This window comes from Nyctereutes procyonoides, unplaced genomic scaffold (assembly GCF_905146905.1).
Source record: "Nyctereutes procyonoides isolate TBG_1078 unplaced genomic scaffold, NYPRO_anot_genome, whole genome shotgun sequence".
Lineage (NCBI taxonomy): Eukaryota > Metazoa > Chordata > Mammalia > Carnivora > Canidae > Nyctereutes > Nyctereutes procyonoides.
Window position 1 is genome coordinate 22947112 of NW_026575036.1, and position 72089 is coordinate 23019200.

Here is a 72089-nt window from a genome sequence, read left to right on the forward strand (position 1 = left end):
AACTCCTGGAACCTATAAATGTGACCTCATTTGTAAAAGGGCCTTTGCAGATAACAATTAAGTTAAGGATGTTGAGATAGAATTATCTTGGACTTGGAGTCAGCTCTAAAACCAGTGACAGGGGTCATTATAAGAGAAAGGCAGAGGAAAATTTCTGACACAAAGGAGAGAGGACCATATGAGTCAGAGATAGAGGTTGGAGTCCTACATCCCAACCCAAAGAACTCCTAGAGCCACTAGAAGCAGGAGACGGTAGCTTACTAAAATCTTCCGAGGGACCATGACTTTGCTGACATCTTGATTTTGGATTTTGGGCCTCCACAACTGTGAAAGAATAGATTTCTGCTGTCTTAAGTCCTACGGTTTGTGGTAATCTATTATGGCTGCCCTAGGAAACTCCAATGGAAATTCATAGTCATAGGGTAAGCTACACATTGTGAATTAATTATAATACTTTAGTTTATCCAAATTTTATGTGCACTTTAGTTTATTCAAATTTTTTGTCTTTTGATTAGCATCAAACACTTGGTGATTCTACTTTGGGTTTTTTTTTTAAGATTTTATTTATTTATTCATTCATGAGACACAGAGAGAGAGAGAGAGAACAGAGAGAGAGAGAGAGAATGGCAGGGACACAGGCAGAGGGAGAAGCAGGCTCCATGCAGGCAGCCCGACATGGGACTTGATCCCAGGTCTCTAGGATCACGCCCTGGGCTGAAGGCGGCGCTAAACCACTGAGCCACCTGGGCTGCCCTCTACTTTGGGTTTAAATAACACTGAAGGCTCCCTTTTAAACTCAGAATGTTCTGATCCCAAAAGGCTCTCCTCGTAATTTCTGTTATTCAAGCAACTTTGAGAGAATGTCCATAGAGTTGTGGGAACTGGGGAACTCTGGACAAACTAGGCAAAGCAGCCTTATCATCTCAGCCTTCAAAATGATGGGTGCCAGATACCCAACAGTTTGCCTGACTTCTGCCCACATTGTGGGCAGTGAAACATACTTGAAAAAGCTAAAATGATATATCGGTGTGCCTGTAAAGCACAATTAAAGAGAGGTACAACATTGCCCTACATTAGTATGTTGGCTGCTAGCAATGTATTGAGATCCAAGCGCGTATACTCCCTGAGACTTTGGATGGAGTATGCTTTGATAAACTTCCTGGTGACTTTTTTTGGAAGAGGTTCTTCACTTGGTACAGGAGCCCCACGATCATTCTTTCCACAACCTGCCAAGCCCCAGCCCATCCCTTCATCAACCTCAAGAAGTTCAGGAGTTAATCATTGGAAATTATATATCCATCATAAATAGTTTCAACATTTATTTAATGGCATGGGGAAATGTTCCCTGTAAAAAGCTGAGTTTAAAAAAATGAGGATAAACTGGATACATATTATGATCCAAATTTGTTTAGTCACACACACCTTTATATGTACATACATTCAAAGTGAAAATCTTTCACAGAAGAGCTAAATTGGCTATCTCCCAATGGTGGACTTATACATGAACTTTTGTTAGCTGTATTTTCAAGTGTGTTTCTTCATAATGAGCATGCATAATTCTTACAACCAAATATAACAATGTAATGGAACCCAATTAATAGCTGGAAGGTAAGAACCATCTTTGTGGGGCTAGTATGACACTCTTAAGGTAGTTGCTTATTAGAGAGAGAGTTTATAAATGATATAAATTAATTCTGCACAACTTTCCTTATATATTCAAAAATACTCATCATCCTGATTTCCCCTCACCTGTGCTATTTGCTTTTCCTTTATCGTTCCCACCCACCACATGTACAGGTTGATCTGAGTCCGAGAAGGTGGAAAGATAAAAGTAGAGGGTGGGATACACTATGAACAAAAGAATAATGAATTCTTCCCTTGGGTTCTGACTCCTCTTGGGACCAATGTGGCCTGCATGGAGTAGAGAGAGAAAACCAACAATGCTAAATAGCTTGTATTTTTCTGAATGGTGGAACACTTAATAAACTTCGCCCCACCCCGCAACTGCAAATGGAGAGATAGGGGTTTTGGAGGATGTTAGATTAGTCTTTGCTCCAAATTTACTAGATTCAGTTGGCAACAGCATGGAATACATCAAAAGATGTTTGGTCAAAAGACTCATTCTAAGTTTCTTGAGGGCAAGGAGCACTTTCTCCCTCATATTTGTTTACACAGGGCCTAGGACAGTGCCTCACACAGAGGACCCAATCAGTGTTGAAATCCAGAAAGAAAAAATACTTTTGTGGATTTCCGATGACTACAGAGTCAGTGTCTAACAAGCTTGTGAACACAATGGAATGAGCTGTATTAAAGACAAACAGAGCTTGAAGAATTCACTGGTTATCAGGGAATAGGTCATGGAACACGTTGGGTAGGGTGTAGCTTTAAAAAAAAATGCATCAGAATGTAGAATGAAGGGGCCAGAAAGGACATGGATGGCATGAACGAGGATACTTACTTATGACTTTATATTTGAAAAGATAAAAACATGTATAATGAATGATTCTCACAAGGTGGAGTGGGGGGCGTGGCTGATGAAGAGAATGTATGAAGTACATGCCCAAATCTGAGCACATACCCCAAACTGGATGGAAGGTATGGCATGTTCGAATGTATGGATTTTTAAGGTTTGTGAACCATTGGACTAAGCAAGCACTTGGTTTCCCCATTCAGCCCACTTCACCACTAAGAAAATAGAATTGCCTTTTCAATATCAATAGTCATGGCCTTCATTGTGTCCAGATCCAGTGATCATTCCTAACCCGCTATGTAATTCCAACCCTTTATATTTAGCTTTATAAAATATTAAACTTTGTAAAAGCTAGACGATGGTGCTAAACCATTTTTTCTTCCCATTTGCCTAATCTGCATGTGGCCATGTCTCCTAAAAATTTTAAAATCCTTTCACCTCTATGCTTCTCTAGTTCTGGTGCTTGTCTGGAAAGCAGGCAACAAATATACTAATATGTGACCGCTTGGAGAAAAGCAATCTGCACCTAGAGAACAGAGGAAAATGAGTTTTTTAGGTGGAGGGAGGTGGAGGAGGTGGAGAGCACAAATTAAGAGAGAAGGGAGACCCTTGTCAATCAGAATATTAAACTCAGGAGTTCTCTCAAGTAATTCAGGTAAGTGAAGGCAAGGTGAAGGCACAACAGGCATACGTATGTGCACCAAGTGTATGGGTTTATGTGGGTCTCCTAAGGATCCCTAATAAACTCATCTAGAGCTTACTTTTCCTAAGCTTTGATGCATTCCAAAGTAGAAACCAATTAAAAGATTTGTATATTTGAACATCAGGCCAACTTTACAGAGAGAAGCCTCTGCTGAACTCAGAGAGGTTGGGGTAAAACCCTGGGGGAAGATCATTTAAGCAACAATTAGCCCACATCTAAAACCTAGTTTATCAGGTGGCCATGAAGCAGGATGCTCTCATTTGCTCTTCAAGTTATTCTCAAGAAACATTAAGCATAGATAAGCACTTCAAAATTTTTAGCTGTGAGTGATAAAAAAAATAGTTTCATTTCATTTAAACACTCCTCTGGGACTATTCTCTATAGAGGCTTCATAGTTGAAGGCTTTTGCAATTCTTTTACTTTCCCTAAACTTCAAAGTTAATAGAGAAGAGAGCACTAGAAAGAAAACCATTCCCCAAGTAAGAGATCATAAAATGCAATATGCTTCTGAATTTCTTTAATAAATCTTACTGCAATCCCCAAAATGTATGTCTTACAATCATTCCATAGCTGGTGAATACACTGTACAGTGGTATGCACTCTGTATGGTTGGCATAGAAGACCTGAAACTTGATGGCCAGGGTCCAAAACCCTAAAGACCTTGGGCCATCACCCTAACCACACTGCCTTAGTCCCTTGTCTGGGTAAGAGGACTCCTGACAGTAACAGAGGGGATCCTACCTCCTAGGGCTACCGTCATGAGGACTGTCATGAATTAATTCACCTTAAAGGCTTAGCACAGTCTCTAGCACATAGAAAGGACCCGATAAATGTAGGTTAGGTTAACAGTATACAAAGAAACAATACTATAAATCATTTTAAGACAGGTTTAAAATTTTAAATTGTCAGCAGATCCCTGCTCCTCCTTCCCACAGAGAAACTGAGACCAGTTTCTTCTGAGAGAACTTTCAAGTAAAACATCTCGTGATAAAGACACTGGCTAGCATACCTCAATTCAAATCACATTCAGACAAAGTAACATCCTGATGCTGCCTAAAACTGTTGTCTTCTGAGATACCATCTCTAAACCCTAGAGCCCCGAAGTCTATAACTAGGAATGTAAGCAAATTAGAAGCCACTCTCTTTATGCAGCTTTCTCACTAACAAAATTCCACATCATGAACTTCTAATAATGTTTCTTGTCCACAGATTAATAATAACCTAGTTCAAAACCACATCATTTCCTTTTTCTGCCTCATTTCCTTCAAAGTGAAACATAATTTTTCCTTGGACCTGGAATAAAAATTTCTAGATTAACTAAGCAAATCGTTACCAGAAATGCAAATCTATAATACTACTATTTCAGGATACTCAAAACACACAAAACATCTGTGTGGTGCTTGTTAATATATAAAAATAACCTAATATATAGCGCGTATACCACCTAAGTGGAAAATTGAGTCTATAACTAGAAGTGCAAACAGAAATCCACTACAGATTCCATCAGTATTGTGTTTTGAAGTCCAGTTGGGAACATTTTAGGAACTGTGACACTTCTTTAAGTCTTGGCCGGAGGTCACAAACTGCTTGGCACGGATGTTTCATTTGCCCAACACAGTATTTTTTAAATTATTACCTCGAATATTTTTAGGTGGGCCATGCCCTCTATTTACTGGCAGGCCCTTAGAGGCATTTTATTTTGCAAACCTTGATTAAGGCCCATCCTTACAGAGAAGAGATCAAAAGATAATCATTAGCTAAATGGGTACCTCCCTCAGTGTGTCCTGATGAAGTCCAGAGACTTGGGAAATTAAGAGTTCTAAGAGTTTCATTCCAAAATTCTTCTAGTTCTCCTGTTGGATTACTCTTAAGTATATATTTTCAGTGTATTTAACAGTGTGGCTCATTCGATTAGGATAGCTGAGCTGAGTTGTTAAAGTTCATTTCTAGCTGGATACTGGAAGAAACCAGAAAATAGGGAATTTTTAAAAACACGTACATTTTTCTCAAAAAATTAATAACAGTTGGTCAATAGTTGGTTTTTCCTCATATAAAAGGAAATGAACTTGCTCGATGCTATATGTAAGGAGGAAGTAGTTCCTACTAATGTATTTCAATGAATATTTATATATATACACACACAGAGACACACACATCACATATATACACATACACTCAGAGCAGGGACTGAGCCACCTGTAACTCTCATTCTTTTCAGTTCCTTCGTACTTTCTGGGAGATCCTATTCCACTTAAAATTAAGCCTGAGTCTGGGAGCCAAACAAAAGAGCACTGGAGAGGGTTTCCTAAAGCATTAGTTCATGCATCACTCCAAAGGCATTACGTTTTAGGCACTGATGAGGCACGAGCTAGCTGGCTTTAGAGTCCAAATGTTATTAGTTAAGCGTCCTTTTAAATTAACATAGAGGGAGGCTTCCATTCAGACAGCCCCAGTAAGTACACCCTTGTCTCCAGCTTCTTCAGAACACAAATACAAGGCACCCTGCAGTGACTTCGCTTCTGGGGGCGCTGCCCCTGAACTCTCCTGGATGAGTCTTTCTGAAGATTCTGGTGAATTCTCCCTCCATCTTGGACTCGAGTGCTGCTGGGAGACTTCCCAGAGTGAAGGACACGGAGAAGAGAACCCCAGAGCAGACCGTGAGAGGGGATCCTCTTGAAGGCCTACTTCCTGGACACACCTGTTGGAAAGCACTTCCTTCTCTTTGGAATTGCGCCATTTCATTCTTCGGTTCTGAAACCAAATCTTCACCTGTTGACAAAATAGTTGGACAAGATGATCACTTAGTCCACATTACTCCACTTCAGCACCGTAAACTAGAATCTCTCCTCAAATGCCTTCTATGAAATACCTTATTGCGACAGCCAGCCCAGCAAAGTCCCAATGGCTTTTCACTGGGCTCCTTCCAGACTATCTGAGCCATTACTTTAGTACAACATCCCCACACTTATGAAACAAAACGACTGTGATAAATTGGTTATGTCCTTCAAGTCTGACATCTTTCAAAACTGATTTAATGCTCGACAGTTTAGAACATCATTTAGTCCGTGTTAAATTATTTAAACAAAAGAAATGTTATCGTCTAGTAATAGTGTTTACTTTGTGCCAGGTGTCGGGCCATGCATGCTGTGTGGATTACATAATTTGTTCGTCACAACTGCAAGACTTCTCATTGTACGTGTATGAACACGGAGGTTCAGAGCAATAAATCAGTTCAAGGTCACACAACCTAGTAAGATGGAAGCGCTTAGAATAGAATCCATGACTGTCCCACTCCAGTGCCCAGGCTCTTACAACATTCAGATTTCATTAGGAACTTCTGGGAAACTAAATTAAGAATCCATTTGATAACACTTTGATAAATTCCAGGCTTCAAACAGTTTCCAAGTTTGATTACTCGTACGATTTGTCAAACTTGAAGAATGAGGCTCAATAAATAAAGATCAATCATAATTAAGCCAAAAGCACTTAGGAGGGTGGTTTCTAATTTGAGCCATACTTCGCCCCACCCCACCAGAGCCTGTCTTTATTACTAACTCCCCCTTTATCTACTGTATAGTCAACCATTCCTGATCAGAAACCTCACAACTGATTTCCTGAGATCTTAAAAGCCAATCACATCATTTTCCTAAGCATTGCACTGCATCTTTACGTGAATGATTTAGTGGATTTCTATTTTTAAAACAAAAAAAACCTAGAAAGTTTTTACCTAAAAAAAAAAAATAATAATAATTAAAGTGATACCAACCAAGTGTTTCTCCCCATGAAGGAAAAAATTCTATCTGAGACGATTCTTCCAGATTGGCAAAACAATTTCTTCATTCTTTTAACTTGACTGGCAATTTCAAAATGGCTGCAAAGAACCTGACCCAGGCGAGTTGAGTCCAAAAGACTACCATCTCAGTTGCAATCCTGTGGTTAAGGCTTTTCATAAGAAAATAGCACTAATGTGTACATACCAGAACATTTGGTTCTATTCATGAACTCATTTACTATTTGCAGTGGGCATTTACTCCTAGAAAGGCTGCCAAGTATTTCTAGTGGGTTTTCACTAAGACATTTATTTTTGCCCACTGGTGATTCTTTCTGTTGTCATCACATTCATTATTTTCTTCTTTCCTTAGCTTTTCTATAGATGTAGCATTTTTTCTGAGTGATAGCTCAATGAAAAAAATCATTAAGGAAGTTTCTTCACAATCAACAGTATTGAAACAAATGTACGTATTTGGGGAAAACCATAAATTAAAATTTCTACCTCTCAACAAATACAAAAACAAATTCCAAATGGATTAAAGAGCTAACCACAAAAACAAAACTATAAAAGTTCTAGAAAATACTGTAAGAGTTTGCCATTATAGTTTTGGAGAGATGAATGCTTTTTTTAAGCATTGACACAAAACTCTAAGGCCACAAAAAAAAAATAGAGCTGAAAACATAAAAATGAGAAATTTCTGTGTAAAGACACCACAAACATAAGAAAAAGCCACAAACTACTGAAAAGAATTAAAAGAAAAGAATTAAAAGCAGAGATTTGAAAAGGTATTTGTACATCTGTGTTCATAGCATTATTCACAATAGCCAAAAAGTAAAAGCAACCAAAGTGTCGGCTGATGGGTGAATGCATAAATAAAATGCGGTATATACAAACAATGGAATATTATTCAGCATTAAAAAGTTAGGAAATTCTGACACCTGCCATAATACGGATGAACCCTGAAGACACTATGCTAAATGAAAGAAACCAATCACATAAAGACAAATACAAATGATTCCATTCATTTGTCAATTGTAGGGACAGGAAGTGGTGGTTGCCATAGGCTGGGGAGAGGGAAGAATGGGGAGCCACTATTCAATGGATACAGAGTTTCAGTTCTACAAGATAAAGGAAGTTCTGGAGATGGATGGTAGCCATAGTTGCTCAGCAGTGTGAATGTACTTCCCGTCACTAAATTGTACCCTTAAAAAAGGTTAAAATGGCATATTTTATGTTATACGTATTTTACCACAATAAAAAAAAAAACCCTCAAACTTGAAGAGTTTGCAATGGTTGTAACAGAAAAATGTTACTAACCATAATATTCCAAATATTTTGATAACAGCTAAAATAATTGCTACAAGAAATATGAATAATAACCAAAAGGTGGGAGCAATCTGAACACCCATCATCAGAATGAGTAAACTGTGGTATACGGAATAACAGAATACTACATGGCAAGGAGTACAGAAAAGCTACCGCTACATGCCACCACATGAATGAATCTCACAAACATAATGGTAAGGCAAAGAAGCCAGATATACCAAAGAATCTGTACTACTGATTCTATTTATATAAAGTACAAAAATAGGCAAAACTAATCTATGCTGTTAGAAGTCAGGCTAGTGGGTAGTCTTGGAAGTAGGTGGCAGTAACCTGGAGGGAATAGGCAGGGGCTACTCCCTGGTCAGAAGGCTCTACTGCTTGAGCTGTGTGTTGGTTACACAGGTGATTTAGACTCTCCTTCAGACAGTCAAGTTACAGGTAGAATACGATCCCGTTTTTATTTGAAAACGTATATACACAATTGTGGGTCTCAGTTCTGGGTCCCTGTTATATAATAGGAAAAATCAAACCAACCACCATAGGGTCATTGCGAGGATAAATGACATGGAATATAAGGACACATGGCAGTCACGGTGCAAGTGTTCCTGCTACTATATACTTGTGCATATACAACACGCATATACATCTATTTTAAAGATAATACATGGTAGACATCAAATAAATGCAAACAGGAACCATTTATATGGGACAGGATTAACTAAGAAGTTGGACTGGAAGGGGAGATGAGTTTTCATTTTTAACTTGACCAATTTCCTCTTTGTTTGAGTTTACCATAATAAATACCATGTGCTAATTGTGTAATTAGATGTATATGCAAATAAGAAAATGTGAAATTACTTCTGAGATGTTCACCAAATTCAGTAACATAAAAAGCTGTCATTCCTCAAGGCACTTGAATTTTAAAAACAATACAATCAACTATGTAAAACTATGCACCTGTGAATACGAACAGGCAGCTAACACACAAAATAGGAAAATAGTATGTTTTCTTGGAATGGCCAGATTATGCTCATCCCCTCCTAGATATTCTCTGATGTGCTAGCTGAGTTCTCTTTCCAATAATCTCTTTTTAAGAAGATGTGCTATCAGAGATGTTCACACGGGGGGCACCTGGGTGGCTTAGTGGTTGAGCATCTGCCTTTGGCTCAGGTTGTGATCCCAGGGTTTTGGGATCGAGTCTCCCATCAGGTTCCCCACAGGGAGCCTGCTTCTCCCTCTGCCTATGTCTCTGCCTCTCTCTCTTTGTCTCTCATGAATGAATAGATGAATAAAATCTTTTTTAAAAAAAAAAGGAAAAAAAAAGATGTCCACACCGTCTCAGAGCATTGTCAGATCACACATAGCCAATTTTCCTCTTTTAACACTTGCTGCAAGTTCTGACTCAAGCAGAGGGCCCCTGCAACCTCCCAACATTTTCTGCACATTTTTTCCCCTCCAACTCTGGAGGGTTTTTTTTTTTTTTTAATCCATACCAGTGAGATTCAAGCCAATCCTACTGAGCCCCTGTGCAGCCTTAGTGAGGTCCAACAATTCTCTAGGGATGAGACCATTTCCTCACTAGACTCCCCAGGGACAGAAGGACCAGTCATGGATGTTAACATAAACCTCCACAGAGATACATAACTTCAAGGATCACTGACCTCGCTCTTTTATTTGGCAGCATATCTAACCTACCAGGTGACGTCTCCTACGTCATTATCTTATATTATGATCTAACCATTCATGAGTTTCTGTTTTGTTTTCTCAGTTGCTCCTATAAATTCCTGGGTGCCAAGAGCGTATCTTAATCAGTACTTAATAAACACCCTCTCTCACTGCCTCCATAGCACTGCATCTTGCACACAACAGACCAATAAGATATAACTACTGATTTATCTCATATATGCAAAATCGCTCTATGACATAGATAGAATTCCTATATTTGTCTCTGTTTAAGTGAGAAACTGAGGTGCGGATCAGTCAATTAAGGTTAGGGACTCATTAGTACTACACAATGAGGAAAGCACAGACTGGCTGATTTAGGCCAATTATCCTCTGTCACACTAGGTACTGCTTTCTACAGCTAGAAAAAGTTGGGGGGGCGGTGAGAACAGATCATTTCCCTAGGGAAAGGAAGCAAGGTTAAGGAGAGTTTCATCCAAAAATAACTAGTTTAATAAAATCCAAAGTTAGAAACCAGGTCATCTGTATTGAGGGAAGAACAGTACAGCATAGTAGTTTACACAGAGCCTCTGCTAGCCCTTCAATGCCTTTATGCTAACTCAAAATATCCAAGTGGATGTTGCCTTGCACCAGGAAAGCCAGTTTGCCAGGCAAAGTACCAGCTACATTTCAGTTGCTGCCATGCCTCTTAGACAAGTGCCCTTGTGCAGTGCATAACCTGCACAACTATACATGATAGCGCCAGGTTGGGTGGAACACAAACTCCAGACTCACCCCCCAGGCTGCCTGGGGTGAGAGCACAGCTCTAAGGCAGCTTCGCTACATGATATCAGACTCATGCTTAATTCTCTACACTTTATCATCCGGAAAGTGAAGATGATTATAGCGCTTGTTTCATATGGTGATTATAAAACGATTAATAGTAAAATACCAGTACCTTAATGTGCAAGAAAAGTTTGTAGGTGTTGCAGATACGAAACTACTTTACTCTACTTGACATAAGTCCAGAGTGCAGAGTAGTGAGATCTATTTAGAGGTATTTATGAGTCATGCATTTATGATTGGATTTTGGATTGGAAATGAAGAAAAAGACAGGAAAATTGGTTCCTGCTCTTGTAGAATATTATGTATTCTACTTCTCTGAAACCAGAGCAACCAATAATGATGTAAATGCCACATCCTTAGTGTTTCTCTTCATTTGGGAAGAATTAATCATGCAAAAGCCTAGACCTCTCAGAGAAGGGACCTCTTTCCAAATAGGAATTGTGACATATATTTCTACCCACTAAACAACTGTGAAAATCATTTCAGTAACACTTTAGGGTCCAGCACCATACCTAGTACAACAGATATTTGCCAAACGCATGGATTTCATTGTATTCCTTCAGAAATCAGGAGCAGTGAACATCTTCCTGCTTATTATTACCTGTGATTCCTTTAGTCCCAAGCTGATGGCAAGTTTCTTTCGGTCTGTTTTGCTGATGTATTTCTGCTTCTGAAACATTTTCTCCAGAGCCTTTCTCTGATCCTCAGAAAAAACAGCTCTTCTCAAAATACCCCTCCGAGCTTTGGAGTTAGAGTCCTGTGTCAGGAGAGGCAGCACACTCTCTTCTCCTAGAGGGGAAGACAGGTAATAAGCCCAGTTAGTTTCAGTGATGAAAAGTCAGTCTGAAAAAAAAAAAAAAAGTCAGTCTGTCTTTCCCAGGACAGGATCCTCCTCCTCTGTACCATCACCAAATCATCTCAACTCTGAACTCTGCACACTTAGAGCAGTGCTTCTTCCAGGGTTTTGATCATAGATTCCATTGAGAATCCAATAAATACTCTTTGCTCCCCAATGAGAAAAAAAGCACATATATGCTCGGCCTCCCAATTGGGGTGCCATGTTAGAAAGGCCCTGGTCCCAGGTTACAAAAGCTCAAATTCAGAACAAATAGTAGGTGGTTTAAACACTCCATTTTTTCTCTAATTCTTCATTTATTTACTCATTCGTCTTTTCTCTCAACAAAGTTTTGAACTCTTACCCTATTCCAGGCACTCTGCTCAATGCTACACATTGAGAAACAAGACAAATATGTTTTATTATATGCATTACCCATAAGATTTAGTGGAAGACACTCTTTGAACTAGCATCACAAGTGTAAGGATATATTCCAAAGGAGACTGTGTGCACAAAACAAGGATCTGATCTTAATCAGGGATTGTCAGGGAAAGCTTGCAGGAGGAGTTAGAGATGTTCAACCTGAGAAGGGAGGTTTGGAAGATCCTCAAACACTACCACTCCCCAATCCAGTTCATCAACTCCTTTACTACTTTTTCTGCCTTTTGTGGCTAGCACAACTAGTTCCCACCCTCTGAGAGTTTCACTCGTCGTTCACCATTCATTCATATATCCATTCATTCATTTATCCAATTCATTCATTCATCCAACCAGCCACTCACCCATGCATTCATGCATCCATTCGTTCAGCTTCCCAGTTGTGGTGGGAAGAATAATGGCCTTCCCAGAGATGCCTATGTGGATATGTTCCCCAGAACCTAGAAATATTTTATATTATATGACAAGGGGGAATTAAGGTTGCAAATGGAATTACAGTTGCTTACTAGCTGACCCTGAGATTAGAAGAGAATCCTGGGGTACCCAGGTGGACTCAATGTAATCACAAGGGTCATTATGAGTGGAAAAGGGAGGAAGAAAGGAAATCACAGGAAAGAGAGGTTTACTCCCTCTGATGCTACACTTCTTACTTTGAAGATGGAGGAAGGGGCCACAAGCCAAGTACAGGCAACCAGTAGAAACTAGAAAAGGCAAGAAACAAAGTCTTCCCTAGAGCCTCCAGAGGGAACTCAGCCCTTCTTCTGATACCTTGATTTTAATCCATTGAGACTCAATTCAGGCTTCTGACCCCCATAACTGTAAGACAATAAACTTGCATTAAGACAATAGGTTGTGGGGGGATCCCTGGGTGGCTCAGCAGTTTGGCGCCTGCCTTTGCCTCAGGGCGTGATCCTGGAGACCCGGGATCCAGTCCCACATGGGGCTCCCTGCATGGAGCCTGCTTCTCCCTCTGCCTGTGTCTCTGCCTCTCTCTCTCTCATGAATAAATAAATAAAATTAAAAAAAAAAAAAACAAGTTGAACCAAGTCTAAAAGGCCAATTCAGTTCAAGAGAGAGAACCAAGGCCAATCTAGGCAGAGTAACTAGCATGTCTAGAAGCACTAAGGCTTACTATAAATACAGAGAACAAACTGATGGGTGTCCAAGGTTAGGGGGGGTGAAGAATGGGGTAAAATGGGTGAAAAGAAGTGTGAAATAGAGACTTCCAGTTGTGGAGTGAATTATGGGAATAAAAGACACAGCATAAAGAATGTAGTCAAATATATTTAAGAGTGATACATCAAAACAGATGGCGGCTTCACTTGTGGTGGGCACAGCATAATGTATAAACCTATTGAGTCACTATGTAACACACTTGAAACTAGTGCAACCTTGAATGTCAACGATACTCACATTTTTTTTTGACATAGTGAGAACTTTTTATTCAGATTTATGGAGGGAAACAACTCTTTTTCTGAAAATTCAAACTTTGTTCTTACAAGTGTTAGAAAATTCCTGCTTGCATCCAAAACAGCACAGCTGTCAGTAGGATATGTTGTTGATTAATTGTACTAAAATAGTTTCTTTTGGATGTTCCGAAAACTCCTCAATTCAAGAAAACTGAAATCATCATTTACCATTACTTCTCACTTCAATACACTCTGGCAGGCAAACACATGCAGAAAAAGGCATTGCAATTCACCCACTTGTCCAGATTAAAAATTTAGGAGATATTCTCAACTTTTAACTTATTTCTATATTCAACAGATCTTGTTCATATAGTGCTTTTAAAATTTTTACTAATGTATAATCTCTCAAATCTGCTTCTTTACCCTTTCTGTATCATTGTCAGACATTATCTCCAACCTAAATCACTGTCATAGTCACCTACCCACATTTAAAAAAAAAAAAAAAAGCCCCAAGGCATGAAGGAAAACTAAGCAGTCTGCAAGGCTGGGAAGGGCATGAAGCAGACGGGGCAAGCTGGCAACCATATCCAGCCTGCATATGGGCTTTGTTTGGTCTTAGAATTCTGATGTAGTTGTTCACATTTAATAATCAGTTGATTTCATGTAAAGTCCAGGTTTCTGACATCTCTTCAAAGGTAACCCACATGAGGTTCACCTTCCCAGAAAGCAAAGAGCTACCAGAGTGGGTAGCAGGTATCCCCTTTTGATGAAATGTGTAACCCCCAGTTTGCCACAGCCTCACTTAGCTTGCTTTTTACCTGCCGGGTTCCTGAAGATATTTGGATCTTTGATACAAAGATTATAGGGTGGAGTTGAGACAGATCATAGAGGACTACAAGAGTTTGGGACATTATCCAATAGTAGCGAAGATCAATAGGAGATGTTCAATCAGGGTGTGACATGATAATAATAATAAACACACATGTTTAATAATAATAATAATAAATAAATAATAAATAATAATAAACACACTCTGTACCATTATGCTTACTCTGTGTTAAGGCACTGACACGCATTAATTCGTGTAATCCTTCCCAACCTATGCCACGAATATTATACTATTATTGTCTCCAAATTACTGATGAATAAAATGAAGATTAGATAGCTTAAGAAACTTTGTCCAAGGGCACATGACTAGGGTTCCAAACTCAGGACAACTAATTTCAAAACAAATGCTCTAACACTACACTGTATATTCTAACACAATCTGATTTGTATTTTAGGGGAGAAAAGTGTCAACAAATAAATAAAACTTGTCAAATCTACTTCTACAATATGATTGCTTCCTTTCCTATTTGTCTAAAAGATTGCAGATTATCTCCCAGTGAGTCCATCAGACCTGGCTATATATCACTCTGGTTCATCCTCACATTGCTAGAAGGACTGGCCTCTCTCTTTCCTTTCAGCTCTGTAACATTTGCATCTCTTCAGAAATACCAGAGCTCATGAGATGTAATCAAGCCTAATTCCTTACAAAGGTCTACTCTTACGGCTCTTTCCATTCACTGTATGAGATGTTGGTTAATTCTCCATCTACGGCATCATCTTCTATTTGCCTGTCACATGCTAAGGCCATACCTTGAAGTCAGGTTTTGATAACTGGATTCACTATTTCTTTATCAAAGATTTAAGTAATTTTATGAAATACTGGTCGATAACAAAAAATATTCTAAATATCTCAATATGCTCTTTTTCTGAATGCTCTTCTTCTCTGAACTTTTCTCGGTTCAGAGACTATGGAATTGGCCCTTCCACATTATTTCAGAGATTCATCTGTTGGGATGATCTCTCTCCAGGGAGCCTCAGGGCAAAGGAGTTTGGGATATGTAATATGGAAGAACTGGGTTTGGATCATGACACTCACATGTATGACTTAAAGCAAGTTATTCAGCCTCTCTCAGCTTATCTTACAGGGTTGCTCTAAGGATTTGATGACATAACACAAGAAAATTTCAGTGCCTTGCCCACAGTAAGGATCCCATGAATCTATCTACTTCTGCTTGTTGGATTTCACTTGATTCTTGTAAGAACCATATGCCACAGACATCCTCCACACAGATGAATTCATCTCTAATCTGCATTTTAAGTCTGGTTCTATTTTCTAAGGAAAACAAGCAAACATTGTAGCAACCTTTTGGGGAATAATCTGGTGGAGTGACTGAGATGCTGCTGACTGACAACTGAAGATGAATCCAATCCATCCTTCAGGTGCTCAAAGTTGATAAGGAGAGGTCCAAGAAGTATACAGACAGCCATAACACAGTGAGATAAGTAACTGCAGACCATAGCAGAGAAAGTGTTTAAGAACCAGACAGGAAGCCACTTAGTCTTGGAGGTTTGCAGGGTAAGTCCTAAGAGAGAAGAAAAGCTAGAGGAATAGCAATTCCTCTTACTGGCAATCCAGACAAAGGCAGGCACAGCAGAGGCATTAAAATTTACAGACCCATGAATGGAGCGAGGACACAGGCAAAACACAGTGGACCTAGAATCTCACACAGCTTGGTATTTCCAGATTGCAGGGTATGAATGGCAAGAAAACAGGAGATAAGCTGTAGGGTCAGGGGTGGCTGAAACGAGTTCAGGTCATAACTTGCCCTAGAGGAAAGCCTTCTGAGGAGGACCTGATCAACTCAGCATTATAGAAAAGCCAGTATTTTTCTACTTAATACAACTTTTTATATCTATATAGGAAAGTACAGCAAATTTATGAACCTACAACCTCATTTTTTAAAAATCAACATTTATTTTTTTAAGTAGAAATTTTATAAGTACGGACCATGATTCTACTCATTTTAGTTCCTTCTTCACCAAGACCTACAAGTTTAAATAAAACAATGGGGTAACACATTTAAATACCCCTAAAACTTTTAATAGAAACTCATAGGTTTTCCTATGGAGCTGTTTTTAATTAAAGAGAAAGAAGGTGGGGCACCTGGGTGGCTCAGTCAGTTAAGCATCTGTCTCTGGCTCAGGTCACGATCCCGGGGGCCTGGGATGAAGCCCCATATGGGGCTCCTTGCTCAGTAGGGAGCCTACTTCTCCTTCTCCCACTCCCCCTGTTTGTGCTCTGTGTCAAATAAATAAATAAAATCTTTAAAGAGAGAGAGAGAAAGAAAAGTAAAGTTCCCATCGAAGGACTCTACAAAACAAATCATTCTCACCAATATGGTAAATATTAACATTTTGAAAGGCATGGACCCAAAGCAGACCTCAATCTCTGAAAGAGAGACCTGGGAAGGTAATGATGGTCAAAGGGTAACTCCTGGGTCTGGCCCTCAAGGTTCAGTGCCCAAAAATGAACATGGTTATAACCAATGACAAGCAAAGAAATATGGCAACGATAAAGACTCACATTCTTCCTTTCTTTGCTAGTTGCCTGGTTCCTCTTAGCACTGCTCTCAATACACAGATGTGCGGTGATGTGCCTTAGGCCCGACCAGAACTATATTACAAGATTCTACTTCTACTATTGATGCTCCTTTCCATCTTTCCCCATGGTCTTTTATGGGCTATCTCTGGATCTAACCATAAACCACACTGAGGGGGGTGCCTGGGTGGCCCAGTCTGTGACGTATTCGCTGACTTGTTTTCGGCTCAGTTCGTGATCTCAGGATCCTGGGACTGAGCCCCATGTTGGGCTCTTGGCTCGGCAGGGAGGTTGCTTGAGATTCTCTCTCTCTCTCTCTTTCTCTTCCCCTCCCCTGCTTGTATGCTTTCCATCCCCACTCTCAATCAATCAATCTTTAAAAATAATACATTGAGGAACCTATACCACTTCCATATCTTCTAAACCTATGAATATGTGCTCACATTTACACCTGAAAAACAAACATGGACTTCAAGAACTTGTTGGTGACTCAAAATCCTCTCAGAAACTACTACAAAGTTATAAGCAACAAACACCTTCAACTATGCTTCAACTCATGATAAATGTCGGACTTATACAGAAACTTCCAGGTGACAAAAATAAATGAGTACTATTAAAAAAAAAACAGATACAGAGTTTAAGATATGTAGAAAAGAGGCTTCAAAAGCCAGGGTCACCAACTCAAGGTGACCAACTGGGAGTATTATTATTATGATTTTATAAGGCGGCTTCCCATATATAGAGGCTCAGCAGGTGCTACTATATGTGCCCACGACATGCAGCATGTCGTATCATCTTTACAACAGTCCCCAGAGGGAGATACTATCATCTCCATTTTCTACAGGAAAAAACTAAGGCTCCAGAAAGAGGAGCTGTGCCATTGAGGACACAGAGCAAAGAAGAATGAGGTCAATCTATGCTCTTTATAATGACACCAAAGATTGTCAAAGTTAGGAGTGGGCAAAGAGGTCAAGAGGTGGGAAGAGTCCTATTAAAGTGGCAGAGTGATATAGGATAGAGAAGTTTCAAAGGCATGATTCCCTGGGTCCTGAGATGGCCCCATGCACCATCCTCCAGGGAATCCCTGTGTATCATGTGCCTGGTGAATTGGCACTCCAACTGGAGGTGTGTGCTGTGTGTAAATGACACCGTTGGGAGAGGAGAGCTGGAGAGTGACAGAAATAGAACGTTAGATAAACTAATGGAGTCCTTCATATTTTCATGTGTGAGGATGCAGCATATGTATTTTATATAATTCCTGTGGATTTGAGGTGTGAAGAGAGAGAAGATAAAGGACTTCCTTGGCTTACCCCATTTAAACTAGATGTCTACTTTCCATTCTCTGTATAATCTAGTATTGGGGAAGGCTATAATACTTCATCATCATATATTAGAATCACATCGATTTGCTAAAAATCGTTCCCTAATGCTAAGCCCGAATTCAATTTCCATTAAATTCCACTCACTGAAAAAATAAATAAACTCCACTCACTGGCCCCAATTCCATCCTTTACACATATACCGAATGCAGTATATCTAATTTGAAGATAATTCTCAGGTTCTCCCTATCATTTCTCTTCTCCAGGCCAAACCTACTCAATCACTTTAGAAAAGGTGATTTCATGAACAGGCATATAGACGCTTCACCATTTTTGTTGCTGACTACTTCCTGACCTGGTTTTTATGTACAAATCTGCTCACTGTGCCTTTCTTTTTTTCCACTGTGCCCTTTATTTTTTTTAGATTTTATTTATTTATTCATGAGAGACACAGAGAGAAAGGCAGAGGGAGAAGCAGGCTCCATGCAGGGAGCTCGACATGGGACTCGATCCTGGGTCTCCAGGATCACGCCCTGGTCTGAAGGCAGCGCTAAACCGCTGAGCCACCGAGGCTGCCCCCACTGTGCCTTTTAAAGTGGGGTTCCAGAACTGAATAGGTGTAGGCTGTCTTACCATTACAAAGCCTAGTAGGACTATTATCTCCCTTGCTCTGGGTATTGTATTTCTATAAGCATAATCCAACATCCCCATATCATTCTGTAGACACATAGTGAACTAAGAGTACAACCCTCTCCCTTCTTTGCTCTCTTCAGCCAATTCTCTCCCTCCTCTATTTTGTACTTGTGCACTTGTTCTGGGGAATCTCAGATCAGGACTTCATCAGCTGCCCCATTAGATGTCATGTTATGTTCAGGTGAGGGCTGTAGACAAGATCAGGAACAAGCACCCTATATCACTAAGTAGCTCTGCTTCCCATCCTCCAGGCTCCACTACTTATGAACATATTTGAGGAGAAAGGGAGTATTTCCATCCCTGGAAAGTTACTCACTTTCACTCCCTCTGTAGAACTGCTGAATAGAGCCATCAACTTGGAAAATCTATTGTCTTGGAGTCTCTGACTCCTTTAAACATTCTTCCTGGTTGACCGAGTGTCATTTATCTCTGGAACATCCCTCCCTTCACTGTTGAGAAGTCAAAACCTATATTCAACTTACTGCACAAACTTGATTATGTTTTCAACAAAATAATCATGCTTCTTTCTCTATTAGAACAAAATGCTGCATCCCTCTGAAGATCTTAGAGTGTTAGTGATACATCCTTACAAAAGGACGGCCATAGGTCTTGTCAGTTTTCTCAGGGCACCCAGCACTCCGGCTGAGAACAGTGAAAGAGAACACAGCTGGGTCAGGTGGTAAGAATACTAATCAGAGCACTGTCCATCTTTGACAGTGACACTCACAGGACCAACCTACATTCTCAACAATAAATGTAATGGCCCTTCCCTGTTGCCTTCAACAAAACCCTAAATGCAAGTTTAGAGAGTAGATTATGTTCTTCTAAGTTTTAGCCAGGGAGAGAAAATAGTAAAATGATCTTAAGATGTAGAATATAAGTTCATCTCCTAAGGAAAAGGTAGTTTGTCCCAGAAGAGTATTTCCCTGCTCATGTTTTCACAACGTTGCTCCAAATTTAAATTCTGTCTTTAATGCATGAAATTTTTGAAGATCACACTCAAGTTGGGTACTCAAAGGCAAAATGATATAATTATCTGATTAATTCAATTAGCATTCTACATAATTAAGACTCCTGTACCTTCTCAGGTAGTTGTTTCTTGTTTTTTTTGTTTTTAAGGTCATTCTCCGCATGATTTCCACAACTTTCCATTTTATCTTAGCTGAGAAAGCGTGCTTTTGGAAAGAACCTTATGGATGTAATATCAAAGATTTTCCTTCTACCGCTTTGGGGGAGGGGAGAACTTTTACCACTGCCTTTTAATTTTTCCCCAATGTAAGGATTGTGCTTAAATGGCCTATTAAGCCATTTAATATATGTGAGAAGGGCACTGGAAGAATGATTGTTTCCACATTGCAACAACAAGCAAATCATAAATCTAAAAGGTTAACAAGAAAAATGAAATCAATTTTATACCAGTGAATCATGTTAAAAGAGTCAAAATGATATTTTACTTGCTAGTTATGAACGTGTTGATCTGATCCTACACTTTGGAAAGAGTGAACTCAATATTGTGAAACAACGACGAGGGCCACTGATTTCACTGCTTATTAAAATGTTTAGTATAAACCTTGATTTTGGCTGTCCACACATGTCAGCACATTTTGGCTGAAATTTAATATAATATTACTTGGACAGTTCATTTTCCTTCTTCTGTGTGATGGAAAAAAAAATTTAATGCTTGGGCATAAAAACTGTTCTTATTATTAAAGAAAGAAGAAAAAAAGAAAATCTAGTAAATGCCTTAAATAAAAGAGAGTACTGTGCAGATGTAAGCCTTATTAACGTTCCTTGGTATCACGGTTATTTATGTTAAATTCTTTATTGACAGCATAAACTCACCATTTCATTATTATTTGCTGCTAATACAATGAACACTGTAAACAAAAAATAAATTCATTTCAGATTTATAACTAATGATACACCAAAGTTTATTAAAAACACTTGTGGCATCTCCAAAGTGTTTTAAAATGCCAAGTTCAGAAATGGAGACAAACCAAGTACAGCATTCTCTATTTTTGATCTGAGTTGCACTGATTTACCCCTTGCATGTTTTATTAGATAAAAAAAAAAAAAGATCAACATAGGGCTTTATAAGCCTCCAGGGATAGATACCACAGTTTACAATGGTTATGCTAAAGGTTTTATAAAGTGGGAAGAACCAAGAGGCAGATGGAGGAAAATGAGTCTCGCTTAAAGCAATTTTTCAAGCAAGAGAGAAGATAGAAGTTCTCTAGGAAATGTCTTTAGGATTCCTTTTATGTGCTCTATTTATCAAACGGCCCAGGCATTAGTGTACTGTTAGGGCTGAGAGACTCTTACAAAAACACTGCTATAAAATGAATAAACATATACATGCACACGTACATGAATGTCCACCTGTTAGGATTTTCTGTCCATTTCCACTTGCCTAACCCACACTGCCAGAGGCTCTCTAAAATGCAAGTCCAGTATTCTATCAAGGTGAAGTAACCAAAACTAGGGGTGGAATCTCTTTTAATCTCTACCCTGGGGATGCAACACCAAAGATTCAACTTCAGAGATGCCACTATGCCATAGCCTCAGCTATCTGGGACTTAAGTCTCTACTCCAGCAGCCTTTTCCTGATATCCTATGGTGACAAATGTGTCCTTAATTTGCACAACCCTTTTCAATCGCCCTCATAGGAGACCACCTTGAAGGAGCGAGTAAAAGGTTTAGTCATGGTTTCTATTTTTCTATTTGAATCAATACATTCTAGTTAAATGGACAATTAATAGGTCACTTCCAAAATAGTGGTGTATCAGTCCTGGTTAATAAACAATCCCCAGAGTTGATAATGGGCCCTATGTATTCAGCAAGTCCTGTATACACTCAGCTCATCCACTAAATCCCTTTTCAGGTGGACAGGGTTATATGGGAAGATGAGCTAGAATGAGTCTATAAAAGTCAGTTTCATTCACTGCTTTATTTTTCAGTCAAGGGCTTTAAATGGTGTCCAGAAATTCACTCGGAATGTGAGACAGGAGAAAAGATGGACACACAGAGCCTTGCTTTATGACCATACAAAAGGGCAACTGACCCTTGCCCAAGCCTTTTCCATGTGAAATGGCTGCTAAAGTTCATCTGCACAGTGAAAAATCGTGGTGAGGTCGCGTGTGGATGAGTCAAGTGAAAGTGACGATTGGTCATGGGTCTGTCACCCATTGTGGCTGGGTCCCTGCCATGTAAAGTGCTCTGTGGGAAAGTATCGGCCCCCTAAAGAGATGCTCAGAAGCCTGCAGCTCATTAAACGGCCAGCATTTGCTGCCTCACTTGTCAGGAATCATTCTGTTGAGCAACTGCTCTCCTGAAACATTCATAAAACCCCTTAACAGAGAGGCAGCAGGGACCTGAATTCAACCGTGATAGAGCTCTGTACTTCAGCCTGACTCAACTCCTATTTCACTTTGCACCTGACAGAGGGGTTAACCTGAATAAATGTTTTCTCTTGGGCAGCTGCACTAAATGTGCCCCTTTACTGTACTTCTTTATCATAAACTCAGAGTCTCTGCCTACAAATTCTTATTTGACCTAGAAATCTCAAGATCGAGGTGAACTTAATTTCTTTCTGCTCTGACACTGTTCTCTTTGGGTGTGTGAGCGTGTGTGTGCATGCATGCTCTGCAAGGTTTTCAAAGTTGTTCTCACTTCACCCCCGGACACTGTTTAAATTCTGTCATGTTCAAGGAAAAGTTCTCTTGAAGATATTTCCTACAGCTCTGGCTTTCTTCGAGATCACAGAGAGGAGGTATTTATCCCCTGTCACAATCTGGACAATTTTCATTATTTTCTATGGACACCTAATGACTTTCCGCATCACATTTTAAGCTGGATGGAAATTTTACACAGCACATTTTCTTAGGCTTCCTTCCTCTCTTTTTTTCTTCTCTAAATGAGTATGGTTACACGTTTCAGAAAGAGCCAAACTGGTCCCTCTGAGATCTTTTATATCAAATGGAAAACAAGTCGCTTTCCTTGGTGTGGCAGCCCTGGGTTTCAATGCCATTAGAAACTACTCACAATTGCTCAGTGTGCTGAGGTCTGATAAATCTCTGGAAACCTCCTGAATAGGATCGCTGTGATTTTTAGTGAGGATTTAGCTCCTTGCCATTGCATTACCAATTAGTTTTCCAGAGCACATTAAATCCTGCTGCTTTGGTTTACAGAATGACTGAGGCATTGCTGATGAAGCATAAAAACTTACTTGCAAAAGCAGTGGGGGATGCAGGGCGCCGACAGGACCCACCACAGCATGCCGAGTAGAATGGCGGGGCGCTCAGGAAAAAAGGTTTGGAAGACGCTGTGGAGAAAGCATTGATCTCATTGATGAGCCATTTCTTTTAGACAATAATCAAAATTCTAGTTTCCCAAAAGTCACTGAGTGAAACGCTTCATTCTCTGAGACTCTACTTAGTTATAATTTCACTGAAAGTCATTCTAAAAATAGCCTTAACTGTCAAAGAGATTGCCAAACACTTTAATCAAGATTTAGAAGATGTGTTGAAAAGACTCAATGGATCAAAACCAAACTTAGTTAATTTTCTGTGTGGTCATAATTATATGTAGCATGTACTCCTTTATTTAAAATATCCCAGAGCCACACTGTCCAAGGGAATGATCTGTGGTGATGGAACGTCCTTTAATCTCTACTGTCCAACATGGGATCTATCTGCCTCATGGCTCCTGAGAAATGTGGCTGGTGGAACTGACTAACTGAATTCTCAATCTAAATTATTCTAAAATAAATAGATCCAAAAAAATAAAAATAAAAATATAAGTGAATAAAATAAAATAAGTAAAATAAAATAAATCCATGTGCGGAGGGGCTACCATTCTGAAAAATACAGCTCAAGATATAACATTTACCAAGAAAACAATTTGAAGAAAAAAAGTAAAAAGTAAAATTAAATTAAAAAAACAATTTGAACATTATGTCCTTAAGTTTAATTTTTTAGAAGGAATTATACCACTGTTTCTTTTCAGGGGGTTCTTTGAAATGTATAATTAGTTGGATTCCAAAGTTGGTAAGAGTCAATTTACTGAGCAATTCTATAACAAAAAGTATTTTTTCTGATTACTTTTACATATTCAAAAATATCTGAAAAATAATAGCATTTTATCTCAGGAGAAATTAGCTAACGTGGAAGCACTTGTGTTTATAGTATAGGGAGTTACCAAATACGCTGTTCTGCTCATGTTCTCAAACTATGGTATTTGTGACATTTTCAACACATGTGCCTGGAATAGGTACCAATTCTGTCATAAGGAAAGAAATTGTACCGAAACTATTGTTTCAGTAGACAAACAATAGTTATAAAGGATGTCACAGAACAGGAGCAACAACTCTACTAAACACTTACTATATACTGGGCTTTGGTCAAGAACCTTAAAAAAATCCATGTCCTTCAGTATAATGAAGTATAATATAAATACAGGTGAGGGTTCCTGAAGGTGGATGATTTGCTTTTACCATGGCATACCCAAAAGAGTACCTGGCACATTCTAAATGTCGATAAATTTTTTTGATAACTTTTCAATAAATGAACAAATAATGTAGAAAACTAAGAAATAGGAAGCTTCTGTAGATCTCCTTAGGGAGAAAATGAGGATGGGGAACTAACCCCTTCCCTGCTCCCCAGACACACCTTGAAATATAGTATCATCTATAACAGATGACCTTAAAATCTAGAACATGACTAGAAAACAAATATTTTTATTACTCTCCCTACATATTCAATGGTAATGTTTTTCTTAATCATATTTAATGAATATTATTTTGATATGAATACACATCTTTTTCAAGAACAGTAATTTCAGACTTGTATTTTAACCACTGTATTTTAATCACATGTGTTTTAAACACCGATAAGCATGTGTGCATTTTCACCAATATTTTTGGAGGATATATTAAAATAAGTGTATCGTCCCAAAAGAATTTAGGTTCTTAATGCCTTCAAATTGCAAATTAATCATAAAAAAGTAATATAATGGAATGTTGCCAATTTTAATTTTCTGTTTTTAATATCCAAATTTTCAAATAATAAAGTGTTTCTCTTAATGATATTTTGAGGAGTGGCACAGCTGGCTCAGTCAGTGGAGCGTGTGGCTCCTGATCTGGGGGTTGTAAGAGCTCCACATTGAGTGTAGAGAGGACTTAAAAAGAAAATCTTTTTAAAAAATGACATTTTGAAAGTACAGCAACTAAGCAAAGTATGAAGAGGAAATTCATTTGGGTGTTCAAAATTTCTATAAAACTATTTTTTTATTTTAATTTTTTTAAAGCAGGCTCCACACTCAATGTGAGGCTTGAACTCACGACCTTGAGATTAAGAGTTGCAAACTCCAACGAATGAACCACCCAGGCAGCTAATAAAACTTTTGAAAAAATTTTACTGCTATCACAAGTTGTTCCAATATTGACTATAAAGCCATCAAAGAAATGATAAATCATTCATTTTAATTTAACATCTTTTAAGAAAATGGCATTATTTAGGCAGAGTTACATTTTCCATTATTTTTAGACTACATGAAGTACTTTGAAAAATAAAAATTTATTTTTATGTATAAAAGTTGTCACATTAAGTTCATTCTCAAGCATTTCTGTTAACTTATTTCACCTCCATAATAAACACTCCATAGATAGTTAAGTTATGGCTATTGTGCTGTTTGGCCCAAAATGTAATGCTGCGCCATTCATACAATGAAATATTTATCATGATAGCTAGAAAAACACACATAAAAGACATATTTTTACTTAACATAAAATGTAGGAAATAAGTACAGTAGTGATATTATAATAAGCATGCAATATATGTACAAATCACAAATTTTACTATTCTAGTCAAAATGTTTTTCAGTCTGACCCTATGGCCCTAAAAATAGAAAAAATAAAAGATTTTTTTAAAATGAAGGTTCATTTAAGACAAATGATCATTTAAATTCATTTGTGATACATGAAGTTTTGAGATATATGATCTAAGTATTAAATTTGGCCATGGAAAGTTTTCACTGAATAGTTTGTTATCTTACTATATATTACCTTATCTTAATGGGGTAAAAGCTGCAATAAAAAATGACATGTTATCTACAGTAATAAACTCTTGTGGTTAAGGAACTACATGTTACATGAGCAGGCCACATGAGCAGGTGTACAGAATTTCTTCACCATTGTAAATCATCTCTTTGATATACATGCATCTACACAGATTAGTAGATTCCTGATTTACACACATAAATACACCTTGCTTAAGCTGGCTTATGTGAAAATTGCTGTGAAATTCCAATTAAGTGCTCCATTTTTTTTTTTTTACATGTGCCTACTTTGACATAAGTCAAATAGTAATCCAGCTGAGCATGTGATTGCAGGGGTGTCAAATGGCATGAGGAAATTACCATTTAAAACAATGAAATGCAAAAAAAAAAAAAAAAACAAGATAAATAAAACCATGAAATGTGTTTGAAAATATACATCATGCTTTTAAATCTTTGTAAACCACATGTTTTTTAAAGCAATGAGCAGAAAAGGAAACTCAACTGTGATAAAAACAAAGTAGTAAGTTGACAGATGTGTTAAAACTTTTGTAAACCATTAAGAACTACTCGGAAGATGCTCTGAAAAAAAGCAGAAAACAAGGCAATTTCATCCCAGATGACATGCATTTCAAAACCCATCAATGCAATCTAGATGCAGTCACTTTATCACTAATCATATCGGGAACAATTCATCATGGGCCTACTGAATGATATTTATGACAATAATATTTAAGGAGTGCCTACTATACACCAGGCACTGGACGAGCTATGAATTCCACACATGCTATCTCATTCATTCATTAGCATTCAGCCTCAAATGGGTATGCATCTGGAATGTGATGAGGACTCTTTTCAGCAATTTTTTTAAAGGAAAAGAGAAACATAAGTATTTTAGTATAATATTTAGTTATTAGCCAGGAGAGATAAAGATTTCATGTGCAGAGAGCCCAGGAAAGGGACACATCTCCCAAGCTTTCCATAAGAGAAAAACAAATAGCCTTTCCTATGGAAAAAAAAAAAAAAAGAAATGCACAATGTCCAGTTCTAAAGCATAATGTTAGGTTCTGTTAGCACAACATTTCGGGATACTCTGAATTTTGTACCTCACCAACAATTCCAGTTTTTGTGGGACTCTAAGTCACAAAGAAACTTAAAATTCTTGGAACTAAACCTTCTGAATCCAAATGAGTAAACACTTATTCACAGAAAACCTCATGAACTTTTCACTTCTTAATCAGATGTTCTGACTTAACTGAAGCCACAGCATCAAAATATCTATTAATCATTATGAATATTTAATTAAGGTGGGAACTTAGAGACAACTTAATGGTGAACTGGCCTGATTTCTTTTTAAACATAACTAGATGATACAACCATCTCAAGTCAAGGATGGTTACAAGCCTAACTACAGAAAAAATATTTCCAACATTCTATGGTTTAGAAAGCAATAGTAGTTTTTAAATTACTTTTCTGTTATTTTCACTCTTCTTTCACTGATGGAGCAGAACAACAGGTATTTAAAAGGGGTGAAAACAAATTCTTTTTATTATTGGTGCAAAACTGTGGTACTGACTTCAGTTGACATTTTGCAGAAAGAATACTAAAGACCACTAATAAAACCTTCAAATAAATTTCAAGAGTCCACTGCAATGCTATGCTGATCAGCAGCACCTTTTAAGGAGGAGGACGAAACCAGAAGAGGTACCATGTCTTACTAAGGCAAAGAGAGGGTCAAAAGATACCCCCAGGAAACAGGGAATTAAATAATTTAAAAAAAAAATGGTGTTAAGGGGATCTGGGTGGCTCATTGGTTGAGCATCTGCCTTTGGCTCAGGTCATGGTCCCCGGGTTCCAGGATCCAGTCCCACATTGGGCTCCCTGCAGGGAGCCTGCTTCCTCTGCCTCTCTGTGTCTTTCTCATGAATAAGTAAAACCTTTTAAAAAATTATTTTAAATGACTTTCTTCAAGTGCCTGGTACATGGGCACCAGGAATATAGAAATCTAAACTTCTGACCTGAAAATAATACACAATTGGAATAGAGTGGACCCAAAAATGAGACTCCAAAGAATGGCAACCAGATGCCCTGCGTGGTTAAGACCTAAGAAATATCACTTACCTAATGAGGTGTGATTTATTTTATCACACAACCTGGAAGGAATTCATTTATGTGATCTACATGCAAATTTGCCTTCAGTCACAAGGGAAAGCAAGTTGAGTAAATCCATCCTTTATTTTCCTGCTCATCAGAAAACAACAGAAGTCCACATTTTTTTTTTCCTCGAGTATTTCAGACACAGAAAAACAAAGGTCTTAATGTTCTGGTACAGCTCATGAGAAAATAAATCAAGTGTAGTGTCTACTTGTTTGAGTCTATCCTTTTAATTCTGTGCAAATAATATTTATTGCATCTCTATCAAGTGCCCCACAGTGTACTGTGTGCTGGGATTACAAAGTTGAAAAGGGACAGTTTCCTTCCCTAGAAGAATTTCTACTTAGTGTTCCTTAATTTAGAGACTTCTATCTGCTGATCAAAGAAATGAAATGCAAATTTTTTTCTCTTCTCCAAATTCAATTTTGTTCTGTAAAATCTGAGGCATTCCCCAAGAAAGAGGTAAGATTTGAAAAAAATTCATATTGTGCATTTCCCTTACTTACCATTGGTTCTCAACCCTGAATACACATTAGAATTATCTAGAGTGCTTTTCAAAGACACAGATGCCCAGGCCACACACCAACTGGGTTCAGACACGCTGGCTAAGGGTGGGCTCCTTAGCACAGCATTGTTTCAAAAGCTGCTCAGGTCATTACAATGCATAGCCGGGATGGGACCACTGAAAAGAACACAGAACAATGTCTGACACCGCAGGCACTCCATAAATGTTAGCCTTTACTCCTGCCATTATTATGTAATTTGAGATCAACTGTGAGACACCGTATAAAAAGAAGCAGCATGGTCAAGACTTCCACTGAAACATAGAATCAAGTAAAAAGAAAAGATTATTGTTAAGAAGGCTTTGTCAAAGAAGGCTTTAAGCAGGAACAACATCTTAATCCACACCTTAATTTGGAAGGTATTTGGAACGACAAAGGATGAGAAAAGAAGGCATTCCAACAAAGAAAGGTGGCACGAACAAAAGGAAAGGAGGCAAGGAGTGACATGTAGGGCAGGTTAAGGAGACCAGCCCGGCTGCTGGCACAAGGCCCAAAGACTGAGCGTTAAGGAATGCGGTTGGGGGAGTTAACTGTAGCTGATGGAATGAAGGTGTTGAAGAATAGAGTATTTTTTATTTGATTTTATTGTCAAATGGGGATAAGTAAGGTCTTCCTGAATAGGTAGGTAGTATGACAAAGCTGTATTTTAGGAAACTTCACCTGGCAGTATTGGATGTGATGTGGTGAAGCAAGGTGGAGCTACACGGAAGATTCCCACTGCAGTAATAATAAGAATAGGTGATGATGTGCTAGCATCTTCTCTAGCCTCACATCATCAGCAGGTGGGTAGGGTCTGGCTTCTTCTCAAGCTGTAGAGCCCTGGTTCGCTGCAATCATCAAATATGATCACTACCTCTGCTGCCTCTCTCTTCACCGTATCTCCATCAGCAGCTCTGAAAAAATTGAGCTAAATATGAGGAAACCCATTGCTCTTTTTTATTATACAGGCAATGTCACAGGGAGAATGGCGTAACGAGAGAATGGCATCTGTAGCTGTCAAATTCTAAAAGCCTTAATGAAGCTCCTTGAGCAGTTCCGAGCTACATACCACTCTGTGTGACTAATTCTTGCATTGGTTCTACCCCAGCAGGAGACGGACCTGCAAGAATTGTATCTGAGAATGGTTACCCTGATTTTGCCCTGTGGCAGATTTTGAATGGGCTGCAAATTTTTGGCACCCCTCTCATTGAGAGGTGAGGTCTCAACTCCCCTTCCCTTGTATTTGAGATAATCTTGCTGCCTTGTTTGACTAAAGAGTGTGGAAGAAGTGACATTCTAGAACTTCCATCCCTAGGCCATAAGAAGCCTTTGCAGCCACTGTCTGGTTCTTGGAATGTTTGCTCTTAGAACTCCCCTTTTCATAACCCAAGCATCATGCTATTAGAAGCTCAACACACTTGGAAAGTCCATATGAGCAGTCTTTGTGGACATCCAGCCTAGTTGGGCCTTCACAAGATCAAGCCCTGGCTGCCATCTAACTGCAATGAGATTCCGAGGAAGAACCATCCAGCAGAGCCCAGTCAACCCACAAGACTGTGAGAGAATAAATTGTTCCTTTAAGCTTCCAACCTCAGAGAAGGCTTTTTACACACCAATATCCCTTTTACCAATATTTTGCTTATGGTGGAATGGCAGGAAGGAGTCTTTCACATCTTTCGCTGTATGTTATCAGTGGGCTACTGCAGTATGTTTGAAAGTCAAATGCTGACTCTAATTTCTGTTCTTATTTTAAAATGGTAACAGAAAGAGAGGCTCAAGGAGCTTCTATGAATGGATTATGGTTATATAATCAGTAATATAAAGACCTTAGACTTGAATCTAGGCTTTAAAATTATGGAAATGCTGCTAAAACCAGCTCAGAAAACTGCATTTTTAAATTTACCCAATTTGCCATTTTTGCTTTGGAGGAACTGTTGGCAAATATTTACTATAAAAAATGCAGCCATAGGTCTGTTGCAACTCTTCAATTTGTAATGCAAAAGGACCTATAGAAATATGTAAACAATCAGGAGTGCCTCTTTTCCTGCTTTAAATAGGGCTGTCTTTTGGTTTCAGATCCAATATAACTACAGAATTGGTTCAGTATACCTAAACTCAATCCAGCCCTAGGGATAGTCTCTTTAAGAAATATGCCAGTAGTCATTGTTTTTATTCCCTTTTAATGTACAAAGATCTTCACAAAGAATAATTCCTTCACATATTTTTTTTTAAGAGAGTAGTGAGAGAGAGTGGGGTGGGGCAGGCAGAGGGAGAGGGAGAAAGAGAATCCTAAACTGCACGTGGAGCCCAATGCAGGGCTCGATCTCACAACCCTGAGATCATGACCTGAACCAAAATCAAGAGTCAGACACTTAACCAACTGAGCCACCCAGGCTCCTCCACATATTTTAATTTTAACAGTTGTCAGAAATTTAACATTTTAAAGAACAAGAAATGGTGTTTCCTCTCAAGAGGACTGGTAAAAATGTACGTATCGTATATTCTATTTCTGACAGCCACTTTGCATTAATAAAATTTAGGTTGTTATGGCAAAGTGCCTAAATGTGAAACAAAAGTGAAAAACCTAGTTCATCTCTGGAATACTGATAAACAAGAAGGCAATTAAGTATTCAGTAATATAGAAAAAGATGTGAAATTTTTTCTTTCTTTCCTTTTCCCAGATGCTTTGGTTCTGAAACCAAAAGTCTAAAAACTTTAGAGGCTTTTTGATCTTTGACTTCAGAGGGAATTTTAGTGCCTTCAAGTTTACTGTTCACATAACTCACAAGAATGTGCCCCTGAAATAGTCCCAACTAATAGCGGGTTGACAAAATGAATAACACTATTAAAAATGGAATCAGCTATGGTAACTTTATATAAAGTGATGAATCACTCAGCATTGCCAAATCAAGTACTGACTGGAGGCTAAAAAGAATAAAAGAGAGAAATTTCATTAAAAGTGGAAACATTACTGAAAGTAAAATAAAATATTTTGGAATAAAATATACAAGGGTCTGGTAAGCATATTATACATTAAGGCAAAAATCCAATTTCTTACTAAGAGAGTATAAAATAGGAAAGCATGATCTAATGAAGTCTTAAATAAGGATTCTAACAAGCATTCCTAGATAAAAATCATATTGTTTCTTTTTCCAATTTGCCTTTTTATTCCTGACAGACTCCAGGTGTATTTGAATGAAAACTTATACTGATTTAACTGATTTAAAAACTGTGTACCTCTGCTATAAAAAAAAAAAGAGCACTGTAATTAGGAAAAAAACTTTATTTAGAGCCAAGATCAAGTAGACAAACACTGCATTAGGAGCAACAAATCAAGTCCTCTTGAAAGATATAATAAGACGTAGTCTAAAGTCATAAATAATATCAACAACAGAAACAGGGTACTGAAGACAGGTTGAGTGAGGCATAAATTAAATATTCCATCATCAACCCACACACACCTAAGGACATATTTGTTTAAATATGTTAAAAAGAGCATTTCGCTTCTGTAAAAGCTTTCATGGCAAAGAATCTCAAAATATCTTATGACCACATCACCTATGTTGCTTCCCTTACATTCATGTTGCTGCCATTTCTATCATTGTTCAGCACCAAACCTAAGCATAAAATGATTTCGTACAGCAAAGGAGATTTTTTTTTTTCTGGTGGGTATAAGAAAGGGGAAGAAGGTGGCACACTCAAAGAGGGATACAGTGGAGTCAAATTCACAGCTTTGATTCTAATATCAGAGGCCCATTTATGGCAAATAAATGTGAATAAAATCACTATCGACAATCCTTTCAAACTGCCCACAACACATGGCATCCTTTGGCTTTCTGCAAATAACCCTGAACTCTCTGAATCCCATGTTTACTTATCCATAAATGTGCATGCAATTTTCTGGGCATTCAAACCACTGTGCCTTTTAAAATAACCCTCAAATCCCTTAAGTCAATAAGAGTTCAGGGGAAAGTTCTAAAATGTTCCTACTTGCCTGCTGGATTTACTCCTGTTTTATTATTAAACCTCAATAGCTTCAATACATGTTAACAGATTGAGATTCCTTGTTGTTAAAGTGGAGTAGAGAAGCATTTGTTAGGGGCTGGGAGTGGGATAGGTGCTAAAGCCAGAGGCAAGTTAAATACACATAAATTGCCACCCCATTGTAGTTCCAACTCAGGTGTTATTCTGTAAGGACGGTGGCTTACTGAGTCACTACTAGAAAGGAAGGGACTAATTAGTCCTGTTGGTTCTTTTCGCTGCAAGAATTTCTCCATGAATCCGAAGGAGGTCATAAACTTGGGGAACACAGAACCTTCTGTTCAGAGCTGCTTCTCATGAACAGTGTAAAGTTATTAATATGTTAATATAAACCTAAAGACATGTTAAGGAGATACAAAAAAATACATAAACATGTTGTAAGAATGTGGTTCAACACTATCTACAGATTCCACCAAAGGATGGCTGAGGTGATGGCTTGCAGAAGGAACCACTAGAACAGGGTCTATCCTATTCTTCTCTGGATTCTCCATTCTCCATTCTGGTTCCGGGTCAGCATCACTAACATTCGAGATGCTCTGATCTTAATTTGCCAAAACAAATCTAAAGCACAGTGAGAGCAAAAATAAGTGACAAATTCTGGCTTAATCAATTAGGCCACAAAGTCTTCAAGTTGGACTAGACCAAACTAAGTACAATTAGTTTAAGACAGAGTCAAGGATTAACAGGTACATAGTAACTGGCACTGGGAAGTGGATACGAAAACTAGAATGCGCATTAACTATTAATGGTAAGAAGCAATCCTAACAAGGGGCCAGAAAAATGCCATGGACCTGGTTCCACTTCTGTAGTATATAGTACAACTTACTTGACAAAATTATTAAAAAAAAAAAAGACTCGCTTATTCCAGAAGGAATATTTGCTTTCTAATCCTTTTAAGGAATAGATCTGGGACTCCTGGTTGAACACCTCCCTTTGGCCCAGGGCGTGATCCTAGAGACCCAGGATCCAGTCCCACACGTGCTCCCTGCAGGGAGCCTGCTTCTCTCTCAGCCTGTGTCTCTGCCTCTCTCTCTCTCTCTCTCTCTGTGTGTGTGTGTGTGTGTGTCTCATGAATAAATAAATAAAATCTTAAAAAAAAGGAATAGATCTAATAATCAATAAATTGCATTCAGGAAATTATCTTTATGTCAAACATTTTTTAAAATGTTGAAAATAACAAATGTCATTAAGAAGCCAGGCTATTTACACTGATTTTTGAATAAAACTCGTGACATAATCAAAAGAAATTTAAATTTTTCAGCTTTTTACACTTCAAGTCTTTTATATACAAAAACATGGGTATTTTAATCTAGCACAATATTCACCAAATAATGACATTCATGAGCTTTTGGGGAAGGATCTCTGATGATTCTAATTTACTTGGAAAACCTTCTGGTTTTCCTTAATAAACTAGAACAGATCCAAGGATTCAACCCTGGAGGTGAACTATTTACTACCTCCTATTGTGCTAAATGTGCCCCTCTTGAGCTTTGAGGAACGCCCTTTCATTTTTAAAGTTTTTAAACCACTCTTTATAAACCACTTGACACCGTTATAGCCATGGAGTGGTTTTTTCCCTCCTCGAAATACTCAAAGACTTCATCTCAGGGATGAAGCAGGGACGGCTACCCTCTCATTTATTACCTGTAAATCTGGGTTACTGCTCAACTGTCACCACCTTGCAGACCGATAGCAAGATAAATGAGAAGACCAATTTCTTTCCTTCTGGGCTCAGATACAAAATCACAACTGATTGATTATTGTGATACGTGTAATTGGTTATCACTATTTTCTGATATTCAGTGAAAGACTAATATAAGGAATACAAAGATATGGGGTGATTTTTGTCTCTTTCACAAGTCCACAGAGGTTTTCACTGTAACTTCTGACAAAACAAAATTAGCAAGTGAAGTAAATCACTATAGAAAAAAAAAAAAACCTGGCCTACTAGGAAGATCAAAGCATCTAACGATTATGAAAGTACTTGGTAAGCCACAGAGCAGTAGGAACATGGAATGTCAGCTCCACAGGGGAAGAGACAGTCATCCGTTTTGTGTGTTGACTATCCCAATGGCCTAGAACAGAGCCTGACACATGGGAGATGGTCAGTAAGGATTTGGTGAATGAATGAAATATATGGTATAATTAAAAATGGGTAACAAAGATAGTGAAGCAGAAATGCATGCGGTGGTATAAATCCCCTAGTTAAATGGTCCCATATTTCACTAATGCACCTTTAAATAAAAAAGAACTCTGGGGTTTTCTCACTCGACGTTCAGATTGGTGCACTCAACCAGTTAAGTTTGGAAAAAAGTGAGTAGTCAATATGGTGAAATGATTAAAGATCACATTTGTGATCCACTCCTAAGTAAGTGTCTAAAGGATCAGAAGGGGTTGTTCGCTGAACTTTCAGAGAGAAATATAAAGACATACTGTTATCTTTCCAAAAACAGTAGCACTTCCATCTCCCTTATATTCTCTATAGAACATCAATCACTATGTCATCAGTCAGCTAATTTTCAGGTGATAGTAACCTTGTCAGTACTCATTATAACTTCATAATTCTACACAGTAGAGAAGAATTCCCACAACATTTGGTAGGACAAAAATCTGTCACTTAAATAAAAGTAGGGCAATGTTCAGAAAACTACATTCTATGTCAAATTGCAGAGATAAATGAATGTAAATGCTGGTTTTCAGCAGCATACTTACAGGAAAAAATATAGAGAGTTTTAATTTTCTTAAGATACTTCTCTAGATTCAAAAATTAAATGGATTCTTTTTTTTTCAGTAAAACGTTATTCGTTCATATGAAAATTAACCTAGGAGAATATCAAATCTTCAATGAGGATCAAATATAATATTAGGAAAATGCATGCTTAAACTATATCAGAATATTCAAAGGGAAATATAAATTCTTTTACTCTCTCAATTATTCCAAAAACTCATGTTTGCATTCTGACACTTAAAAGTGTACAAGAATGAGTATGTACTAGAAATTTTTTCAAAATGTAGTAAGGAGACCCTTTACCCAATAATTGCAATATTTTGAGTGAGAGAGATATACAAAATTCTTTTTCAGTTACTGAACTATCAGCATTTGATTTGCATTTTGTTTATTTAAAATTAATCTGTTTAATCTACAAAGGTGAAAATTCAGTAACTTTTCAGTGGCTGAGTAACCAATCACAATCAGGAGCAATTTAAGAATCCTGAAAAATAACTTCTATGAACACAATGCCTAACCACTAAAAGTCATGCAAATCGCCCACCTTTTTGAAAACGATGTTTTTTTCATGCCACAACATTATTTACTAACTCTTGTCTAGGTACATCTGCTTTATACGTTTCTAATTTCCCAAATACTTCAGAAATAACAGAGAGGCCCAAATTCCCAAGGAACATAAACCCTGCCTTTAACTGTATCTGTTCTTTTCCCAAGGTGGAAAAAAAAAAAAAAAGGCTTCCTAGAATTTAGGTTCTACTCCACGTGAATGAGACCGGTGCTCATATAATCATATTTGTTCCATTCTGTTAGTAACCATTGCAAACTGAAAGACAGGGACAGGTTCTAAACATGTTAAATTCTATAAAGCCATTAGCCATAAATTTGATCCGGCAGTTTACTGGGACAATGGAATCTGCTGAAAAAGCGTCTATTAGTCATTCTGGACAAACGCATCGGGATTAAAAGAATGAGTTAAGGTCGTCTAAGGAGGCAGAAAAAGAAAAAAGAAAAAGAAAGGAAAAGAAAAGAAAAGAAAAGAAAAAGAAAAGGAGAGAGAGAAGAAAGAAGGAAAAGAGAAAGAAAGCAAGAGAAAGAAAGAGAAAGAAAGAAAGAAGAAAGAAGAAAGAAAGAAAGAAGAAAGAAAGAAAGAAAGAAAGAAAGAAAGAAAGAAGAAAGAAAGAAAGAAAGAAAGAAAGAAAGAAAGAAAGAAAGAAAGAAAGAAAGAAAGAAAGAAAGAAAGAAAGAAAGAAAGAAAAACTTAATCCAACTGGATCTCTGCTTCTGAGTTTCCAAGAGACTTTTCCTTCCTTTACTGCCCATTTCGGCCGCGTCTCCAAGCGCTTTTGGCTAATAGGGGACTAAACCGCCCGCATCCTCGTCCCAATCACACCGCTCAGGTTTTATGCGAAAACTGAAAACAAGCCCAGACGTCTTTCTTTGGGCAAATCCGCCCAGGTATTGCCGAATTTCCCATTCCAGGTGCCAATTTCGCGGTTTCGGCTCCGCACCAAGAGGAAGTCGGCCCCGAAGCCCAAGTTTGCGCAGCGCTCGCCGCAGGACCTCCGCGCGCGTCCCCGAGGCCCCGCCGGGCGCCGCAGGTCGGGGAGGCCAAGCGCGCACGGCGGGGCCCGGGGCCGGGCGGGAACCCCGCGGGGAGAGCTGGGGGCGCGCGGCCTCGGGGACGCCAGCCGGCCGGGCCGAGACGCTGCCAGGCCCAGCCAGCCCGGGCATCCGGGGTCCCGGGGATCCGGGGGCCCGGGGTGCCCTTTCCCGCTGCCCCCGGGAGGTGCGGGCAGGGCGGCTCCGGAAGGGCCTGAGCGCCAGGGTGGCCCTACCACTCGCGGCAGGCAGACCCGGAGGCAGGTGCGGGGATGCGATGGGGACGCGGATGGGGCGGGGGTCCCAGCTAGCGGCGGCGGCATCTCCACCGAGGCTCCAGGCGCCCCGGGGCGACCCCGGGGCGACCCCGGGCCAGCGCGGACCCGCGAGCGCCGAGGCCCCGGCTCCCCGCGCGCAGGGCGCACCGCGGAGCGCAGGGGGCCCGCACCGGGCCGGGGGCGGGGGGCGACCCGGCTGCTCACCTGCGGCTGGAGGCTGGAAGCTACACTCTCGGGCCCCCGGAGCGCGGCCCGGCAGCCTGGCGCCGTCCGCCGAGGGGCCGAGCGCTTGGAAAGCCCAGCGCGTGCCGTAGGGCGCGCCGCCCGGGCTGCCCGGCTCCGCCGCGGGGCACAGCTTGAGCGGGACCGGGCTGGCCGGGAGGGGCCGGCCGTGCGCGCCCGCAGCCGACGCGGGGCCGTGGGGCGCGGGGGGCTTCGGCCCGGCCGGCGGGGCGCCCCCGGCCCGCAGCAAGTTCTCGATCAGGAAACTCTTGCCCAGGTGGCCGAAGCCCGGCGCTGCGGGGAAGTTGAGCAGCGCGGAGGACGCCACCACGTCCCAGTAGGCGCCGGCGGGGGCCGCCACGGCGCTCGGGAGCATAGTGCGCTGCGCGCCCGCCGCCGGCCCCGCCAGGAGGACCGGGCCCCGAGGACGCCGGCGGCCTCGCAACGATATTATTTATTTGGGTTGGGCGGGTTTTTTTTTTTTTTTTTTTTAAGGGTGGGAGGAGTGAGTGTGGGAGGGGGAAGCCGTGCGCCGGGGGAGTCCCTCTCGCGCCCTAAGCAGATCCGGACTTTTTTTTTTTTTTTTTTAAGAAGGGCTGGAAGGTGTGTCCAGCCCATCCATTCATGTCACCCGGCCCACAAAGTGACAGACGCGGCCCACAATAAGGGCGGCCCCGAGAGTCTGAGCTTTGGCGAAGGGAGGGGATGCGAAGCGGGGAGGAGGTGGGCGTGGAGGCCGAGGGACCCGGGCTGGGGACGGGCGGGGGGGACCCTGGAGCCCACGCAGCCCCCCGGGGCGCCGGGGCGCACGGCCGCGGGGAAGGAGCCCCGAGGAGGCCCGGAGACGCTCGCATCCGGAGGGCGGGCCACCTGTTGCTGGACCCCGGGCTCTCCGGGGCTGGTGGCCCTTCTCCAGCTCCCAGGGGGCGTCATCCCCGGGAAGCCAGCAGCCCCCGGGGTGTGGAAAGGCATCAGGAAGGCCTCGCGTGCTGCTGACACTTGGTGGCCCCACAGATGACAAAAAGTTTTGGAAGCAGTGGGTTGCACATGAGACGGTCCCCCCCCCCACACACACACACACACGCACACACGCACGCTCCCCTGCGCGCCTTGGTTAAGGCAAAGGAAACGAGTGTTTCTGGGAGACCTTTTAAGAAAACCCTAGTCTCTAGGAATTCGTTTCCAGTCACTTTTTAATGAGATTTTACTTAGCGATCACTCCAGAAGAAGATGCTTTAATAAATTTTGATCTGGGCAGGGGGATCTTGGTTGGAGGGGCTTGAATGGTTGGATCCGAAACCCAGGAAGAAAAGCCACCACCGAGTTTTCCTAGCCAAAAGTGGTCGGGGTCCTCCTCCAGGGAAACCAGGATGAGAACACTGAATTATTTAGGATCGCACTTGCTCTTCCCCGCACCACCCCCCCCCCCTAGAAATTTGGCCAGTTTCCAATTTATTAACAGCCTGCTAGAGACTGGACATGCGAAAAAAGTGGTGTGTGTGTGTGTGTGTGTGTGTGTGTGTGTGTAGTTAAAAGTTCTTCTAACCACAAAGCAATTTAAAAGCTCCTCATTTTAGAAACTGTATCAATGGAGTTTTAAAACTGTGACTTCACTGTCAATTAACAATTCCCATTGCTACTCTCCTGTGCAAATTTAGATGAATTTATTTAAAATAAGGTTTTTAAAGGATGTCTGAAAGGTTTGGGGTTGCATGTATGGTTTTCCTCTTTATCTGAATAATAATATGGTTCCTAGCTTCAGTTTACTTAAAAGCTGGCCAGAGTTGCCAGACTAGTGAGATAAATTTCCTCTTAAAAATTCACCTAGTTGAGGGGCGCCTGGGTGGCTCAGTGGTTCAGCGTCTGCCTTTGACTCAGGTGGCGATCCCAGGGTCCTGGGATCGAGTCCCACATCAGGCTCCCTGTAGGGAGCCTGCTTCTCCCTCTGCCTGTGTCTCTGCCTCTCTGTGTGTGTGTCTCTCACAGATAAATAAAATCTAAAAAAAAAAAAAAATTCACCTAGTTGATTTGTGTTTCATTTATACTAGGTATGACATAGAACGCTTTCTAGAAATCCACTCTCCCTACCTGCTGCTAAACAGAAGGGAAGTTATTTGCAAGGCTGGTGTGCGTTACTAATATTCATTCACTTTCTGATTTAGTCAACACACCTTTACTGATCATGTCATACTTACTTTGCACTTGTATGATCCTGGGAGTATGTCTATCCTGGGAGTGATCCTGGGAGTATGTCTATAGAGAGAAGAGAAAGGTCTGGTCCTTGCTTTGTAGGAGTTCAAAGCTTAGGGAGAAAAAGAAGCGATTATCTGAGGAAGGAATTGTAATTTGGAAGGAAAAGTGTGAGAAAACCTCCAGAGTAAGATTCCCCTAAACTGAATCTTAAGAGGTGAACAGTGGTTAGGGATGGGTTGTGAAGGAGTAACCTTTGAGATTAGCAAAGAGAAATTACATCATCCACGCCAGTCCACGTAGTATTTGCATTTGGCCAAGTATAGACTAAACGATTTGAATATGTTAACTTGTTTAACTTCATACTAATCTTCTAAGGTCGTTACTGTTATCAGCCTGGTGTTACTGATGGGGCACAGAAAACATAAATAACTTTCATATAGCTCCCCGACTATCAGAGCGCTGAGGCTGAGATACAATCTAAGCTGGAAGATTCCAAAGCCTTAGAACCTGTAAGTTCAACTATCACTCTCTTCACAAATCTACTTGTCAGGCTAAATGGTGTCATCTGGCCACGCAATGGAAGGTAAGAAACAAGCATTCTGATGTTCTGTAATGGAAGGCGGCAATGAAGACTTGAGTTGAGAATAACTGTTGGATCATTCATCTTCCCCACAGCCAGGGAGAAGGCAATTGGAGAGATCTAAACATAAAGTGATGTGGAGTTTAACAGAACTAATGGCAAGAAATTGGAATGGAGGGGGTAAATATTACAGTGGGTTGAATCTATAGGATTGGATGATGTATTCTTTTTTATTTAAAGATTATTTATTTATTCATGAGAGACAGAGAGAGAGAGAGAGAGAGAGAGAGAGAGGCAGAGACACAGGCAGAGGGAGAAGCAGGCTCCATGCAGGGAGCCCGATGTGGGACTCGATCCCAGATCTCCAGGATCACGCCCTGGGCCAAAGGCGGGCACTAAACCGCTGAGCCACCCAGGGATCCCAAGGATGATGTATTCTTTTTTTTTTTTTTTAAGATGATGTATTCTTAACTGGGGGGTGGTCCCCTCCCTACTCAAGAGACATTTGGCAATGTCTGGAGATATTCTTGGTTGCTGTAATTTGACGAGAGGATGAGGCAGTTAGCCACTGGCATCTAATAGCTAGAAGCCAGGGATGCTGCTCAGCATCCTTAATGAACAGGACAGCTCCCCCAACAAAGAGTCACCCAGCCTGAAATGTCAATCGTGTGGTGGTTGAGAAACCTGGGTTATAGAGAGTAAAGGAGACTGTAGAATCACTTCCAGTTTTCTGGTCTAATGACCAGATACCCACTTAATCAGGATGGGGACTTATAACATGAGGAGCAGGTTTTACATGGAAGTATGAACAGAAAAATGGAGACAGGCATTCTGGTTCTTTGTGGAAATTTCCAAAGAAAATAGTGTAGTGAGGGCAGCCCCAGTGGCGCAGTGGTTTAGCGCCGCCTGCAGCCCAGGGTGTGATCCTGGAGACCCTGGATCGAGTCCCATGTCAGGCTCTCTGCATGGAGCCTGCTTCTCCCTCTGCCTGTGTCTCTGCCTCTCATTCTCTCTGTGTGTCTCTATGAATAAATAAATAAAATCTTTAAAAAAAGAAGAAGAAGAAAATAGTGTAGTGAGAGGAGAAATGAGCCAAGAGACAAATGCTGGGGAATGCTCACGTTAAGGAGATGGATAGAAGAAAGAGGAGCCTTGCAGGAGACTGAAAATGAGCGGTCTGGATTTGAAGACTGAAACTTGAAGAGGAGAGAACGGAGCCATGAAGGCAAAGGAGATGGTTTTCAAAAGGAAGAATGGCAGACTTTGATAAAGAACTGCTGTATGCTCAGCAGTTCCTTTTTCCAACTGGACAAACAGCTATGGTGCGTTTCCCAGCCTGCCCTTCAGGCTGTGTGCGACCAATGGAATAAGAGGAGAAGTGATCTTATTTGTCCTCCAGTTCTATCCCCTAACAATCCACACAGCCCTTTGCTCATTGGCTGTCAGGTGCCAAGGCGCAGGGGATGAAGAAGTCCTCGGGGCGTGGTGGAACCACAAGATGAAAACAGCCTCTGTCCCTAAATCACCACATGGAAGGCACACAAAGATGAATATTTACATAGGTAGGTCATGACGGATGCAAAAAATAAACATTTATTGGGAAATGCCATTAAGATTTAGGAGTTGGTTTCCAACAGCATAGCCTCAGCTGCCTTAACTAATATACTGGCTGTAAATGCCTCAGATTTAAAATAAAAAGAGTAATTTGATTCTTAGTGACTTGGTCAAGAGCCTTTCCATCAGGAGCAAAGAAGGTAGACACCAGTTTATACATGATTGAAGATGCGTAGAAGGTAAGAAAGTAGGGAAGTAGCAGTTGAGGAAACATAGGGGGAAGCTTAAGGAAGTTATGGGGTCATAAAAAGAAGAAATGAAAATATTTAGAAGGTGAGAGAAAAGAGGCTGAAGGTAAACATGTGTTCCATGGAGCCAAGAGGCTGTGTGGGCTCTTTACCTTTTGGCAAGGAAGCTTTCCAGGCCCAAGGCCTATTCTTATGGAGCCTAATGAAAGACCACGTGTGGGAGACTGCCTTTCCCAACAGTTGTCTTTATCTCAGTTAACATGAAAGGGTGTTTTATTTTTTTTTAATTTTTATTTATTTATGATAGGCACACACAGAGAGAGAGAGAGAGAGAGGCAGAGACACAGGCAAAGGGAGAAGCAGGCTCCATGCACCGGGAGCCCGACGTGGGATTCAATCCCGGGTCTCCAGGATCGCACCCTGGGCCAAAGGCAGGCGCCAAACAGCTGCGCCACCCAGGGATCCCTGAAAGGGTGTTTTAGATAGCCCAACAGACATTATGTTATTTTTCACCTGATAAATAGGTGGTATTTAAGATCTAGAGGAAAGCATTCCCACCTTTACTTGAAAGTCTGTACTCTCCAAAATGGAGCCAAAGGCTTAATTCTGACCCAGCTCTGGTTCCCCAGTTTCTCAGTGACTGAGGAACCCATTGCCTAAATCCAGCTATGATCTTAGCAGCATCCCGAGACTAGACACTGTCACATTTCCTCGAGTGAATCTTTCATACAGGATGTGAACTTGAAAGGCCCGAGAGATGGACATCATTGAGCATACAAACATACTACAGGGCTGTTTCTGTACATGACATGTTTAAACATGTCATAGAATTCAGTCTGAGATTTGCCTTCACACCTGGCCATGGGGCTATGGGAATGGCTGTCAGTCTCTTAATTCACTGAATTAGCTATTTGAAGCTTCTAGCATTTATGAAAAAGAACCTAATCCTTGAGATAGCCCAATAGGCTTGGGCCATTTTCATTCCTTAAAGAACCACTTTGGTCTGTGCGGAGATCTGGTCCAAAAATAAAAAAAGAGCATCATTGCAAAATCAAATGCCTCAGAGTCAGATGGTTGAAACCTATGGGTTGGCCATGTATAAAACAATAGAGCATGAGTTAACTGTTAAAGAGTATGTGTGTGGGGGAGTTGATCGCAGGCTGCCAAGCAAAGCATATGCTTAGTCCTATTTGTCACTAGTCTGGAAAAGTAGGCTTGGGCCAGATTGTGCCCTGTATACAGTACTCAGGATTTTGGACTTTGTTCTTAAAGCAATGAGAAAAAAAGGAACTGCAGCTATATGTGGTGATGGATGTCACCTTAAACCTATAGTGGTAATCATTTTGCCCTACGTGTCAAATCATTATGTTGCACACCTAAAATTAATACAATGCTATATGTCAATTATATCTCAATTTTTAAAAAGCAATGAGGTGTGATCTCATATTAGCATTTTAAAGGATCACTCCTTTGGTATGGAGACTGTGCTAGGATCTAGAGAAGATGCTGACTGGATACCGTTTGAGGAATCCAGAGAAGAGATCCTGGGACTTTGGGCTGGGTTTGTGACAGCAACCATGGGGACAAGCAGGAGAATATGAGAGCTATCTAGAAGGTATCTGTGAATTTAGAGTCTGAAGAAGTCTTGTAGTTCCTAAGGAACCAGTGTGTTTGGTTTTATCAGACCATGGAAACTCTATAGCCTGTTGTGTTTCCCACTGTGTTTTGGATGCCAAGAAGTTGAGCTCATTTTAGAGTTTAATTGCAGTAACTCTCTTAGCCCATATTTCTCTCCTCTCCATCCTCCGTTCACTTTAGATCTTTTATGTTTATTCGATGGCTCTGTTGTATGCGTATCCATTTTGTGCACCTTCTCCAACCATATAAGAAATAAACAAATACAACAAACAAGTAAATCTCTTTTTTTATTATTATTATTATTATTATTATTATTATTATTATTATTATTTGAAACACACATGCTTATCGTAGTCCCACTAAGAATTAGAATTCTGTAATGGAATCTAAAGAAGCTTCCCTAATTCCCTAATTCCTGATTCCATAATCAGCTGCAATCTCCCTTTGGGCAGGAGAGTCTCTGTGCTTGGTGGAGAGAGCAGCTTCTCAGAGCCCATGTAATATGCACCCTAGATTGTTGACCTCACTAGTGGCCTCTGAGCACCCACTCCAACAATCAGACATCTTTGAAAATAAGATGTGATTGTGGGGAATTAGTTCTGTTCTCAATTGAAAGGAGAAGATTCAAGAGTTTCATTGTAGCCTTTTTAGTAACCACTGGAAATTTGGCTGGTGCAGGGTAACTTGGAGAAATAAGTATTTCCCAGAACTACTAACTGTAGATTCTCTCCACTGCCCAACACCCACTCACAACTCAGGACCTTAGGCACATTACATCCTAATCATTAAATTAGAGGGGAAAAAATACTTTTAAAGAAGTACAGGAATATGTTAAGAGGTATATGCAACCACTTCAACAATACTTACTCAGTTAACTTCTATATTTTCTTAAATATTCCCCAGTTCTCTCCGCCCCACTCCATTCCCAAATACTCTTGGGTCTTCAAAATAAATTCTAAAAATCTGGCTCACCTCTGAAAGACATTTATAAATATGTTTTCAGTTTTCATCTGGCAGGACTCATGCTCTTATTGTCCTCCTTTTCCTGCACATGTCTTTTCTGGCCAGCTCTGCTCGCTTTTTGTGTATTATTTTGCCATGCCTCGGGCATTGTTCATCTCCGTGCCCTGCATTCTACCTTCAAGCTCTATTTTACGGACTTTCTTCTGTAACTGGGAGACTTCCCAGTTTCTTTCCAGGCTATTCAGTTGCTTTGGCATTCCTGGCTCATTGATCATTTCTAACCACTTTTCCACTTGTCCTGCTTGGCCCAAAGTGGACTGTGAGACTACTGAATGATTTTGAGGAAATTACTCTGGATGCTGCTGAGCAGCAGGTCTTTTCAGCTGCTTCTCATTGTCTCAGTGTCCTCATAGCCACAGGTGCCTCTCATTCATATTGAAATCCTACCGAGTTTTCGGGTTTGCCCTGAATTACTGCTTTGGACAAAAGGGAGGATGCACATCTCGTTGTAAGTTTTTTCCTGTTCCCCAATGTTTATACCAGAATCGTCCCTTCAGATGAACATTAAGTATTTTGCATTTACTGCCAAAAGTATGAAGTACACACAGAGAAGTTAATCCCTTGTGAAACTGCTCTAAAGGCTATGAACTCAGGCTCTCTGAACCAAATTTAGATGTGTCAATCTCCTTGCTTTAAAGTGTCATTTTTCTGGCGAGAATTTGTCTCGTGTAAAATGTAATGAGGCTTTTAGGCAAATAAGCAAAAATTAAGCCCTAGAGTTTTTGTTTCTTTCCTAGTCCCCTGGTTCTCTATTGAGTTTCACAGCTTTGATTTATTTGGAAACTAGAGTAATATTACAAAGCTTCTGAAGTAAACATTGCTTGACAGCCGACCATTTAAATTGTGTGGTGTAATTCTCAAGTGATCCTCTTTTTATCACTCATACATATTCTCTTTTTTTATTTTTTTCAGGATCATGCATATATATCCCCCTCCCCATCATTCCATCTACACATCTCCCCCAACCCCAATCCAACATCCCTGGTCCAACTATCCTTCCTTTTTTTAGTCTAAACACCACTTGGTTCACAGCCCCAGGAGCTTCCTGAGTGAAATTTGAAACTGCTCCCCTCCAGGAGAAACCAAAGAAAGAGGCAGGCCACTCCAGATTGGATAGTGGGAGGTTGGCTAAGCAAGGGAATTTAGGTAGGAGACTTCTGTTGGGTGACCACAAGACCAGTAGATCTCCACACCCACTCACCAAAACTTGAAAGTTTATATAGAGGCCTTAACTGTGTTCAATCATGTTATACCATCCAGATGGTCTCAATAACACATTGCTCTCTGAAGGCTGTGTGTCCTTGAAAACATCTTCTACTGTGGGAACAGTGGGGAGAGTGTACGTTCCAAGCACAGGGGGAGGGAGGGGCCTCTGAATGCGCACGTCTAGCGTCTAGTTCTTGGTTCAACTGACAGTCATGATCTCTCAATTACCTCCTCCAAAACCCCATCAACTCATGACTGGCTCTTATAGTCATATACACCTCCTCTTCCATGATGTGTCCTGAGCAGTCAGCAGGTTTCACTAACATAGTGGTGACTAGTTTGGGGGCTATTTGGGTGCACTGGAGACAGATACAAGAGAAAACATAGATCATAATAAAGATTCCAAAATTAAGTAACAATTTTTTTCCACCAAGAGTCCCATGATCCAAGCCATTGATTGCTAAATCCCCTAGGCTATGGGTTGGGCCACTCAGGGAGTTCACTTTTGTCCTCCTATAATTTAATAAAGATGACACATTAGCAGACTCATCTGGTATGAACACACAACACTTTGTTTGGATAATGGCACAGGTGCCTAATTGCAAGGCTTTAATAATGTTCAAGGCCATTCTATTTTGGAAGACAGCTTTTCTCATTAAAGACACTTCAGTGTTCAGTTAAGGGTAGGCTTGGTTGGCTATTATTTAAGATTTGCTGGATGAATTTGCCAAGAACTTCAATATGTGCTATAATATCCTCCAGGCCAATAAAGGAAACAAAGATAGTGGCCAAATGATTGTATTGATGGGAAACAGGAATTCATGGATTGGTGCACTTTCAAAGTTCTAAGTGAGTTCACATCGTCTGTACTTTTGGTAACATCATTAGTGAGCTAAGACAGTAGTTGATTTCTTGACACTTCAGGTATGTAATGTATTTTGGAGCGAATCTGTCCCTGATGGCTGACTTTCAGATGCAGGTTGCTGATAATATTTGGTTGACTTGAGGAAGTGCGTTCACTAAGGGAGTTATTGTTTATCTATTGAACAGGATTAAAATGGATTCAGGTGGCTACTTGTTACCATGGTTACGGAACAATCACTATAGAAAAAGCTTGTGAAAACTTTCTTAAAGTCTCAGTTATCCCTTTTGTTTCTCATTTATCCAGGGCTCTAGAAGAGATAATCGAGGATTTTCCAGATCTTATCACAGATGTTGATTCTCTTTACAGATATGGCTTGTAAAGCTCTGGTTTTTAGATGGAGCATTAGTTGATGTAGTATTATCCTGTGTTTATTTGGAATCATTAGGTCATCTGTCAAGACAGTGATTATGCAGAAGTATTTAAGACCCTGGACAACAAACAGACATCAGATACCTGTGAGACAAATAAATATAAGCAGAAGTATTTAAGGGGGAATCCCTGGATGGCTCAGCGGTTTAGCGCCTGCCTTCAGCCCAGGGTGTGATCCTGGAGTCCCAGGATCGAGTCCTGTGTCGGGGTCCCTGCATGGAGCCTGCTTCTCCCTCTGCCTGTATCTCTGCCTCTCTCTCTGTGTGTGTCTCTCATGAATAAATGAATAAAATCTTTACAAAAAAAAAAAAAAACAACAAACAGAAGTATTTAAGAGGTTATCAGAAGATTCTCTAGAACTAGGCCTGATTAAATAATTCCAAACAATTTCCTGTAACCATTTTGAATAGCCAGGCTGCCTTTTTAAAATTTTTAATTTCAGTATAGTTGCCATATAGTGTTGTATTAATTTCAGGTATACAATATAGTGATTCAACAACTCTGTACATTACTCAGTGCTCATCATGATAAATGTCCTCTTAATCCCCTTCACCTATTTCTCCCATCACCCCCACCTACCTCCTCTCTGGTAACCATCAGTTTGTTCTCTATAGTTAAAAGCCTATTTTTTGGATTGTCTTCTTTTTTCCCTTTGTTTATTTGTTTTGTTTCTTAAATTCCACATGTGAGTGAAATCATATGGTATTTGTCTTTCTCTGACTTACCTCACTTAGCATTATATTCTCTAGATCCATCCATTATTGCAAATGGCAGTATTTCATTCATTTTAATGGCTAAGTAATATTCTAGTGTGTGTGTGTGTGTGTGCGTGAGAGAAAGAGAGTCACACCTTCTTTATCCACTCATCTGTTGATGGACACTTGAGCTGCTTCCTAATTTGTTGTGAATATGCTGTGATAAACAAAGGGATGCATGTATCTCTTTGAATAAATATTTTTGTATTCTTTGGGTAAATACCTAGTAGTGTGATCATAAGGTGGTCCTATTTTTAACTTTTTAAAGAACCTGTTTTCCAGAGTAATTAACACCAGTTTACATTCCAACTAACACTGTACAAGTGTTCCTTTTTCTCCACATCCTCGCCAAAACCTGTTGTTTCTGGTGGTGTTGATTTAAACCATTCTGACAGGTGTGAAGTGATATCTTGTTGTAGTTCTAATTTTGTATTTCCCCCATGATGGGGGATGTTGAGCATCTTTTCATGTGTCTCTTGGCCATCTGTATGTCTTCTTTGGAAAAATGTCTAATCATGTCTTCTGCCCTTTCTTAAATTGGATTCTTTTTGGTATTAAATTCTTCCTCTTATTTATTTTATTTATTTATTTAAATTCACTTTGCCAACATCATTACTTCAGATGTAGTTTTCAATAATTCATCAATTGCGTATAACACCCAGTGCTCATTATGTCATCATGTCCCCTCCTTAATGCCCATCACCCAGTTACCCCATCCCCCTCACCTACTTCACCTTCAGTTTCTTTCCCAAAGTTAAGAGTCTCTCATGGTTTGTCTTCCTGTCTGCTTTTTTTTTTCCCCATTCAGCTTCGCCTCCTTCCCCTATGGTCCCTTGAACTATTTATTATATTTTGCATATGAGTGAAACCGTATAATTGTCTTTCTCCCATAATACCCTCCAGTTCCATCTGCATTGATGTAAATGGTAGGTATTCGTCCTTTCTGATGGCCAAGTAGTACTCCATTGTGTATATAGACCACATCTTCTTTATCCATTCATCTGTTGAAGGACATCGTGGCTCCTTCCACAGTTGGGTTGTTCTGGATATTACTGCTATGAACATTGGGGTGCAGGTGCCCCTTCATTTCACTACTGGTAAATACCCAGTAGTGCAATTGCTGGGCCATAGGATAGCTCTATTTCTTGACTTCTTGAGGAACCTCCATACTGTTTTCCAGAGTTCTTCCTTTGTTTTAGATACTAACCCTCTTTATTGCATAGAACATTTGCAAATATCTTCTCCCATTCGGTAGGTTATCCTTTAGTGCTGTTGACTATTTCCTTTGCTGTGCAGAATCTTTTTATTTTGATGTGGTCCCATACTTTATTTGTGCTTTTGTTTCCCTTGCCTCGGGAGACATATCTAGAAAAAAGTTGCTATGGCTGATGTTAAAGAAGTTACTTCCTGTGGTCTCTTTTAGGGTTGTTATGGATTCAGGTCTCACATTTAGATCTTTAATACATTTTATGTTTATTTTTGTGTATAAGGTAAGAAAGTAGTCCAGTTTCTTTTTCATATTGCTGTCCCGTTTTTCCAGCACCATTTGTTAAAGAGACCGTCCTTTTCCCATTGGATATTCTTTCCTACTGTATCATACAGTGTGGGTTTATTTCTGGGTTTTCTGTTCTGTTCCATTGATCTGTGCGTCTGGTTTTGTGCCAGTACCATACTACTATTTGATTACTACAGTTTTGTAGTATAATTTATGATGTCTCCAGCTTTGCTTCTCTTTTTCAAGGTTTTTTTGGCTATTCCGTGGTTTTTTGGCTATTTTGTGGTTCCATACACATTTTAGGATTGTTCTAGCTCTGTGAAAAATGCTGTTGGTATTTTGATAGAGATTGCATTAAATGTGTAGTTTGCTTTGGATAGTATAGACATTTTAACAATATTTGTTCTTTCAATCCATGAGGATGGAATGTCTTTTCATTTCTTTGTGTCCTCTTCAGTTTCTTTAATAAGTGTTCTGTAGTTCTCAGAGTATAGATCTTTTGCCTTTTGATTAGGTTTATTCCTAGGTATCTTATTATTTTTGATGTATTTGTAAATGGGATCAATTCCTTGATTTTTCTTTCTGCTGCTTCATTATGCAACACACTTCTGTATGTTGATTTTATATCCTGCAACTTTGCTGAATTCATGTCTCAGTTCTAGCTATTTTTGGTGGTCTTTTGGGTTTTCTACATGGAGTATCATATCTGCGAATGGTGAAAGTTTGAGTTCTTCCTTGCCAATTTGAATGCCTTTTATTTTTTTGTTGTCTGACTGTCGAGGCTAGGGCTTCCAGTCCTATGTTAAATAACAGTGGTGAGAGTAGATATCCCTGTCTTGCTCCTGACCATAGAGGAAAAGCTCTTAGTTTTTCCCTATTTGAGGATGATATTAGCTGTGGTTTTTTTTTTTTTATATGGCCATTATGATGTTGCTGTATATTCCTCTGTCCCTGCTTTGTTAAGGGTTTTTTGTTTTTTGTTTGTTTTTTAAAAACAACCTTAGCTATTTTTTTTTAAGATTGTATGTATTTATTCATGAGAAACAGAGAGAGAGAGAGACAGAGAGAGGCAGAGACACAGGCAGAGGGAAAAGCAAGCTCCACACAGGTAGCCCAACGTGGGACTCCATCCCCGGTCTCCAGGATCACGCCCTGGGCCGAAGGCGGCGCTAAACTGCTGAGCCACCCGGGCTGCCCTGTTAAAAGTTATTATCAAGAATGGATGCTGTATTTTGTCAAATGTTTTTCTACATTAAGAGGATCATGTGGTTCTTATCCTTTCTTTTGTTAATGTGTTACACATTAATTGATTTGTGAATATTGAACCAGCCCTGTAGCCCTGGAATAAATCCCACTTAATCATTGTGAATAATTCTTTTAATGTACTGTTAGTTTGATTTGCTAGTATCTTGTTGAGAATTTTTGCATCTGTGTTCATCAGGGGTATTGGCCTGTTATTCTCTTTTTTAGTGAGGTCTTTGGTTTTGGAAACAAGGTAATGGTGCCTCATAGAATGAATTTGGAAGTTTTCCTTCCATTTCTAATTTTTGGAACAGTTTGAGACTAGGTATTAACTCTTCTTTAAATGTCTAATAGAATTCCCTTAGGAAGCCATCTGGGCCTGGACTTTTGTTTGTTGTAAGATTTTTGATTACTGATTCAATTTCTTTGCTGGTTACAGGTCTGTTCAAATTTCCCATTTCTTCTCGTTTCAGTTTTGGTAATTTGTATATTTCTAGGAATTTATCCATTTCTTCCAGATGACAAATTTGTTGGCATATGATTTTTCATAATCTTATAATTGTTTATATTTCTGTGGTGTTGGTTGTGATTTCTCTTTAATTCGTGATTTTGTTTATTTGGGTCCTTTTTCTTTTCTTTTTGATAAGTCTGGCTAGGGGGTTATCAATTTTATTCATTCTGAGATGAGTCTCTTGCATGCAGTACATAGATGAATCTTGTTTTTAAATCAATTTTGTCACCCTCCGTCTTGATTGGAGCATTTAGTCTACTTACATTCAAGGTAATTATTGATAGATATATATTTAGTGCCATTTTGTTGCTTGTTTTATGGTTACTTTTGTAGTTCTCTGTTCCTTTATTTCTTTGTTCTCCTCTCTTACCATAAGTTGGCCCTTTTTTTTAGCACTATACTTGGATTCCTTTCTCTTTGTTTCTTGCATTATCTATTACTGGTTTTTGATTTGTGGTTACCATTAGGTCTGTATATAATATATTCTATATATAGAAGTCTGTATTAAGTTGATGATCACTTAAGTTTGAACACAGCCTTTATTCCTCTTCCCCCACTTTTCAGATATATGTCATAGTTTATATCCTTTTATTTTATGAGTCCCTTGACTGATTTTACTTTTTGCTTCCTACTTTTCTTGCTCTCACTTATGGTCTTTCCTTTCAATGCAAAGAGTCCCCTTTAATATTTCTTACAGGGCTGGTTAGTGTTTGTGAATTCCATTAATTTTTGTTTATCTGAGAAACTTTATCTCTTCTATTCTTAATGATAGCCTCGCTGGACATAGTATTCTTGGCTGTAGATTTTCCCTTTCAGCAATCTGAATATATAATATTTGAAACATATTGAAAATATATTTGAATATATCCCTCTGGCTTGAAAAATTTCTGCTAAAAAATCTACTGGTAGCCTTATGTAACTGTTTTCTTTTCTCTTGCTGCTTTTAAAATTCAATCTTTATCAGTACTTTTTGCCAACTAATTACTATGTGTCTTGGTGTAGTAGACCTCTTTGGGTTGATTTTGTTGGGGACTCTCTGTGCCTCCTGGATCTGAATTTCTGTTTCCTTACCCAGATTTGGGAAGTTTTCAGCTATTATTTTTTCCAATAGATTTTCTGCCTCCTTTTCCCTGTTTTCTCCATCTAGGATCCCTGTAATGCAAATGTTATTATACTTGACGGAGTTGCTGGGCTCCCTAAGTCTATTCTCATTTTGCCTATTTTTTTCCTCTCACCTGATCAGCTTGATTGCTTTCCATTACTTTGTCCTCCAGGTTGCTGATCCATTCTTCTGCTGCCTCTAGCCTGCTGTTTTTTTCCATCTAGTATGTTTTTTATTTCATTTATTATGTTCTTCATTTCTGATAGATTCTTTTTTATCTGTTTGTTAAGGGTCTTACTTATGTCCTCCACTCTTTTCTCAAGCCCAGCAAGTGTATTTATGATCATTACTTTAAATTCTCTATCAGGCACCTTACTTATCTTTGTTTCACTTAGATCTCTTGCTGTGGTTTTTTTCCTAGTCTTTCATTTGGAACATATTCCTCTGTCTCCTCATTTTGTCTAACTTTCTGTGTCTCTTGGTGTGTGTTATGAAAGTCAGCCATTTCTGCGTTGAAAGTACTGGCCTTGTGAAGAAGAGGTCCTATAGTGGCCCTACAATGGAGTGTCCTTTATTTACCAGAAGCTAACACTTCAGGGGTATCTCTTATGTGTGTTGTTTGCACTCTTCTGTTATAGCTGATCCACTTTTTCCTTCATTTAAGTCATCTGCAATGGCTTTCTTTGCCTTTTCTGGGCATTATTTGGTCTCTGTAATGTTAGTGAACCAGCCTGGGACTGCCTTGGGCTTAAGTTGAGTCAGACCAGGCATTTGCCAGAGACGCATTCACACCAGACTGTAAGATATTTTGCTTGTGTTTGCCTAAAAAGCTTTTGTTGGTGGGCAAGGCCTATAATCCGACCAACTGTCTGCCCCCAGCCCACTGCTGGGGCCACAGTCTGACCAGTGTGTGTGGTTGTCTTTCCTTCTCTCTAGGGCAGGGTCACTTTGGAGTGACTGTCAGGGATGCTTGCATACTGCCAGGGTTGTGGCCCTGATTTGAATGGGCTCTGGCCAAGACTGTATTGGAGGGTACAGATCCACAAAGCATGCAAGGGTATGGTGCACAGTTTTAGCAAGGTTTGCATGCTGCTCCTCCATGAGAGGGGACCTGCCACAAGGTTCCACAAAGTACACTGGTCAGGAGACAGCGTTGGCATGGTTTGCACTGGTCTTTTCAGGGAGGGGACCCACAGAACCAAGCCTGAGGCAGGCCTGGCTAGAAGGGGCAGATTTGCCAAAGCCAGATAGAACAGGGTGTAAACAAGCTAAGTAGTGAATGTATGCACTATGTTGATTCCTGCAGGTGCCATTTGGTTTTACTGGGGGGTGGGGGAGGGAAATGGCACCTACTAGCTCCTTTGTTTTAGGAGGAGTCTCCCAGAGATCTCTGTTTCTCCACAATATACTCTGAGATTAGCAAATAACTCTCCCTCCCTATACCCTCCAGTCTTTTTCAAACTGCTGCTTCTGTGCTGTATCTCCAGAGGCTGTTATTTGTGCTGCATTTTTAATGGTGGGGATTCAGTTTCCTCTTGTCTTCCTGCCTCTCCCAGAGCCAATCATATTGTTTTTAAAATTATAGGCTTTAAGTCCCACTGATTGGAAGAACTCATGAACTTTGACCTCCCTGGCTTTCAAAGCCAAATGTTTTGGGGGACTTGTCTCCTCTGTGTGAACTCCCCAGTGTGATAGTCTATATCTCTCCCTTCTCCACACCTCAGGGTCCCTCCCTCCCACTGACAGTCCCATGGTCCATTAACCACATTTCTGCCATTCCTACCCTCTTTGATGTGGCCTTCTCTCTGTGTTTAGTTGTGAAGTTTATTCTTCCAGTCTTCAGGTCATTTTTTTGTGTTACTTACACTGACCTGAATGTTATCTGGATGTATCCTTGGGACAAGGTAAGCTTAGTGTCCTCCTATTCCACCATCTTCCCAGCAATCCACCAGGCTGCCTTTTATTTTAACTAAGGTATAGATTGTTTTACCTTACCAAAAAGGTTAACCCAATGTAGTATAAAGTCTTATCCATGGGTATATTCCTCTCTAGCTGGCCAAAAGAGAGAGAGAGAGATCTGTTTTTATTTGCAAGGTTCTATATACATTAAGCTGTTATATAAATCTCATAGTCTTGAAAATTGTTTATCTGTTTGGATTTTCAGTTACTGAAATTTATTAAAATCTCCCATATGTAGTAATTTATATCTCTTTCTCTTTCATATATTCATGTGTAATTTATATCTTCCTTGTAATGTTTCATCTTTAAAGTCTGTTTTGTCTAATATTAATTTGGCTATGCCAGCGTTGTTTGTATTATTACACTCCTGCTGTATTTTTACATTCTTTTAGTTTTAAATGTTTTATGTTCTTAAATTTCTTTTATGTTTTAGGTATGGCTGGGTTTTGAAAGTCTACTCTGGAAACCTCTATCTTTTAATTAATGAATTTAACTCATTTATATTCAGTGTGATTGCTAATAGTTCCAGTTTCTATCATTTTGTGCTGTCTACTTACTTTTTCCTTACTATGCTTTCTCTTTCCTGCTTTCTTGTTATTGGATTGATAATGTTTTCTTTATTCCTTATTCCTTGTCTACTGAGCCAAAAGACCAAATGGACTCTTTCAATTGTATTAATGGTGAATCTCAACTTTTTAACATTAATCTAAATTTAATGAATATCTCTATTTTTGTCCTGAACAACTTAAATCTAAATACCACTCTACTAATTTACATGGTTTTTGGTGAGGTAATTTAGTTTCATTTTGTTTTCTACTCTTAATCCAGTAATTGATTATTTATATATACTCACCCAATTATAAATTTCTTATTATACCCTCTTGAGCCTCATTGATATTTGTTCTATGTGTATAGTCCATTTTTATGAAGTACTTCAGTTTTTCAGTGAGTGGGAATTCTTACTGAAAATGTCTTCAGTTTCCAGTATTTCTTCGATTATAGTCTGGCTGTATATGAATTTTTGATTTACAATGCTTTTCTATAGACTTTTGGAGATATTTCATTGTTATTTGGATTCTGTTGTTGCTCGTGGAAAGTCTGCTGTCAGTCTGCCATTCCTATGTAGGTAATAAGTCCTTTCTTGGTTGCTTCTCAAGTCTCTCAGTTTCACTTTGATAAATTCAGTGATTACTCTTTTTCCTTTTTAAAAAATCTTCCTCTGAGCTTATACTGCTTCCTGAATATAGTGATTCTGATACTTGATCCATTCTAGAAAATTGTCATCTAGTACCCTTTTATAAGATTTTATTTATTCATTCATGAAAGACACAGAGAAAGAGAGAGAGAGGCAGAGACACAGGCAGAGGGAGAAGCAGGCTCCATGCAGGAAGCCTGAGTGGGACTCAATCCCCAGACTCCAGGATCACACCCTGAGCCAAAGGCAGATGCTCAACCTCTGAGCCACCCAGGTGTCCCAGTTAGTACCCTTTTAAATATTACTCCTCTTTCCATGATTCTCTAGGCTCTCCTAAAGTCTTATAGGCCAATTCTACCAACTTTTTGCCCTCTTTTCCGTTTGTCATATGCAATTTTTTATCTTTTCATCACTTCTGTCCTCTAGGTGAAGAATTTCTCTATGTTCTAGACACTATTTCTCCCTTCAAATGTTTAGTTAGCCATTTAATTTTAACTACTGGATTTTTAATTTAAACTATTACACTTTCAATTTTAATTTTAGATGTCCTACTAGTTCTTTTTTCAAATTTTCCTGGCAATTTTTAATAATATAAGCTTTTATTATATTTTAATTACTGAATTTGTAAATGTTTTTAAGCAGTTTAAGCACAGTTATTTTGTTGGTTCTATTAATAATTTGTTTTGTGAAGACCCTAAATGCCTCTACCTATTTTTTGTTGTTGTCATATGAAATTTGTTTTTGTCCAAAGGCAAGGGAAACAAAAACAAAAATGAATTCTTGGGACTTCATCAAGCAAAAAGCTTTCATGCAGCAAAAGAAACAGTCAGCAAAACCAAAAGACAACCTACAGAATGAGAGAATTTATTTGCAAATATCTTATCAGATAAAGGTCCAGTATCCAAGATCTATAAAGAACTTATCAAACTTGGGATCCCTGGGTGGCGCAGTGGTTTGGCGCCTGCCTTTGGCCCAGGGCGGGATCCTGGAGACCCAGGATCGAGTCCCACGTCGGGCTCCCGGTGCATGGAGCCTGCTTCTCCCTCTGCCTGTGACTCTGCCTCTCTGTCTCTCTCTGTGTGACTATCATGAATAATTAAATAAAATCTTTAAAAAAAAAAAGAACTTATCAAACTCAACACCCAATAGAAAAATAAAAATAGTCCAGTCAAGAAATGAGCAGAAGACATGAATAGACATTTCTTCAAAGATACACAAATGGCCAACAAACACATGAAAAATTCCTCAACATCATACTTGGTTCAGGGAAATACAAATCAAAACCACAATGAGATACTACCTCACACAGGTCAGAATGACAAAAATTAACAAGTCAGGAAATAACAAATGTTGGTGAGGATGTGGAGAAAGAGGAGCCCTCTTACACTGTTAGTCGAAATGCAAGCTGATATAGCCACTCTGGAAAATAATATGAAGATTCCTCAAAAAGTTTAAAATAGAGCTACTCTATAACCCAGCAATTGTACTACAAGGTATTTACCCCAAGGTTATAAACGTTGTGATCCAAAGGGGCATTTCCATCCCAATGTTTATAGTAGCAGTGTCCACAGTAGCCAAACTATAACAAGCCCAAATGTCCATCCACAGATGAGTGGATAAAGAAGATGTGGAATGTATACACACAGACAGTGGAATATTACTCAGTCATCAAAAAAGGATAAGATCTTACAATTTATGTTGACATGGATAGAACTGGAGGGTATCATGCTGAGTGAAATAAGTCAGAGAAAGACAAGTATCATATGGTTTCACTCATGTGGAATTTAACAAACAAAAGAGAATGTCATAGGGGAAGGGAGGGAAAAATAAAATAAAATCAAATTAGAGAGGAGACAAACCATAAGAAAACCTAACTATAGGAAACAAACTGAGGATCACTTGAGGGGGAGTAGATGGAGATGGGGTAACTGAGTGATGGGCATTAAGGAGGGCACATGGTTAATGAGCCCTGGGTGTTATATGCAAGTGATGAATTACTGAATTTTGTATCTGAAACTAATGACATACTGTGTTAACTAATTGAATTTGAATAAAATAAGTTTAAAACAGAAATTTGCTTCTGTTTTATTGTTTTCTTATGTATTGCAATTTTGGATTGTGAAATAATTTTCTTCTCAGAGCACGGCAGGCTGTGGGAGGGGAGGGAGGGGAGGGAAATGCAGAGTGAGAGAGAGACTGTGGGACCTGATCTCATGACCCTGAGATGGCCTGAACCGAAATAAAAAATAGGATGCTTAAATGACTAAGCCACTCAGATGCCCCAAGAAGTTATTTTTAATGAAGTTGTATCTTATAGAAATCCACTGTTATCTGACTTTCATGTGTATCACTCTAGAGATATTTTCTGGCTACATCTGCCAGTTTCCCAGCCCTGCCAAGATGAGGTCTTAGGAAGATGCATATTGAAGAATTGAAACTGAAATTCAAGCTATATATTTCAAAAGAATAATGCCATATTTTATGCTGTAATTTGTAATTGTTTTATATGAGTAGGTTTTGTTTTTATTTTCCAGGCATATCTCAGAGCTATTGTGGCTTCAGTTCCAGATCACAGAAAAAAGTGAGTGTCACAATAAAGTGAATCAAATGAATTTTTTGGTTTCCCAATGTGTATGAAAGTTATGTTTACCTTATACTGTCTCTATTATGTGTGTAATAGCATCATGTCTAAAGATGTACATCCTTAATTTAAAAACATTTATTGCTAAAAATGCTAACCATCATCTGAGCTTTCAGTGAGTCATCTCTTTGCTGGTGAAGGGTCTTACCTCAATGTTAATGGCTGCTGACTAGTCAAGGTGGCGGTTGCTGAAGGTTGGGGTGACTATGGCAGTTCTTAAAATAAGACAACATTGAAGTTTGCTGCATTGATTGACTCTTTCATGAACAATATCTCTGTAGCATGTGAAGCTATTTAATAACATTTTATCCACAGGGCAAGTTCTTTCAGATTTGGAGTCAATTCTCTCAAACCCTCCTGCTGCTTTACCAACTAAGTTTATGTAATATTTAAAATTTTTTGTTGTAATCTCAATAATCATCAGGATTAGATTCACCAGTAGATTTCAACTCAAGAAACCACCTTTTGTGCTCATCCATAAGAAGGAGTTGCTTAAAAAAAAAAAAAAGAAGAAGGAGTTGCTTATCCTCTATAGTTTATAGTTTTATCATGATTGCAGAAATTTCAGTGACATCTTCAGGCTCTACTTCTAATTCCAGTGCCCTTGCTGTTTCCACCGCCTCTGCAGTTACTTCCTCCACTGATGTCTTGAACCTTAAATTCGTAAAAAAAAAAAAAAAAAAAAAAAAAGTGGGAGGGATACCGATTAAGTACAGTAAAGTGAAGCACAACAAAATAAGGCCTGTCTGTATTTAGTTTTCCAATATTACTAAAAATGGAAATACTTTATTTTCTACCAAGAGTCAAATTAATCTTTTCATGAAATATAAATTTAGTCCTAGAACTCCACTGCTTAAAACTCTTCAGTGTTTTTCTTTTCTTTTCTAATAATAGAATAGAATCTGATATCATAACATGTTCTTCAAAGCCCCAAATGATCTGACCCACGACAATCTTCCCAGTCTTAATCAGTTTCCCCAAGGTTACTGCTCTTTGTTAGTTCCTCAGATGTATTAATGTTCCTTCCCAACTCTGAGCCTTTGCATATGCATTCCTTCTGCCAGGAAGCATCTTCTCTGTCTCAGCCTCATATGAAAAGTGCTCGCTTGTCTTTTTGGTCTCAGCTTGAATGTCTCTTCCTCAGAAAACCTTCTCTGTATTCCCCAATCTCATAGCCCAGTCACGGTTATACTCCCATGTTATTTACTTTCAGAGTACCCCGAGGATTTTCTTTAAGTATAATTAAATCATTTCTTTTTAATTTAATGGCTGTCCTCTCCACCTGAATAAGCTTTATGTGCATGAGATTGGGTCAATCAGTTCTGTTCACTCCGAGCCGTTAGTACATTGCCTGTGTTGTAGAAGAAAATAAATAAAACTTAGCATTGTGTTTTATGTTTTGAAACAGATACCCACACTTTTTTATTTAATACAAACTTTCTACAAAGAGCTGTATCAGGAAAGCAAATTGATGTTCCAAATGTAATGAATTGCAAAATTTTTAGAGTGTTGGAAAATAAAGAGCTTAATTGTAGGCAGGAAAATAATTGTTTAAATTTTTAAAGTAATTTATGTTAAATGTCATAGTTTCTGAAGTAATAAATAATAAACATTCCAATTACTATTATGCTAGTCATTATTATTTTTATTACTTTCATATTTCTCATATCTTGATATCCATAAAGAAATAAGAAACATTTCATTAAAGATAAGCTGTTATAATGATAAAACTATCTAATAAGTCCCCCTTTCTTTATTTTCAGTGGCAGAAAACTTGAATAAATATGTCACTAACAAGAAAGCACAGATCAGTTAAATTTAGTTAGTTAACCAAATTTAGCCTCCTTAATTCACAGACGTTTTATAAGAAGGTTTCTGAATTAAACAAGTACTGTTTGGTGCAAGTAATTCTTTTCATTGCCTTACTTTTTTTTTTTTTCATTGTCTTACATTAATTAAAGTTGACTTAAGTTCTTAAAGGAAAATGCATATTTCTGCTTTTGTATTTTTTTTTCTCATAGACAGACTTATATTACTCTGTCTCCACATGTGCCACATTATAGGTGGCAATAAATATATGCTGGGTAAAATTATCAGTTAACAACCTGAATGTCATTTAATAATGATTCACTGAAAAAAAAAAGAAAAAAAAATGATTCATTGAACTTTATGCTTTTAAAAGGCATACTTTATACTCATGAGAGGGCATCAAAATGACTCTTCTTGGATTTTTTAGCCAATATGTATTTATATTGCTTTCTTATAAAAAAGTATTTATACCAAGGCATTTTTTTAGCACTGATGTGTGTGACCAATCATTGTGACTTGAATTACTGTGAGAGCATTCCAACCACGTTTGTTACTTCTTATCTCTGTGTTCTTCAACCACAGCACCATGTCAATATATCATATACCTTTCCAGCATTCCTTCATTTGAAATTAATTGAGTATTTACTGAGTATCTGTATACCTGGTATTGTTCTAGGTTTTAAGGACTCAGGAGTAAATAAAACAAGTGCTCCCCTGTTCTCGTAGAACTTACTTTCCCCAGGGTAAACAGAAAACAAACAATAAATATAAATTGTGTTGGCAATTAGATTAACTGTTATACAGATAATAAAGCAGAGTGAGAGAACAGACTGTAAAGTAATTTTATTTTGAAAAGGATTTTCAAAAAAGACCTTTCTAAAAAGGTAGTGATATTTGGGCAAAATTTTAAATGAAGAGAGAGCATGAGGAATGATGATACCTATACAAGAAGATTAGAAGTTGAGGAACAGCAAGTACAAAGCCAGAGGTGAATGCACACTTGTTTTTTAAGAATAGTAAGGGGGGGGGGGAATCCCTGGGTGGCGCAGTGGTTTGGCGCCTGCCTTTGGCCCAGGGCGCGATCCTGGAGACCCGGGATCGAATCCCACATCGGGCTCCCGGTGCATGGAGCCTGCTTCTCCCTCTGCCTGTGTCTCTGCCTCTCTCTCTCTCTCTCTCTCTCTCTCTCTGTGACTATCATAAATAAATAAAAAAATTAAAAAAAAAAAGAATAGTAAGGGGGCCAGTGTGGATGAAGCATGAAGAGCTGGGAGATACTGGAAATGATGTTGGGGAGATAGTCTAGAACCTGGTCATTTATAGTTTAATAGGTCATCAAAAGGACTTTCAGTTTTATTCTAAGTGTGATGTGCAACCATTGGAAAGTCAAAACAGGGAAATTACATCATTTCGTTTATATTATAGAATAGTCATTCCAGCCCCTAAATAAGAGCATTGGAAGAGAATTGAAGTGCTTTAAATGAAGGATGACAGTGGCATGGACTAGGTTGGAGATAATAGTGGCAATAAAAAGTTATCATATTTGGTGACTACTTTGAATTTAATTTCTACATTTGCTGATAGACTCAGAGCCAAGGATTAATCCTTTCAATTTTATCTAAATGCCATGAGATGCTATAAAATCACTTTAGGGTATTTTTAGTTTCGGATGCCTCTTAGACATTCAGGTAAGGATATTGCCTAGGGCATTCAATACAGGAGTTTAGAGTTCAAGGGTCAGTTAAAGCTCAACATATAAATTTGGAAATCATCAATATATAAGTGGTATTTAAGAGCATGAAAGTAAATTAAATGTTCCAGGATAGTGTTTTCTAACCTTTTTTCATGTCATTGCCCACATAAAATATTACAATATCTGTACACTTGAAGAGGGAAACAGAAAAAGCTGCCTGAGGCTAGAGGTGATGACCAGGAACCTCCAGGAATCACATCTTGGAAACATTTATAACCTGTGTGTTCACACTGGTTAGAACAATAATCAAGAAGCATGTCATCATCACTCCAATATTTAGAGGTCACCAAGTAAGAGAGGATTTATTAAGAGATTGAGAAAAGCTTGCAGGTGGAAAAACCAGTAGCAGGTGGCATTCCAGAGCCAAGAAAAGAAAGTAATTCAAGAAGGAAGGACAATCAAATAGTCAGCTGCTGCAGTAAAGTTGAATAAGATGAGGATTAATAATTGACTATTACCTGTTTTAGAGATGAGTGAACTGAGACTCAGAGAGATTTCCCAAGGTCAGGGATGGGTCTGAGAGTCTACATTTTAAATATGACTCCAGGTAATGCAGATGCTGCTGGTTCATGGATCACATTGAGTATCAAGGCTCTTCTAGGCCAAACTCTTCTCTGCCTATTTTTTCTTTAATTTTATATAGGAAGTACATTTTTAAATAAAATGGATTATTAAATTAGGCAAAATTGAGATTTTAGGGGATCTTAATTATTATTTTAGTCTAGTCATGAAAATGAAAGCCTTATTGGAATGGGTTCAAAATAATATAGAAGATGAAGAGCAGCAGTGCATTTAAGGAAATTTCTTAAGTTTTGCTATAAAGGGGAACAGAGTGATAGTATCTGAACAGGAATGTCTGAGGGTTTTTAGTTTTCTAAGGAAACTATGAAAGCATGCTCATAGACTGAAAAATAACCCAACATAAAGGAAAAAAGTGATATATCAGGAGATAATTATAGGAGCTAAGTCCCAGAGTAGGTGAGAAAATCTTTATCTGCACAGTTGGGTTACTTGGGTTTATGTACAACCAGGTTAGTTGTCTTTATATAGAGAAATGAACAACTCATCTTTTTTTAAATTCATCTTTTTTAACAGGTAGAATGGCAGAGACTATGAATACAGATCTAAATTGGTTAGTAGATTTGTCAGGAAAATGTTAGGTGGATGAGGAACAGTAAAGTATCCTCAAGACTGAAAAGGCACTTTAAGACCAAAAAAACAAAAAATGAAGAAAGCCATTCCATACCATTTATACAGAGTTTTATTCAGGGTAACTCAATGATGGGGATGAGGGATTGGGCAGATGACAATCCATGCCACTATGCAGCTATTTTCTGCAGTCTGGACCTTAATCCACAGCTTTTATGGAGTGAGGGATATCGTGGTAGGGTCAAAAGATAGTTATCTAAAGTGGCACCTTCTGCAAAGACAACAAAAAAAGAGAACTACAGGCCAATATCTCTCATGAACACAGATGCAAAAATCCTAAAATATCACCAAACCACATACAACAGTACATTAAAAAGGTCATTCACCACAATCAGGTGGGATTTATTCTAGGGATACAAGGATGGTTTCATATTCACAAATCAATGTCATATACCACATTAACAAAACAAACAAAATCATATGATCATCACAGTAGATGCAGAAAAAGCATTCGACATTGTCATGATAAAAACATTGGCCATAGCAACATTTTTCTAGATGTGTTTTCTAAAGCAGGGCAAACAAAAGCAGAAATGAACTATCGCGACTACACCAAAATGAAAAGCTTTTACAAAAAGACAACCAACCAAATGGGAGAAGGTGTTCACAAATGCCATAACCAGTAAGGGAAATCTATGAAGAACTTAGACAATTCAACACAAAAAAACCTTAATAATCCAATTTTAAAATGAGCAGAAGACATGATGAACAGACACTTCTCCAAAGAAGACATACAGATGGCCAAGAGACACATGAAAAGATGCTCAACATTATTTATCATCAGGGAAATGCAAATCAAAACTACAATGGGATATCACCTCACACCTCTCAGTATGGCTAAAATAAAAAATACATGAAACAGCAAGTGTTGGTGAGGATGTGGAGAAAAAGGAACATACGTGCGGTGTTGGTGGCGATGCAAATTGTGCAGCCACTGTGGCAAATACTATGGAGATACCTCAAAATATTAAAAATAGAATTACCATAAGATCCAATAATTTCACTGCTGGGTATTTAAGAAAATGAAAACACTAATTTGGAAAGATAGTGCACCCATATGTTTATTGCAATATCATTTACAATAGCCAAGATAATGGAAGTGACTTGGGTCCATTAATAGTTGAATAGATAATGATGTGCTGTATACATATACAATGGAATATTACTTATCCATAAGATGAGTAAAGGATGAAATCCTGCCATTTGCAACAACATGGATGGATCTAAAGGGTATAATGCTAAGTGAAATAAGGCAGCTAGAGAAAGACAAATACAGTATGATTTCACTCTTAAGTGAATTTTTAATTTTTTAAATTTTTACCCTTGAAAATTTGAGAATTTAAGAAACAAAACAGATGAACAAAGGAAAAAAGAGACAAACCAAAAATAGACTTTTTATAGAGAACAAACTAGTATTGCCAAAGGGGAGGTAAGTGGGGGGATGTCTGAAATAGGTGAAGGGGAATTAAAAGCACACTTATTGTAATGAGCACTGAGTAATGTATAGACTATCCAATCACTATATTGTATACATGAAATTAATATAACACCGTATATTAATTATACTGGAATTAAGATAAATCAATAAATAAAAGAATAAAAAAAGTTCACACAGCAAAAGAAACCATCAACAAAAAAAACCCCTACTGAATGGAGAAGATAATTGCATATTCAATAAATGATTAATGTCCAAAATATGTAAAGAACTTATATAATTCAACACCAAAAAAAAAACCCAAAATCTCATTTAAAATGAGCATTTTCAAAGGAGATGTACAGATGGCCACAGACACATGTAAAGATGTTCAACCTTGCTAGTCATCAGGGAAATGCAAATCAAAACTATAATGAGATATCACTATACACCTGTTAGAGACTTGCTACAATCAAATTGATGAGAAACCAGTGTTGGCAAGGATGCGGAGAAAAAGGAACCCATGTGATCTGTTGGTGGGAATGTAAATTAGAACGGCCACTATGGAAAACAGTATGGAGGTTCTTCAGAAAAATTAAAAATAGAAATATCCATGTGATCTAATAATTCCAGTGCTGGGTATTTACCAAAAGAAAATGAAAACAGTGGGACGCCTGGGTGGCTCAGCAGTTGAGTGTCTGCCTCCAGCTCAGGGTGTGATCCCAGGATATGGGATCGAATCCCACGTCAGGCTCCTTGCAGGGAGCCTGCTTCTCCCTCTGCCTGTGTCTCTGCCTCTATCTCTCTCTGTGTCTTTAAAGAATAAAGAAATGAAATCTTTGAGAAAAAAATGAAAACACGAATTTGAAAAGATATATGCACCCCTATGTTTTTTGGAGCATTATTTACAATAGCCAAAATGTGGAAACAAACTATGTCCATCAGTAGATGAATAGATAAGGAAAATGCCATTAGAGACAGTATGGATGGACCTAGAGTGTATTATGCTATGCAGATCAGACTGAGAAAGACGAATACCATATGATTCCAATCACATATAGAATCTAAAAGAATGAATAAACAAAAAGCAGAATCAGAATTATAAGTATGGAGAACAAGCTGATGGTTGCCAGAAGCGGGGGCATGGGAGGATGGGCAAAATGTGTAAAGGGGAAAGGGAGATACAGGCCTCCAGTTATGGATCAATGAATTAAAAACCCCCATGGGATCAAAGAATTGTTAAATTCAGAGTGTTTGAGGAACTGAGTTAAAACATAGGAGGTGGTACTCTATAGAGAGTTGCATATGTTTGCTATGGGGGATGCTATGGCCTGTACCCTCCAAATTCATGTGGGGTGGTATCAGGAGATGGAGCCTTTGGGAGGTAATTAAGTCATAAGAGTGGAGCCATCATGAAAGGCATAAATGTACTGAGAAGAAGAGATTTGAGAGATGGTTTTTCTTTCAGTTATGTACAATGAGAAAATGGCTGCACACCAAGAATAGGGCCCTCACCAAACACTTGATCTACCAGTGCCTTGCTCTTGGATCTCCCAGATCTATCTGTGAGAAACAAAAGTTTGCTGTCTAAGCCACCCAGTCTATGATGTTATGTTACAGAAGCCCAAACTGACTAAGATGGGGTGGGCCATTGGGTTCTTTGGGGAGCTGAGGGCTGTGTATTTTTTTTTTTTTGTCTTTTTGGTAATGACAAGTTCTATGGATGTAGGTTGCTGGGTGTAGTTAAGAACAAGGTCATCGTAGGGGACAAGGTCAGGTAGGAATTGAGGTTTCAGGTGTAGGTTGAAATAGCCTCGTGGACACAGCAAAGGCCAGCAATGATGACAAGTTATTGAGTAAGGGATGTGCTAAAGCTTTCAGTGACTATGGACAAGTGATTAGAGGATTGTGGATACCTACAGTATGGTGGAGCGAAGGATGATAACCCAATATAATTCTTCAAGAGACAAGGACATTTTTTAAAGATTTTATTTATTTATTCATAAGAGATACAGAGAGAGGCAAAGATATAGGCAGAGGGAGAAGCAGGCTCCCTGTGAGGAGCCTGATATAGGACTCGATCCCAGGACCCCAGGATAATGACCTGAGCTGAAGGCAGATGCTCAACCCAAACCACTCAGGCATCCCAAGACAAGGAAATTTTTTAAAGCAAGGAGCTGTTGGGAAACAGCAAAAGGGAGTAAAAGAGCAACTATCCCACTTCCAGGCCCAGTGCTTTTCAAGATGGGAGTGGGAGCAGCCATCACCTGAGAAGGCTCTGGGTGATGCCCTGTTCTTCAGGGAGGTGAGATTTTGGTTATAGCGAGTAGGTGGGGGGAGCATCTGGAGAAGGAATTTGAAGAGAGAAGGAACTTGCTATTATCAGTTGCAAGTTCTACTGGACATATGGTAGGATTTGGGGGTCAATGAGAGGGCATAGTTAGATTTTTGGATGTACAGAAACAGTGAGGGTCCAGGCAATGCAGGAAGATCTCAGAGGCTTAGATTTCCTGTAAGAACTTCAGTCGGAGACTAGAGCATTAGGGGGATTGGGGAATTTCATTCCTACCTTTCCAATCTCATCGCAGCCATACTTCCCTGAAATCCCCTACCCATTCACAAAATCTCCCACTCACAAACATACCAGTTGCCCCAAACTGATCTTTCTGCATGATATGGCTCCTGCTTTCTCTGAGAAACTTCCCCATATTCTTACCCAATCAGGGGTCATCTCTCCATATACTTCTATATTTGCCTAACATCATCTGCCAGTTACCTATTCATTTATGTATAATTATTTCTCCCCAATAGATTATGAGCTCCTGAACTGCAAATATGGGTGGTTCATATTTTCCAGAGCACCTGGAACTGTCGGCAAAGGGCAACAGAAATGTAATGATTGAATTCTCCCCTTTATTCACTCTGAGGCCTCCAGACTGTACCCATGATGGTGATAGATTACCAACAAAAGATCCAAATACACGTGGTCCTGCTGCCTTGACTTCATTTTCCCTCATCCCAGAAAAGCCTGGCCAGTGCCTTTTGGGGGTAGACAGCACAGGGCTGTGAATAGTCATTTTTGATTTGTGAACCGTGAATGTACCCCCACAAGAAGTGCAAATAAAATGCTGCCCAAGTTGGGCTGGAAACTGGAAAAAACTCACATTACTCTTTTTTTAATATAAAAATACAACTGTGGAGCATGGAATTTAAGAGACTCTGGTCTTTTAGTAATGATTAGAGCCAAGGGTAAGTTAATTTCACAAAGTCACTTTGTTTACCGATTCTAAATACGCACACGCACATACACACACATATATACATGCTTATAAAAACTAAAATTTTTTTAGATAATTAAAACTACTTAAGGGCATTTTAAACCAATTAAATCTGCTTTTATTACAATAGGCAATAAATAGGTATAATTATTCTGTTATAATGTAATAGTATGCATATAATATGAAATGTAATGTGAAGTGAAAATATGATGATTTCACAGTTTTACAACTTTTTGCCTACATCAGCATATTTTACTGTTATAACTTTGCTGAAAAGATTTATTTTAAGATGTACCCATTTTATTTTTAAATGTGCCCTTGTATTTCGTGTTTCTTTTTCTGCTTAGTGATACTTAATCTTCTTATTATAAACCTTTTATGTGATTTGTATGCATATTACTGCTTTTCAAAGTTGATGAGCTGTTCTCACATTCTTTCAAACACACATAATAGATTGATTTTTAAATTCCCAAATGTTATAAATAATTATTCCTAAGAGACTTCTATGTGAAATTAAAACTTTTCTGTGGAAAACAGATGAATTTTAGCTTATTTTTAAGGTTCTCAATGCTTGTCAATTAATTACTGTGAATACTATTACAGAGTACAACAAAGGCTTTGAGGGTGGCACTAAGAGTCAATTTTTCCAGATTATTTTATGGGTTCTGGGGGAGGAGAATGAAGTTATATTTAAAATTCATTGCTTTTACAGTCATGTGCAAGGTGGAGAATGGATAGGCATTCAGAGGGTGGTCTCGGAAGTGAGGCTGCCTAGGGTGGGTTCAAATCCCAGCTTCACCACTTACAAGAAATGTGACCTTGAGTGAGTTACTTAAGCTGTCTATGGCAGACACCATTGTTCCTTATACAAAAACATTCTCTACCTATTCTCCTCTGCCTTTTTCTTGTTGACGGAGCCTTCACAACCCTACAAAGGCCTAGAATACCAGCCATTCTCCTGGCTTCCCTTGAAGTTAGGTGTTGGCCTGTGATCCAATCCTGTCCAATGAGATGAGAAGAAAATCTGCCAGAGATATTTTAGGACAGGTTTTCCTTCCTTTTAAATAGAGAATGGAGGCAATGCAATTCTCTTTTGGCCAATATTGTTCGGTTTCTCTGATGTCTGAAGCTGTGGCAGCCAACTTGTGAACTATTAAAGGACAAGCGAAAGGGCCAACCTGAGGGGAACAAAGCAGAAAGAGCTTGGGTCCTTGATGACATCCCTAAGCCACTGGGCAACTCCAGGAACTTTTTATCAGAGTTCCTGTTATGTTAGATAGGAAAATTTCCTTACTTAATCCTTATCTAATTGGATATTCTGTTAGTTGCTCAACAAAGTATCTTAATATACTCTCCAATTCAATATGGGTTAGATACAAGGAGAGCAGATAACTTGGTCTTGTTTTTTATTTCAAGAGAAAGTTTTCAACACTGCACCACTATGTATGATGATGTCTCTAATGTTTTTTTGAAAACCTTTATCAGCAAACCATTTCAAATTTACTACAAGCTTTGGGTTTGTTTGTTTGTTTTTTTTAAGATTTTATTTATTTATTCATGAGAGACACAAAGAGAGAGAGAGAGAGAGGCAGAGACACAGGCAGAGGGAGAAGCAGGCTCCATGCAGGGAGCTTGATGTGGGACTCGATCCTGGGTCTCCATGATCACTCCCTGGGCCAAAGGCTGCGCTAAACCACTGAGCTACCTGGGCTGCCCTACAAGCATTGTTTAAATTATCAGTGGAGGTTGAGTTTGTCTGCATTTATAGAAACGATCATATGATTTTTTTTCTTCTTTATGTGGTTAATATGACATAATTAATTTTCATATTGTATCTAACCTAGAATTCCTGGAATCCCAACTTGTTTATGATGTAATTAACCAGTTACCATTTTGGATATTGTTGAATTGGTTTATTATGTTCCCTCATGTTTTAAATAAGATTGACCTTTAATTTTATTTTCTCAAAATGCTCTTGTCAGATTTTGGATTGAAGATACGCTGGATTGGTAAAATGATTTCATAAACATCTCTTTCAATTTTCTGGAAGAGGTTAGTAGGAGTAGAAATATTTCTTCTTTAAATATATTTTAGAACTTGACAGTTAAACCATGTGAGCCTGGAGCTTTCTTTGTTGGACCAAATGTATTTTTCCAAGAATGTCGTTCACTTAATTTTTTAATATATTGGTATAAAATTATCTATAACACTGTTTTACTATCCTTTTAATATCTCCATCGTTTGTAAAATTATGATCTCTTTGATTCTTAATATTTATATCTTACATATTTTTCTCTTAATCAGTCTCTTTTTATTTCATTAATTTCTGCTTTTATATTCACAATTTTCCACTATTTACATTCTTAAGGTTAATTTTGCTACTCTTTTCTTAACTTGTTGAGATACTTAAATAGATATTAAATTTCAGATTTTTCCCCAAGTATTTGCATTTAAGGCCACATATTTTCTAAGTGCCGCTTTTACTGTAATTTTTAACTTGTATTATCTTTATTATCAATTAGTTCAGAATATTTTCTGATTTCTAGTTTAATTTCTTTTTGATCCATGGATTTTTGCAAATATATTTTTAATTTACCTAATGTGTGGGGATTTTCAAGTCATCTTTTAAGCATTTCTTTTAGCTTACTGGATTTTGGTCCAAAAACATCTTTTGAAATTTATTGAGACTTGCTTCATGACTGAGTACATAGTCAATCTCTGTAAATATTTTGTACATGTTTGAAAATACTGCATGTTTTGCAGTCTTGGTAGAGAGTCACATCTATTTCCATTATGCTAAATTGTTAATTTGTTAATTGTGTTGTTTAAATCTTCTATATTATTGTTTTATTTTATATTTGGTTTGCTTTTTCATAATAGTTATTCAGTACGATTATGGCTTTGTACTTTTTCCTTGTAGTTTTGTCAATTTCTTTCTTTTTAAATTAACATTAAGTTTATACACTTCTATAATTGTTCTATCTACCTGCAAAAATTAGACATTTCCATCCTTTTACTTTAAGCTTTTCTGAATATATAGCATATATGCTTGGACATATCTTCATCTGAAGTTTAGATATTTTCTTCCAAGCTCTCTCAGTTCACTAATTCTTTCTTCATTTGTGTCTAATTTACTATTAATCCAACCAGTAAATTCTTAATTTTGGTGAAGATTGTAAAATATGCTATGTCATTTTCTGTAGCTTCCATCTCTCCATTAAATTTTTAATTTTTTTTATCTCTTTGAACTTGGCAAACAAGTTATTTTAAAGCCAGCATTTTATTTATTTAATATCTAATAGTCCTAGGTCCTAGGGTTCTGTAATTACTGTCTATTGTTTCAACTGATTGTCTTTATGCTAGCTAGTCTCCTTATATGCCATGTTATTATTGACCGACCACATTTATTGTATATAAAAATTTGTGAAATGATTTGAGACCTAGGATAATGTTGTCTTTCTCTAGAGAGGATTTTTCATTTGTTTTTGTCAGGTACCTGGGGATATGAGCAATCCAGAATACCTCTATTCAATTTCAAGAATTGAGATTTTCTAGGCCACATTGATAGATGGGCTAAATTATATGTAGTTCACCTTTATTAGTAAAGTTTAGCCATTCAGGGTCCAAGCCAAACTGTTTACCTGAATCCCCAATTCTAAAAGGTCTTGGGCTCCAACTTTTATTGCCCTCACTCTGTAAACCTAAAGTGCTCCTCTCAGCCATCTTTTGCAAACGTTCAGGTTCCCACAGAGAAGACGTTTCCCTCTTCCTGTGTACTCTCTTTTCAAATACTAAGCTCACATTTCTGTATTTTTGTATTCTTCTGTTTTGAAGGCTATAGTTATTCACTACCTCATCAAGCAGTCCAACGCCTTCAAGCAAACTTTTTTGAGGTTCCCTTCTGACTTTTCTAGTTGCCTGTGTTAAGTCTAAATTGCCTTATCTTCCATTATCTGAAGCCACTGGTATCCTCTCTAGACCTTGATCTTCTCAACTGGAAAGTGAGGATAGTATCTATATTTCTACCTTATAGGTGAAAGAATGAAATAAAACTAATATAATTAAAGTTTTTAGCAAAGTGCTTACATGTCATAAGTCCTCAGTAACTGTTGGCAATAATAATAAATGATAATAAAATCATTCTGATTATTATGATATTTGAGAAATATTTTCCTTCTTAGCTGTGAACAGTCCATAAACAAACTATTAAGGCAAACAGAACTTTAGAGAAATGCTTTGTACTAATCAAACTAGATATAAACACCAATCCCCAACATGTTTCCCTAATCCCTGGCAGCATTTGGTTTATAATTTTAATGCTAATAATACCATATTTTTTTCCGATCAGTGACTTTATCATAGGCCATAGGAAGAATTTATCCAAACCATAAACATTTATAGATTAAAATAGATACTTAGCTATCAGAAACACATATCTAAAAAGATAATTGATGAGTATAAAAATTCCAGCTAAGT

At 38.7% G+C, this 72089-nt stretch overlaps 1 protein-coding gene across 1 annotated transcript; it reads right to left on the bottom strand.

Annotated features, from left to right (window-relative positions):
* Positions 1-754: 754 nt before the first annotated feature.
* DBX2 (developing brain homeobox 2) lies at positions 755-37890 on the bottom strand. Its single transcript, XM_055318475.1, has 4 exons — positions 37497-37890; positions 23126-23221; positions 11381-11568; positions 755-5942 (listed from the first exon to the last, which is right to left on the bottom strand). The coding sequence occupies exons 1-4, from the start codon at positions 37888-37890 to the stop codon at positions 5613-5615; spliced, it is 1008 nt and encodes a 335-aa protein (XP_055174450.1). The 3' UTR covers positions 755-5612.
* Between the last annotated feature and the right edge of the window lie 34199 nt (positions 37891-72089).

Coding starts and splice junctions, on each gene's coding strand:
- DBX2 (XM_055318475.1), bottom strand. CDS start 37,890: ATGCTCCCGAGCGCCGTGGCGGCCCCCGCCGGCGCCTACTGGGACGTG. Junction 23,222..37,496: donor CTTCCAGCCTCCAGCCGCAG/GTGAGCAGCCGG, acceptor CTTTCTCCACAG/CGTCTTCCAAACCTTTTTTC. Junction 5,943..11,380: donor TGGGACTAAAGGAATCACAG/GTAATAATAAGC, acceptor TTTTGTCAACAG/GTGAAGATTTGGTTTCAGAA.